The sequence below is a fragment of the Ranitomeya imitator genome, chromosome 3 (genome assembly GCF_032444005.1).
Source record: "Ranitomeya imitator isolate aRanImi1 chromosome 3, aRanImi1.pri, whole genome shotgun sequence".
Classification (NCBI taxonomy): domain Eukaryota; kingdom Metazoa; phylum Chordata; class Amphibia; order Anura; family Dendrobatidae; genus Ranitomeya; species Ranitomeya imitator.
The window spans coordinates 2,670,221-2,742,309 of record NC_091284.1 but is presented as its reverse complement, the minus strand read 5'-3'; the positions used below and the strand labels follow the sequence as shown (position 1 = coordinate 2,742,309).

The 72,089-nt window shown below is 46.3% G+C and overlaps 1 protein-coding gene across 2 annotated transcripts; it reads left to right on the top strand.

Moving 5' to 3' along the window:
• The first annotated feature begins 40,811 nt into the window (after positions 1–40,811).
• AGPAT3 (1-acylglycerol-3-phosphate O-acyltransferase 3) lies at positions 40,812–65,601 on the top strand. Of its 2 annotated transcripts, none has more exons than XM_069760386.1 (9): positions 40,812–40,932; positions 62,008–62,239; positions 62,314–62,483; positions 62,678–62,839; positions 63,110–63,263; positions 63,560–63,662; positions 63,743–63,818; positions 63,934–64,132; positions 64,493–65,601. In XM_069760386.1, the coding sequence occupies exons 2-9, from the start codon at positions 62,062–62,064 to the stop codon at positions 64,579–64,581; spliced, it is 1,131 nt and encodes a 376-aa protein (XP_069616487.1). In that variant the 5' UTR covers positions 40,812–40,932; positions 62,008–62,061; the 3' UTR covers positions 64,582–65,601. The 2 variants fall into 2 exon arrangements, with proteins under 2 accessions (XP_069616487.1, XP_069616486.1); XM_069760385.1 differs by having other exon boundaries at positions 40,818–40,954.
• The last annotated feature ends 6,488 nt before the right edge of the window (positions 65,602–72,089 follow it).

Sequence of the window (72,089 nt, the reverse complement as noted above, 5' to 3'; positions counted from 1 at the left end):
GGATTAATCCTGTACCCAGTCGTATTATTAATTATGTACACCCAAGTGCCATGGAGGACAACGTGTCACCACTACGTGAGGACTGGCCTTGTGCCTCACCCACCCATGTTGCACCACTAGGAGTTTATGGTGTGCGACCCGCAGCTATGACGACTTCTGCTCATCGAGGTAAGCACTTGCAGGAGGTCGTGCTGGATGGACAGAGACTTATTGGATTTTGTGACTCAGGGGCTTTCCTCACACTGGCTGATCCCCGAGTGGTTCGGCCTGAGGCAATCCATCGAGAACCTGGGATTGTCATTGAACTGGCTGGTGGACAATGGAGGACTATTCCCACAGCCACTGTGGATCTGAACTTTGGTTTTGGGGTCAGGCGATGTGTGGTTGGGGTGATGGGTGGTCTGCCTGCAGATGTTCTCCTGGGCAATGATGTGGGAGAGCTATGATGCCAATTCGTGGCTGCATGAAGCCACATGTAAGTTACGCTCTGCCTGTGTGTACTTAACCAGCGACCTGTAGAGGTCCCTGGTACGTACACAAATTGGGAGGGGAAGGGATTGTCATGATATGTACTTTTGCCCTGTCCTTTATTTGAATAATATGCCATTTGATGTATGTAACTGTTCTCTGGTCTATTAGCTGTAATTTATGTATTTTCTTGGCTGGGAGTTCACCTGTAACAATGTCTCCTTCCCCCAATACTTGCAGCCCTAAGCTATAATGTAATTAAGCTTTGTCAACATCACTAGTGGAGGAATAGCCATTCTTCCTCACAGCAGGTGGCTAGTCAAATGTACATATTACATAGACTGCCTGGAGCCCACCAGTCTAGAATCTTCTGGTGGACCGAACCATTGAATAGAAGGTGTGACCCCTACCCCCCTTCATGGGCGGATCCCAGGAGCTCAGACAATCCATTCTTATTTTGAGATCAGATGTGAGTTGATCCTTGAAGGAGAAGGAGTGGGGATTCTTAGCTGAGGCAAGACCCCATGTCCATCTGGGACTGCGGAAGCGAACGGGGCGAGACTTGAGCTGAGGACATATCTCGTCGTTCGTGAGATTGTTTTGGGATCCCTTGGACTAATTGTGGACTATTGCTTTGTTACCTGGCACAAGGATTATCGGGAGGTGCCCCTGAACCTGTTCCACTGGACTAATTGTGGACTCTGTAGATCTACCTGCATGTGTTGTTCCAGCGTTCTTGATAATAAATCTGTGGAATCATCCCTTGGCCTGTTGTCCCTTCTTCCTCTGCCGTACACCCCGTCACAGGTCTTCAGGTTCTTTTTGAAGGTTTCGATGGCAGGTGAGAGTCTGATGTGTTGTGGTAGAGGGTTCCAGAGTAGGGGTGATACGCGAGAGAAATCTTGTATGCGATTGTAGGAAGAGGAGATAAGAGGGGAGTAGAGAAGGAGATCTTGTGAGGATCGGAGGTTGTGTGCAGGAAAGTACCGGGAGACGAGGTCACAGATGTATGGAGGAGACAGGTTGTGGATGGCTTTGTACTGGATAGGTTAGGTACATGGTAGGTACATAGGATAGGTACATGGTTAGGCTTTTGTACTGGAGTCTCTGGGTAATGGGGAGCCAGGGAAGGGACTGACAGATGGGAGAGGCCGGGGAATAGCGGGGGGACAGGTGGATTAGTCGGGCAGCAGAGTTTAGAATAGATTGGAGGGGTGCGAGAGTGTTAGAGGGGAGGCCACAGAGCAGGAGGTTACAGTAGTCAAGGCGGGAGATGATGAGGGCATGGACTAGGGTTTTTGCAGATTCTTGGTTTAGGAATGTACGGATCCGTGAAATATTTTTGAGTTGAAGGCGGCAGGAAGTGGAAAGGGCTTGGATATGCGGTTTGAAGGAGAGATCAGTGTCAAGGATTACCCCGAGGCAGCAAGCTTGTGGGACTGCGGAGAGTGGGCAGCCATTTACTGTAATGGATAGGTTCGTTGGGGAGGTCGCGTGAGATGGGGAAAAGATGATGAATTCTGTTTTGTCCATGTTAAGTTTCAGAAATCTAGCGGAGAAGAAGGTTGAAATAGTGGACAGACATTGAGGGATTCTGGTTAGTAGGGAGGTGATATCTGGTCCAGAGATGTAGATCTGTGTGTCATCAGCATAGAGATGATACTGAAAGCCATGAGATTCTATGAGCTGTCCCAGGCCAAAGGTGTAGATTGAGAAGAGCAGGGGCCCTAGGACTGAACTCTGTGTGACTCCGACAGATAGGGGGCGAGGTGAGGAGGTGGTGTGTGAGTGGGAGACGCTGAATGTCTGGTCAGGTATGACGAGATCCAGGATAGGGCCAAGTCTGTGATGCCAAGGGATGAGAGGGCCTGTAGTAATAGGGAATGGTCCACTGTGTCAAAGGCAGCCGACAGGTCCAGGAGGAGGAGGATAGAGTAATGTAGAAGGCAGAGGACAGGTCCAGGAGGAGGAGGACAGAGTCTTTGATGACTGCTTTGCACACTCTTGGCATTCTCTTGATGAGCTCCAATGGTAGTCACCGGGAATGGTCTTCCAACAATCTTGAAGGAGTTCCCAGAGATGCTTAGCACTTGTTGGGCCTTTTGCCTTCACTCTGCGGTCCAGCTCACCCCAAACCATCTCGATTGGGTTCAGGTCTGGTGACTGTGGAGGCCAGGTCATCTGGTGTAGCCCCCCATCACTCTCCATCTTGGTCAAATAGCCCTTACACAGCCTGGAGGTGTTTGGAGTCATTGTCCTGTTGAAAAATAAATGATGGTCCAACTAATGCAAACCGGATGGAATAGCATGCCGCTGCAAGATGCTGTGGTAGCCATGCTGGTTCAGTGTGCCTTCAATTTTGAATAAATCCCCAACAGTGTCACCAGCAAAGCCCCCCCACACCATCACACCTCCTCCTCCATGCTTCACGGTGGGAACCAGGCATGTAGAGTCCATCCGTTCACCTTTTCTGCGTCGCACAAAGACACAGTGGTTGGAACCAAAGATCTCAAATTTGGACTCATCAGACCAAAGCACAGATTTCCACTGGTCTCATGTCCATTCCTTGTGTTCTTTAGCCCAAACAAGTCTCTTCTGCTTGTTGCCGGTCCTTAGCAGTGGTTTCCTAGCAGCTATTTTACCATGAAGGCCTGCTGCACAAAGTCTCCTCTTAACAGTTGTTGTAGAGATGTGTCTGCTGCTAGAACTCTGTGTGGCATTGACCTGGTCTCTAATCTGAGCTGCTGTTAACCTGCGATTTCTGAGGCCGGTGACTCGGATAAACTTATCCTCAGAAGCAGAGGTGACTCTTGGTCTTCCTTTCCTGGGACAGTCCTCATGTGAGCCAGTTTCTTTGTAGCGCTTGATGGTTTTTGCCACTGCACTTGGGGACACTTTCAAAGTTTTCCCAATTTTTCGGACTGACTGACCTTCATTTCGTAAAGTAATGATGGCCACTCGTTTTTCTTTACTGAGCTGCTTTTTTCTTGCCATAATACAAATTCTAACAGTCTATTCAGTAGGACTATCAGCTGTGTATCCACCACACTTCTGCACAACACAACTGATGGTCCCAACCCCATTTATAAGGCAAGAAATCCCACTTATTAAACCTGACAGGGCACACCTGTGAAGTGAAAACCATTCCCGGTGACTACCTCTTGAAGATCATCAAGAGAATGCCAAGAGTGTGCAAAGCAGTCATCGAAGCAAAAGGTGGCTACTTTGAAGAACCTAGAATAAGACATAATTTCAGTTGTTTCACACTTTTTTGTTAAGCATATAATTCCACATGTGATAATTCATAGTTTTGATGCCTTCAGTGTGAATGTACAATTTTCATAGTCATGAAAATACAGAAAAATCTTTAAATGAGAAGGTGTTTCCAAACTTTTGATCTGTACTGTATATATATATTGTGGTGTGACTGGTGGTCGCGTGGTTAATGGGAGGTATGTGTCACAGGGATGGATGCTCCCGCGATGCGACCCGGAGTATTTTGTCTTTGGTGCACATGAGCACTGAAGATGCCGTTTAGTGCACCTGGGTCCGGGTTGCGGGTGGCTATGAGGGATGGGAGGGTCTGGCCACCCACATATCTCACCTCTCAGTGGGGCGCTCACTGTAACCTTTTCCCTGCAGGAGGTTGAGGACCTGCAGTGATGTCATGATCATGTGACCAGTGCATGTAATGTTACCTCACCAATGGGAGTGGTTACAGGCCACCTAATGAAGGTGTGGTTACAGGCCACCTCATGGAGGTGTGGTTACAGGCCACCTAATGGAGGTGTGGTTACAAGCCACCTAATGGAGGTGTGGTTACAGGCCACCTAATGGAGGTGTGGTTACAGGTCACCTAATGGAGGTGTGGTTACAGGCCACCAAATGGAGGTGTGGTTACAGGCCACCTAATGGAGGTGTGGTTACAGGCCACCTAATGGAGGTGTGGTTACAGGCCACCTAATGGAGGTGTGGTTACAGGCCACCTAATGGAGGTGTGGTTACAAGCCACCAAATGGAGGTGTGGCTACAGGCCACCTAATGGAGGTGTGGTTACAGGCCACCTAATGGAGGTGTGGTTACAGGCCACCTAATGGAGGTGTGGTTACAGGCCACCTCATGGAGGTGTGGTAACAGGCCACCTAATGGAGGTGTGGTTACAGGCCACCTAATGGAGGTGTGGTTACAGGCCACCTAATGGAGGTGTGGTAACAGGCCACCTAATGGAGGTGCGGTTACAGGCCACCTAATGGAGGTGTGGTTACTGGCCACCTAATGGAGGTGTGGTTACAGGCCACTTAATGGAGGTGTGGTTACAGGCCACCTAATGGAGGTGTGGTTACAGGCCACCTAATGGAGGTGTGGTTACAGGCCACCTCATGGAGGTGTGGTAACAGGCCACCTAATGGAGGTGTGGTTACAGGCCACCTAATGGAGGTGTGGTTACAGGCCACCTAATGGAGGTGTGGTAACAGGCCACCTAATGGAGGTGTGGTTACAGGCCACCTAATGGAGGTGTGGTTACTGGCCACCTAATGGAGGTGTGGTTACAGGCCACCTAATGGAGGTGTGGTTACAGGCCACCTAATGGAGGTGTGGTTACAGGCCACCTAATGGAGGTGTGGTAACAGGCCACCTAATGGAGGTGTGGTTACAGGCCACCTAATGGAGGTGTGGTTACTGGCCACCTAATGGAGGTGTGGTTACAGGCCACTTAATGGAGGTGTGGTTACAGGCCACCTCATGGAGGTGTGGTTACAAGCCACCTAATAGAGGTGTGGTTACAGGCCACCTAATGGAGGTGTGGTTACAGGCCACCTAATGGAGGTTTGGTTACAGGCCACCTAATGGAGGTGTGGTTACAGGCCACCTAATGGAGGTGTGGTTACAGGCCACCTCATGGAGGTGTGGTTACAGGCCACCTAATGGAGGTGTGGTTACAGGCCACCTCATGGAGGTGTGGTTACAGGCCACCTAATGGAGGTGTGGTTACAGGCCACCTAATGGAGGTGTGGTTACAGGCCACCTCATGGAGGTGTGGTTACAGGCCACCTAATGGAGGTTTGGTTACAGGCCACCTAATGGAGGTGTGGTTACAGGCCACCTAATGGAGGTGTGGTTACAGGCCACTTAATGGAGGTGTGGTTACAGGCCACCTAATGGAGGTGTGGTTACAGGCCACCTCATGGAGGTGTGGTTACAGGCCACCTAATGGAGGTGTGGTTACAGGCCACCTAATGGAGGTTTGGTTACAGGCCACCTCATGGAGGTGTGGTTACAGGCCACCTAATGGAGGTGTGGTTACAGGCCACCTCATGGAGGTGTGGTTACAGGCCACCTAATGGAGGTGTGGTTACAGGCCACCTAATGGAGGTGTGGTTGGCAGTCTGCCAGTGTGGACAGGCTGGACACTAGAGTACTCTGTGTACCATGAGGGAGAAGCTCTTCTGTGTCCATAGCTCCAGATAGGGCCTGAGTGCTGGACATTGCACTGTGCCCACAGGCCAGAGAGCAGAGCTCTACTATGGACATTAATGCTATGTCGGCCGGATGTACGGACTGTTTATCTTTTTGTTGCTGACTTGGTGGTTTATGGAGCAACGTGGACATTATATAGAATGTGCCTCCTGTTTCCTCCTACACATCTGAGCGGGTACAAACCTTACAATATATATATAATAGAATCAGACTCCCAGAAATGTCCCGGGCGCCATATAACTACATGGATATTTCTATATAGTGAATGTCTCCTCCCAATCTAATGAGACCCTGGAATGATGATGGAGTCCCATACACAGGACTGAAAGGAGAAAGATACTTTATTAAATAGTGATAGAAAAATGTAATGAAGCCCAAACACATAAACCCTAGTGAGAAGCAGCTGGGTCCAGGGCATAAGGGACGGGGTAACATCATGGTGTCAGGCCGTCAGTTACATCAGTGTATGGACATCACACCGTCCGGAGAGACTCGGATGTAATAAAGACCCCATCCATAAAGCTTCCACGGGGGCCGCCATAGTGACGGTGAGGAAAAGAACGTGCACGGAGCGGCTGATACGGCACCGGGCCTGACACCATAGTAACATAGTTAGTAAGGCCGAAAAAAGACATTTGTCCATCCAGTTCAGCCTATATTCCATCATAATAAATCCCCAGATCTACGTCCTTCTACAGAACCTAATAATTGTATGATACAATATTGTTCTGCTCCAGGAAGACATCCAGGCCTCTCTTGAACCCCTCGACTGAGTTCGCCATCACCACCTCCTCAGGCAAGCAATTCCAGATTCTCACTGCCCTAACAGTAAAGAATCCTCTTCTATGTTGGTGGAAAAACCTTCTCTCCTCCAGACGCAAAGAATGCCCCCTTGTGCCCGTCACCTTCCTTGGTATAAACAGATCCTCAGCGAGATATTTGTATTGTCCCCTTATATACTTATACATGGTTATTAGATCGCCCCTCAGTCGTCTTTTTTCTAGACTAAATAATCCTAATTTCGCTAATCTATCTGGGTATTGTAGTTCTCCCATCCCCTTTATTAATTTTGTTGCCCTCCTTTGTACTCTCTCAAGTTCCATTATATCCTTCCTGAGCACCGGTGCCCAAAACTGGACACAGTACTCCATGTGCGGTCTAACTAGGGATTCGTACAGAGGCAGTATAATGCTCTCATCATGTGTATCCAGACCTCTTTTAATGCACCCCATGATCCTGTTTGCCTTGGCAGCTGCTGCCTGGCACTGGCTGCTCCAGGTAAGTTTAACCATGATGAGGTTACCGCCGTCCCTTATGCCTTGGGTGTATGAGACGCTACATGCCGTATATGTGGGTATATCAGACGCTACATACCGTATATATGGGTATATTAGGCACTATATACCGTATATATGGGTATATCAGGCACTATATACCGTATATATGGGTATATCAGGCACTATATACCGTATATGTGGGTATATCAGGCACTATATACCGTATATATGGGTATATGAGACGCTACATACCGTATATGTGGGTATATCAGGTGCTATATACCGTATATATGGGTATATCAGGCACTATATACCGTATATATGGGTATATCAGGCTCTATATACCGTATATATGGTTACATCAGGCTCTATATACCGTATGTCTGTATATCGGGCTCTATATACCGTATATATGGGTATATCAGGCGCTATATACAGTATATATGGGTATATCAGGCTCTATATACCGTATATATGGGTATATCGGGCTCTATATACCGTATATGTGGGTATATTGGGCGCTATATACCGTATATGTGGGTATATCGGGCTCTATATACCGTATATATGGGTATATCGGGCTCTATATACCGTATATGTGGGTATATCGGGCTCTATATACCGTATATATGGGTATATCGGGCGCTATATACCGTATATGTGGGTATATCAGGCTCTATATACCGTATATATGGGTATATCAGGCGCTATATACCGTATATATGGGTATATCAGGCTCTATATACCGAATATATGGGTGTATCAGGCTCTATATACCGTATATATGGTTACATCAGGCTCTATATACCGTATATATGGGTATATCGGGCTCTATATACCGTATATATGGGTATATCAGGCGCTATATACCGAATGTATGGGTATATCAGGCTCTATATACCGAATATATGGGTATATCAGGCTCTATATACCGTATATATGGGTATATCAGGCTCTATATACCGTATATATGGTTACATCAGGCTCTATATACCGTATGTCTGTATATCAGGCTCTATATACCGTATATATGGGTATATCGGGCGCTATATACCGTATATACAGGTACATCGGGCGCTTTATACCGTATATGTGGGTATATCAGGCGCTATATACCGTATATATGGGTATATCAGGCTCTATATACCGTATATATGGGTATATCGGGCGCTATATACCGTATATGTGGGTATATCGGGCTCTATATACCGTATATGTGGGTATATTGGGCGCTATATACCGTATATGTGGGTATATCGGGCTCTATATACCGTATATATGGGTATATCGGGCTCTATATACCGTATATATGGGTATATCGGGCTCTATATACCGTATATGTGGGTATATCAGGCGCTATATACCGAATATATGGGTGTATCAGGCTCTATATACCATATATGTGGGTATATCAGGCTCTATATACCGTATATACGGGTACATCAGGCTCTATATACCGTATGTCTGTATATCAGGCTCTATATACCGTATATATGGGTATATCGGGCGCTATATACCGTATATACAGGTACATCGGGCGCTTTATACCGTATATGTGGGTATATCAGGCGCTATATACCGTATATATATGGGTATATCAGGCTCTATATACCGTATATATGGGTATATCGGGCGCTATATACCGTATATGTGGGTATATCGGGCTCTATATACCGTATATGTGAGGATATTGGGCGCTATATACCGTATATGTGGGTATATCGGGCTCTATATACCGTATATATGGGTATATCGGGCTCTATATACCGTATATATGGGTATATCGGGCTCTATATACCGTATATGTGGGTATATCAGGCGCTATATACCGAATATATGGGTGTATCAGGCTCTATATACCGTATATGTGGGTATATCAGGCTCTATATACCGTATATACGGGTACATCAGGCTCTATATACCGTATGTCTGTATATCAGGCTCTATATACCGTATATATGGGTATATCGGGCGCTATATACCGTATATACGGGTACATCGGGCGCTTTATACCGTATATGTGGGTATATCAGGTGCTATATACCGTATATATGGGTATATCGGGCGCTATATACCGTATATATGGGTATATCGGGCTCTATATACCGTATATATGGGTATATCGGGCGCTATATACCGTATATGTGGGTATATCGGGCGCTATATACCGTATATATGGGTATATCGGGCTCTATATACCGTATATGTGGGTATATCGGGCGCTATATACCGTATATGTGGGTATATCGGGCTCTATATACCGTATATGTGGGTATATCGGGCGCTATATACCGTATATGTGGGTATATCGGGCTCTATATACCGTATATGTGGGTATATCGGGCGCTATATACCGTACATGTGGGTATATCGGGCGCTATATACCATATATACAGTGGGGCAAAAAAGTATTTAGTCAGTCAGCAATAGTGCAAGTTCCACCACTTAAAAAGATGAGAGGCGTCTGTAATTTACATCATAGGTAGACCTCAACTATGGGAGACAAACTGAGAAAAAAAAATCCAGAAAATCACATTGTCTGTTTTTTTAACAATTTATTTGCATATTATGGTGGAAAATAAGTATTTGGTCAGAAACAAAATTTCATCTCAATACTTTGTAAAATATCCTATGTTGGCAATGACAGAGGTCAAACGTTTTCTGTAAGTCTTCACAAGGTTGCCACACACTGTTGTTGGTATGTTGGCCCATTCCTCCATGCAGATCTCCTCTAGAGCAGTGATGTTTTTGGCTTTTCGCTTGGCAACACGGACTTTCAACTCCCTCCAACGGTTTTCTATAGGGTTGAGATCTGGAGACTGGCTAGGCCACTCCAGGACCTTGAAATGCTTCTTACGAAGCCACTCCTTCGTTGCCCTGGCGGTGTGCTTTGGATCATTGTCATGATGAAAGACCCAGCCACGTTTCATCTTCAATGCCCTTGCTGATGGAAGGAGGTTTGCACTCAAAATCTCACGATACATGGCCCCATTCATTCTTTCATGTACCCAGATCAGTCGTCCTGGCCCCTTTGCAGAGAAACAGCCCCAAAGCATGATGTTTCCACCACCATGCTTTACAGTAGGTATGGTGTTTGATGGATGCAACTCAGTATTCTTTTTCCTCCAAACACGACAAGTTGTGTTTCTACCAAACAGTTCCAGTTTGGTTTCATCAGACCATAGGACATTCTCCCAAAACTCCTCTGGATCATCCAAATGCTCTCTAGCAAACTTCAGACGGGCCCGGACATGTACTGGCTTAAGCAGTGGGACACGTCTGGCACTGCAGGATCTGAGTCCATGGTGGCGTAGTGTGTTACTTATGGTAGGCCTTGTTACATTGGTCCCAGCTCTCTGCAGTTCATTCACTAGGTCCCCCCGCGTGGTTCTGGGATTTTTGCTCACCGTTCTTGTGATCATTCTGACCCCACGGGGTGGGATTTTGCGTGGAGCCCCAGATCGAGGGAGATTATCAGTGGTCTTGTATGTCTTCCATTTTCTAATTATTGCTCCCACTGTTGATTTCTTCACTCCAAGCTGGTTGGCTATTGCAGATTCAGTCTTCCCAGCCTGGTGCAGGGCTACAATTTTGTTTCTGGTGTCCTTTGGCAGCTCTTTGGTCTTCACCATAGTGGAGTTTGGAGTCAGACTGTTTGAGGGTGTGCACAGGTGTCTTTTTATACTGATAACAAGTTTAAACAGGTGCCATTACTACAGGTAATGAGTGGAGGTAAGAGGAGACTCTTAAAGAAGAAGTTACAGGTCTGTGAGAGCCAGAAATCTTGATTGTTTGTTTCTGACCAAATACTTATTTTCCACCATAATATGCAAAAAAAATGTTAAAAAAACAGACAATGTGATTTTCTGGATTTTTTTTTCTCAGTTTGTCTCCCATAGTTGAAGTCTACCTATGATGTAAATTACAGACGCCTCTCATCTTTTTAAGTGGTGGAACTTGCACTATTGCTGACTGACTTAATACTTTTTTGCCCCACTGTATGGGTATATTATCGGGCGCTATATACCGTATATATGGGTATATCGGGCGCTATATACCGTATATGTGGGTATATCGGGCGCTATATACCGTATATGTGGGTATATCAGGCGCTATATACCGTATAAGAAGAGGGGACGGGAAGAAAAACATTAGACTCGAACAAAGACGACCCAGGAAAACATACTCAGAAGGGAGGTAAGAACATTTCTAAAACAATCCACAGTGAGGAGATTGGAACAAAACAAAATCCTCTAAACTGCATGCTCGCAAACGCCAGAAGCCTGACAAACAAGATGGAAGAACTAGAAGCAGAAATATCTACAGGTAACTTTGACATAGTGGGAATAACCGAGACATGGTTAGATGAAAGCTATGACTGGGCAGTTAACTTACAGGGTTACAGTCTGTTTAGAAAGGATCGTAAAAATCGGAGAGGAGGAGGGGTTTGTCTCTATGTAAAGTCTTGTCTAAAGTCCACTTTAAGGGAGGATATTAGCGAAGGGAATGAGGATGTCGAGTCCATATGGGTTGAAATTCATGGAGGGAAAAATGGTAACAAAATTCTCATTGGGGTCTGTTACAAACCCCCAAATATAACAGAAAGCATGGAAAGTCTACTTCTAAAGCAGATAGATGAAGCTGCAACCCATAATGAGGTCCTGGTTATGGGGGACTTTAACTACCCGGATATTAACTGGGAAACAGAAACCTGTGAAACCCATAAAGGCAACAGGTTTCTGCTAATAACCAAGAAAAATTATCTTTCACAATTGGTGCAGAATCCAACCAGAGGAGCAGCACTTTTAGACCTAATACTATCTAATAGACCTGACAGAATAACAAATCTGCAGGTGGTCGGGCATTTAGGAAATAGCGACCACAATATTGTGCAGTTTCACCTGTCTTTCACTAGGGGGACTTGTCAGGGAGTCACAAAAACACTGAACTTTAGGAAGGCAAAGTTTGACCAGCTTAGAGATGCCCTTAATCTGGTAGACTGGGACAATATCCTCAGAAATGAGAATACAGATAATAAATGGGAAATGTTTAAGAACATCCTAAATAGGCAGTGTAAGCGGTTTATACCTTGTGGGAATAAAAGGACTAGAAATAGGAAAAACCCAATGTGGCTAAACAAAGAAGTAAGACAGGCAATTAACAGTAAAAAGAAAGCATTTGCACTACTAAAGCAGGATGGCACCATTGAAGCTCTAAAAAACTATAGGGAGAAAAATACTTTATCTAAAAAACTAATTAAAGCTGCCAAAAAGGAAACAGAGAAGCACATTGCTAAGGAGAGTAAAACTAATCCCAAACTGTTCTTCAACTATATCAATAGTAAAAGAATAAAAACTGAAAATGTAGGCCCCTTAAAAAATAGTGAGGAAAGAATGGTTGTAGATGACGAGGAAAAAGCTAACATATTAAACACCTTCTTCTCCACGGTATTCACGGTGGAAAATGAAATGCTAGGTGAAATCCCAAGAAACAATGAAAACCCTATATTAAGGGTCACCAATCTAACCCAAGAAGAGGTGCGAAACCGGCTAAATAAGATTAAAATAGATAAATCTCCGGGTCCGGATGGCATACACCCACGAGTACTAAGAGAACTAAGTAATGTAATAGATAAACCATTATTTCTTATTTTTAGGGACTCTATAGCGACAGGGTCTGTTCCGCAGGACTGGCGCATAGCAAATGTGGTGCCAATATTCAAAAAGGGCTCTAAAAGTGAACCTGGAAATTATAGGCCAGTAAGTCTAACCTCTATTGTTGGTAAAATATTTGAAGGGTTTCTGAGGGATGTTATTCTGGATTATCTCAATGAGAATAACTGTTTAACTCCATATCAGCATGGGTTTATGAGAAATCGCTCCTGTCAAACCAATCTAATCAGTTTTTATGAAGAGGTAAGCTATAGGCTGGACCACGGTGAGTCATTGGACGTGGTATATCTCGATTTTTCCAAAGCGTTTGATACCGTGCCGCACAAGAGGTTGGTACACAAAATGAGAATGCTTGGTCTGGGGGAAAATGTGTGTAAATGGGTTAGTAACTGGCTTAGTGATAGAAAGCAGAGGGTGGTTATAAATGGTATAGTCTCTAACTGGGTCGCTGTGACCAGTGGGGACCGCAGGGGTCAGTATTGGGACCTGTTCTCTTCAACATATTCATTAATGATCTGGTAGAAGGTTTACACAGTAAAATATCGATATTTGCAGATGATACAAAACTATGTAAAGCAGTTAATACAAGAGAAGATAGTATTCTGCTACAGATGGATCTGGATAAGTTGGAAACTTGGGCTGAAAGGTGGCAGATGAGGTTTAACAATGATAAATGTAAGGTTATACACATGGGAAGAGGGAATCAATATCACCATTACACACTGAACGGGAAACCACTGGGTAAATCTGACAGGGAGAAGGACTTGGGGATCCTAGTTAATGATAAACTTACCTGGAGCAGCCAGTGCCAGGCAGCAGCTGCCAAGGCAAACAGGATCATGGGGTGCATTAAAAGAGGTCTGGATACACATGATGAGAGCATTATACTGCCTCTGTACAAATCCCTAGTTAGACCGCACATGGAGTACTGTGTCCAGTTTTGGGCACCGGTGCTCAGGAAGGATATAATGGAACTAGAGAGAGTACAAAGGAGGGCAACAAAATTAATAAAGGGGATGGGAGAACTACAATACCCAGATAGATTAGCGAAATTAGGATTATTTAGTCTAGAAAAAAGACGACTGAGGGGCGATCTAATAACCATGTATAAGTATATAAGGGGACAATACAAATATCTCGCTGAGGATCTGTTTATACCAAGGAAGGTGACGGGCACAAGGGGGCATTCTTTGCGTCTGGAGGAGAGAAGGTTTTTCCACCAACATAGAAGAGGATTCTTTACTGTTAGGGCAGTGAGAATCTGGAATTGCTTGCCTGAGGAGGTGGTGATGGCGAACTCAGTCGAGGGGTTCAAGAGAGGCCTGGATGTCTTCCTGGAGCAGAACAATATTGTATCATACAATTATTAGGTTCTGTAGAAGGACGTAGATCTGGGGATTTATTATGATGGAATATAGGCTGAACTGGATGGACAAATGTCTTTTTTCGGCCTTACTAACTATGTTACTATGTATATATGGGTATATCAGGCTCTATATACCGTATATGTGGGTATATCGGGCGCTATATACCGTATATATGGGTATATTATCGGCGCTATATACCGTATATATGGGTATATCAGGCTCTATATACCGTATATGTGGGTATATCGGGCGCTATATACCATATATATGGGTATATTATCGGCGCTATATACCGTATATATGGGTATATCGGGCGCTATATACCGTATATGTGGGTATATCGGGCGCTATATACCGTATATGTGGGTATATCAGGCTCTATATACCGTATATATGGGTATATCAGGCTCTATATACCGTATATGTGGGTATATCGGGCTCTATATACCATATATATGAGTATATTATCGGGCGCTATATACCGTATATATGGGTATATCGGGCGCTATATACCATATATATGGGTATATCAGGCGCTATATACCATATATATGGGTATATCGGGCGCTATATACCGTATACATGGGTATATCGGGCGCTATATACCGTATATATGGGTATATCGGGCGCTATATACCGTATATGTGGGTATATCAGGCTCTATATATCGTATATGTGGGTATATCGGGCGCTATATACCGTATATATGGGTATATCGGGCGCTATATACCATATATATGGGTATATCGGGCGCTATATACCGTATATATGGGTATATCAGGCGCTATATACCGTATATATGGGTATATCAGGCTCTATATACCGTATATATGGTTACATCAGGCTCTATATACCGTATATATGGGTATATCGGGCTCTATATACCGTATATATGGGTATATCAGGCGCTATATACCGAATATATGGGTATATCAGGCTCTATATACCGAATATATGGTTACATCAGGCTCTATATACCGTATGTCTGTATATCAGGCTCTATATACCGTATATATGGGTATATCGGGCGCTATATACCGTATATACGGGTACATCGGGCGCTTTATACCGTATATGTGGGTATATCAGGCGCTATATACCGTATATATGGGTATATCAGGCTCTATATACCGTATATATGGGTATATCGGGCGCTATATACCGTATATGTGGGTATATCGGGCGCTATATACCATATATATGGGTATATTATCGGGCGCTATATACCGTATATGTGGGTATATCGGGCGCTATATACCGTATATGTGGGTATATCGGGCGCTATATACCGTATATGTGGGTATATCAGGCGCTTTATACCATATATATGGGTATATCAGGCTCTATATACCGTATATGTGGGTATATCGGGCGCTATATACCGTATATGTGGGTATATCGGGCGCAATATACCATATATATGGGTATATTATCGGGCGCTATATACCGTATATATGGATATATCGGGCGCTATATACCGTATACATTGGTATATCGGGCGCTATATACCGTATATATGGGTATATCGGGCGCTGTATACCGTATATGTGGGTTTATCAGGCTCTATATAGAAGATAGTATTCTGCTACAGATGGATCTGGATAAGTTGGAAACTTGGGCTGAAAGGTGGCAGATGAGGTTTAACAATGATAAATGTAAGGTTATACACATGGGAAGAGGGAATCAATATCACCATTACACACTGAACGGGAAACCACTGGGTAAATCTGACAGGGAGAAGGACTTGGGGATCCTAGTTAATGATAAACTTACCTGGAGCAGCCAGTGCCAGGCAGCAGCTGCCAAGGCAAACAGGATCATGGGGTGCATTAAAAGAGGTCTGGATACACATGATGAGAGCATTATACTGCCTCTGTACAAATCCCTAGTTAGACCGCACATGGAGTACTGTGTCCAGTTTTGGGCACCGGTGCTCAGGAAGGATATAATGGAACTAGAGAGAGTACAAAGGAGGGCAACAAAATTAATAAAGGGGATGGGAGAACTACAATACCCAGATAGATTAGCGAAATTAGGATTATTTAGTCTAGAAAAAATACGACTGAGGGGCGATCTAATAACCATGTATAAGTATATAAGGGGACAATACAAATATCTCGCTGAGGATCTGTTTATACCAAGGAAGGTGACGGGCACAAGGGGGCATTCTTTGCGTCTGGAGGAGAGAAGGTTTTTCCACCAACATAGAAGAGGATTCTTTACTGTTAGGGCAGTGAGAATCTGGAATTGCTTGCCTGAGGAGGTGGTGATGGCGAACTCAGTCGAGGGGTTCAAGAGAGGCCTGGATGTCTTCCTGGAGCAGAACAATATTGTATCATACAATTATTAGGTTCTGTAGAAGGACGTAGATCTGGGTATTTATTATGATGGAATATAGGCTGAACTGGATGGACAAATGTCTTTTTTCGGCCTTACTAACTATGTTACTATGTTACTATGTTACTATATATCGTATATGTGGGTATATCGGGCGCTATATACCGTATATATGGGTATATCGGGTGCTATATACCATATATATGGGTATATCGAGCGCTATATACCGTATATATGGGTATATCAGGCGCTATATACCGTATATATGGGTATATCAGGCTCTGTATACCGAATATATGGGTGTATCAGGCTCTATATACCGTATATATGGTTACATCAGGCTCTATATACCGTATATATGGGTATATCGGGCTCTATATACCGTATATATGGGTATATCAGGCGCTATATACCGAATATATGGGTATATCAGGCTCTATATACCGAATATATGGGTGTATCAGGCTCTATATACCGTATATATGGTAACAGGCTCTATATACCGTATGTCTGTATATCAGGCTCTATATACCGTATATATGGGTATATCGGGCGCTATATACCGTATATACGGGTACATCGGGCGCTTTATACCGTATATGTGGTATATCAGGCGCTATATACCGTATATATGGGTATATCAGGCTCTATATACCGTATATGTGGGTATATTGGGCGCTATATACTGTATATGTGGGTATATCGGGCTCTATATACCGTATATATGGGTATATCGGGCTCTATATACCGTATATGTGGGTATATCAGGCTCTATATACCGTATATATGGGTATATCGGGTGCTATATACCGTATATATGGGTATATCGGGCTCTATATACCGTATATGTGGGTATATCGGGCGCTATATACCGTATATGTGGGTATATCGGGCTCTATATACCGTATATACGGCGCAGTGTACCGTATATCCGGGTATATACGTCGCTGTGTACCGTATATACGGGTATATCAGGCTCTATATACCGTATATATGGGTATATCGGGCTCTATATACCGTATATATGGGTATATCAGGCTCTATATACCGTATATATGGGTATATCGGGCTCTATATACCGTATATGTGGGTATATCGGGCGCTATATACCGTATATATGGGTATATCAGGCTCTATATACCGTATATATGGGTATATCAGGCTCTATACACCGTATATATGGGTATATCGGGCTCTCTATACCGTATATATGGGTATATCAGGCTCTATATACCGTATATATGGGTATATCGGGCTCTATATACCGTATTTGTGGGTATATCGGGCGCTATATACCATATATATGGGTATATCGGGCGCTATGTACTGTATATGTGGCTATATCAGGCACTATAAACCGTATATATGGGTATATCAGGCTCTATGTACCGTATATATGGGTATATCAGGCTCTATATACCGTATATATGGGTATATCGGGCTCTATATACCGTATATGTGGGTATATCGGGCGCTATATACCGTATATATGGGTATATCGGGCGCTATGTACCGTATATGTGGGTATATAAGGCTCTATATACCGTATATATGGGTATATCAGGCGCTATATACTGTATATATAGGTGTATCAGGCGCTATATACCGTATATATGGGTATATCGGGCTCTATATACCGTATATATGGGTATATCGGGCTCTATATACCGTATATATGGGTATATCGGGCTCTATATACCGTATATATGGGTATATCAGGCTCTATATACCGTATATATGGGTATATCGGGCTCTATATACCGTATATATGGGTATATCGGGCTCTATATACCGTATATATGGGTATATCGGGCTCTATATACCGTATATATGGGTATATCGGGCTCTATATACCGTATATATGGGTATATCGGGCGCTATATACCGTATATATGGGTATATCAGGCTCTATATACCGTATATGTGGGTATATCGGGCGCTATATACCGTATATGTGGGTATATGAGACGCTATATACTGTATATGTGGGTATATCGGGCGCTATATACCGTACATGTGGGTATATCGGGCTCTATATACCGTATATATGGGTATATCGGGCGCTATATACCGTATATATGGGTATATCAGGCTCTATATACCGTATATGTGGGTATATCGGGCGCTATATACCGTATATATGGGTATATCAGGCGCTATATACCGAATATATGGGTATATCGGGCTCTATATACCGTATATATGGGTATATCGGGCGCTATATACCGTATATATGGGTATATCAGGCTCTATATACCGTATATGTGGGTATATCGGGCGCTATATACCGTATATATGGGTATATCAGGCGCTATATACCGAATATATGGGTGTATCAGGCTCTATATACCGTATATGTGGGTATATCGGGCGCTATATACCGTATATATGGGTATATCGGGCTCTATATACCGTATATATGGGTATATCGGGCTCTATATACCGTATATATGGGTATATCGGGCGCTATATACCGTATATATGGGTATATCAGGCTCTATATACCGTATGTATGGGTATATCGGCCGCTATATACCGTATATATGGGTATATCAGGCGCTATATACCGAATATATGGGTGTATCAGGCTCTATATACCGTATATATGGGTATATCGGGCTCTACATACCGTATATATGGGTATATCGGGCGCTATATACTGTATATATGGGTATATGAGACGCTATATACTGTATATGTGGGTATATCGGGCGCTATATACCGTATATATGGGTATATCAGGCTCTATATACCGTATATATGGGTATATCGGGCTCTATATACCGTATATATGGGTATATCGGGCTCTATATACCGTATATATGGGTATATCGGGCTCTATATACCGTATATATGGGTATATCAGGCTCTATATACCGTATATATGGGTATTTCAGGCTCTATATACCGTATATATGGGTATATCGGGCTCTATATACCGTATATATGGGTATATCAGGCTCTATATACCGTATATATGGGTATATCAGGCTCTATATACCGTATATATGGGTATATCGGGCGCTATATACCGTATATATGGGTATATCGGGCTCTATATACCGTATATATGGGTATATCGGGCTCTATATACCGTATATATGGGTATATCAGGCTCTATATACCGTATATATGGGTATATCGGGCTCTATATACCGTATATATGGGTATATCAGGCTCTATATACCGTATATATGGGTATATCGGGCTCTATATACCGTATATATGGGTATATCGGGCTCTATATACCGTATATATGGGTATATCGGGCGCTATATACCGTATGTGGGTATATCGGGCTCTATATACCGTATATACGGCGCTGTGTACCGTATATCCGGGTATATACGTCGCTGTGTACTGTATATACGGGTATATCGGGCGCTCTGTACTGTATATACGGCGCTGTGTACCGTATATACTGGTATATCAGGCTCTATATACCGTATATATGGGTATATCGGGCTCTATATACCGTATATATGGGTATATCGGGCGCTATATACCGTATATATGGGTATATCAGGCTCTATATACCGTATATGTGGGTATATCGGGCTCTATATACAGTATATATGGGTATATCAGGCTCTATATACCGTATATGTGGGTATATCAGGCTCTATATCCCGTATATATGGGTATATCGGGCTCTATATACCGTATATATCTGTATATCAGGCTCTATATACCGTATATGTGGGTATATCGGGCGCTATATACCGTATATGTGGGTATATCGGGCTCTATATACCGTATATATGGGTATATCGGGCTCTATATACCGTATATATCTGTATATCGGGCTCTATATACCGTATATATGGGTATATCGGGCTCTATATACCGTATATATCTGTATATCGGGCTCTATATACCGTATATATGGGTATATCGGGCTCTATATACTGTATATATGGGTATATCGGGCGCTATATACCGTATATGTGGGTATATCGGGCTCTATATACCGTATATGTGGGTATATCGGGCTCTATATACCGTATATATGGGTATATCGGGCTCTATATACCGTATATATGGGTATATTGGGCGCTATATACCGTATATATGGGTATATCGGGCTCTATATACCGTATATGTGGGTATATCAGGCTCTATATACCGTATATATGGGTATATCGGGCTCTATATACCGTATATATGGGTATATCGGGCTCTATATACCGTATATATGGGTATATCAGGCGCTATATACCGTATATGTGGGTATATCAGGCTCTATATACCGTATATGTGGGTATATCAGGCTCTATATACCGTATATGTGGGTATATCAGGCTCTATATACCGTATATATGGGTATATCGGGCTCTATATACTGTATATATGGGTATATCGGGCGCTATATACCGTATATGTGGGTATATCGGGCTCTATATACCGTATATATGGGTATATCGGGCTCTATATACCGTATATATGGGTATATCGGGCTCTATATACCGTATATATGGGTATATTGGGCGCTATATACCGTATATATGGGTATATCGGGCTCTATATACCGTATATGTGGGTATATCAGGCTCTATATACTGTATATGTGGGTATATCAGGCGCTATATACCGTATATATGGGTATATCAGGCGCTATATACCGTATATATGGGTATATCAGGTGCTATATACCGTATATATGGGTATATCAGGCGCTATATACCGTATATGTGGGTATATCAGGCTCTATATACCGTATATGTGGGTATATCAGGCTCTATATACCGTATATGTGGGTATATTGGGCTCTATATACCGTATATATGGGTATATATGGCTCTATATACCGTATATGTGGGTATATCGGGCTCTATATACCGTATATATGGGTATATCGGGCTCTATATACCGTATATATGGGTATATCGGGCTCTATATACCGTATATATGGGTATATTGGGCGCTATATACCGTATATATGGGTATATCGGGCTCTATATACCGTATATGTGGGTATATCAGGCTCTATATACCGTATATATGGGTATATCGGGCTCTATATACCGTATATATGGGTATATCGGGCTCTATATACCGTATATATGGGTATATCAGGCGCTATATACCGTATATGTGGGTATATCAGGGTCTATATACCGTATATGTGGGTATATCAGGCTCTATATACCGTATATATGGGTATATCAGGCTCTATATACCGTATATATGGGTATATCAGGCTCTATATACCGTATATGTGGGTATATCAGGCTCTATATACCGTATATATGGGTATATCGGGCTCTATGTACTGTATATATGGGTATATCGGGCTCTATATACCGTATATATGGGTATATTGGGCGCTATATACCGTATATATGGGTATATCGGGCTCTATATACCGTATATATGGGTATATCGGGCGCTATATACCGTATATGTGGGTATATCAGGCTCTATATACCGTATATGTGGGTATATTGGGCTCTATATACCATATATATGGGTATATAGCTCTATATACCGTATATGTGGGTATATCGGGCTCTATATACCGTATATATGGGTATATCGGGCGCTATATACCGTATATGTGGGTATATCAGGCTCTATATACCGTATATGTGGGTATATCAGGCGCTATATACCGTATATGTGGGTATATCAGGCTCTATATACCGTATATGTGGGTATATCAGGCTCTATATACCGTATATGTGGGTATATCAGGCTCTATATACCGTATATATGGGTATATCGGGCTCTATATACCGTATATATGGGTATATCAGGCGCTATATACCGTATATGTGGGTATATCAGGCTCTATATACCGTATATGTGGGTATATCGGGCTCTATATACCGTATATATGGGTATATCAGGCGCTATATACCGTATATATGGGTATATCGGGCTCTATATACCGTATATGTGGGTATATCAGGCTCTATATACCGTATATGTGGGTATATGAGGCTCTGTGTACCGTATATATGGTTATATCAGGCGCTATATACCGTATATATGGGTATATCAGGCGCTATATACCGTATATGTGGGTATATACTCCACAGCCATCTCACCTTCTCCTCAGAACTGTTCCTCCACATACAATCCTTTTTATCCAGACACACACGGCCACATCATGTCCTATCCTGCTCCCACCTTCTAATGATCTGTCTGTTACTCCTCATTGCTGGTGACATATCCCCAAATCCCGGCCCTCCCCAATTCATCCCCACACTCGTTTCTAACCCCCTGCCACGATCCTCCGCACGTTTTCCCAACCACGACAACCTCATACCCATTCATCCAGCCCCCACTCCCCCTACTTGGAGCACTATGGAACGCACGCTCCATCTGCAACAAACTGACATTTATCCATGACCTCTTCATCACCAACAAACTCTCCTTCCTCGGCCTCACCGAAACCTGGCTCACCCCCTCTGACTCGGCCTCTCCAGCTGCGCTCTCCTATGGCGGATTCCACCTCTCTCACACCCCTCGCCCCAGCAACAAACGCGGTGGAGGAGTTGGCTTGCTCCTGTCCGACACCTGCTCCTTTACTCCAATCCCGCTACCACCCTCCGCTACTCTTCCCTCGTTTGAGGTGCACTCTGTCCGCATCTATTCCCCCTCCAACCTCCAGCTGGCTGTCATCTACCGCCCCCCAGAACTAGCCATCTCCACCTTTCTCGACCACTTCACCACCTGGCTACTTCATTTCCTCTCTGTTGACATCCCCACTATCATCATGGGTGATTTCAATGTCCCCATTGACACTTTCACCTCAGCTACCTCTAAACTTTTATCACTGACTGCCTCCTTCGGCCTCACTCAATGGTCCTCTGAGGCCACTCACAAAGATGGCCACACGCTGGACCTCATCTTCACCCGCCTCTGCTCCCTTACTAACCTCACTAACACACCCCTCCCCCTGTCTGACCACAACCTACTGACATTCTCGTCCCTCTCCTCTCCTAGTGTGCAACCCCCACTCCACAAACTCACTCACCCTCGCAGAAATCTCAAACATCTGAACTTACAATCACTCTCTGAGTCCCTTTTCCCTCTCACAGACATAGCCTCCCTTCATGACACAGATGCTGCTGCCACTTTTTATAACACCACAACAACAACAACACTCGATTCGGCCGCCCCACTCATGCATAGTAAAACTCGTACAATTAACAGGCAGCCCTGGCTGACCAGCCTGACCAAAGAATTGAGACGGGCTTCCAGGATTGCTGAGCGGAGATGGAAGCGATCCCACTCTGCCGACCACTTCACTGCATACAAGCAGTCCCTCGCCAGCTTCAAGTCTGCGCTCACTGCCGCAAAACAAACTTACTTCTCATCCCTCATATCCTCCCTGTCCCACAACCCTAAACAGCTTTTCAACACTTTCAATTCTCTACTCCGTCCCCCCGCACCTCCTCCCTCCCCCCTCATTTCTGCTGATGACTTCGCCTCTTTCTTTAAACAGAAGATCGATACGATCAGAGAAAGCTTTGGCCCACAGCGCCCACTGCCCCTCTTAGCTGCTCAACGCTGCTCCTCCAAAACCAGCTTCTCCACCATGACAGAAGATCAGCTCTCCACCCTCCTGTCAAGATCACACCTCACCACCTGCACGCTTGACCCGCTCCCATCCCACCTCATCCCTAACCTTTCCACGGTCTTCATCCCAACCCTAACGCACCTCTTCAACCTCTCACTCACAACAGGTGTCTTTCCCTCATCCTTCAAGCATGCCAAGATCACACCCATCCTCAAAAAGCCCTCCCTCGACCCATCCTCTGTGTCTAGCTATCGCCCAATATCTCTTCTCCCTTATGCCTCCAAATTGCTGGAGCAACACGTCCATCTTGAACTGTCCTCCCACTTCTCCTCCTGCTCCCTCTTTGATCGGTTACAATCAGGCTTCCGTTCCCATCACTCAACTGAAACTGCCCTAACTAAAGTCACCAATGACCTACTAACTGCCAGGAGCAAGCGACACTACTCTGTCCTCCTTCTCCTGGACTTGTCTTCTGCCTTTGACACTGTAGACCACTCCCTTTTGCTACAAATCCTCTCATCCCTTGGCATCACAGACTTGGCCCTTTCCTGGATCTCGTCATATCTGACATAGTAACATAGTTAGTAAGGCCGAAAAAAGACATTTGTCCATCCAGTTCAGCCTATATTCCATCATAATAAATCCCCAGATCTACGTCCTTCTACAGAACCTAATAATTGTATGATACAATATTGTTCTGCTCCAGGAAGACATCCAGGCCTCTCTTGAACCCCTCAACTGAGTTCGCCATCACCACCTCCTCAGGCAAGCAATTCCAGATTCTCACTGCCCTAACAGTAAAGAATCCTCTTCTATGTTGGTGGAAAAACCTTCTCTCCTCCAGACGCAAAGAATGCCCCCTTGTGCCCGTCACCTTCCTTGGTATAAACAGATCCTCAGCGAGATATTTGACAGACCGAACATTCAGTGTCTCCCTCCCCCACACCACCTCCTCACTTCGCCCCTTGTCAGTCGGTGTTCCTCAAGGCTCTGTTCTAGGACCCCTACTCTTCTCCATCTACACTTTCGGCCTGGGACAGCTCATAGAATCCCACGGTATGCAGTACCATCTCTACGCCGACGACACGCAGATCTACCTCTCCGGACCTGACCTCTCCTCCTTGCTTACCAAAATCCCGCACTGTCTGTCTGCCATTTCAGCCTTCTTTTCTGCTCGCTTTCTACAACTGAACATGGACAAAACAGAATTCATCATCTTTCCCCCATCTCACTCTACCCCTCCACCACATCTATCCATCAATGTCAATGGCTGCTCACTATCCCCAGTCCCACACGCCCGGTGCCTCGGGGTGATCCTCGACTCTGCCCTCTCTTTCAAGCCACATATCCAAGCCCTTGCCTCCTCCTGTCGTCTCAAACTCAAAAATATTTCCCGGATCCGTGCTTTCCTTGACCGCAACACTGCAAAAACGCTAGTGCATGCCCTCATCATCTCCCGCCTCGACTACTGCAACCTCCTACTCTCTGGACTCCCCTCTAGCACTCTGGCACCACTCCAATCCATCCTACACTCTGCTGCCCGACTAATCCACCTGTCCCCCCGCTATTCCCCAGCGTCTCCCCTGTGTCAAGCCCTTCACTGGCTTCCTATCGCCCAGAGACTCCAGTTCAAAACCCTCACACTGACATACAAAGCCATCCACAACCTGTCTCCTCCATACATCTGTGACATGGTCTCCCGGTACCTACCTACACGCAACCTCCGATCCTCCCAAGACCTCCTTCTCTACTCCCCTCTCATCTCTTCTTCCCATAAACGCATCCAAGACTTCTCCCGTGCTTCCCCCATACTCTGGAACTCTCTACCCCAACACATCAGACTCACGCCTACCATAGAAACCTTCAAAAAGAACCTGAAGACTCATCTCTTCCGACAAGCCTACAGCCTGCAGTGATCCTCAACCTACTGAACAGCCGTACAGCCAGCTCTTCCCTCTCCTAGTGTATCCTCACCCACCCCCTGCAGACTGTGAGCCCTCGCGGGCAGGGTCCTCCCTCCTTATGTACTCGTGTGCCTTGTTATCTGCTCATGTTTAATGTATTTGTCTATATTTGCCCCGTATTCACATGTAAAGCGCCATGGAATAAATGGCGCTATAAAAATGTATAACAATAATAAAGTATATCAGGCTCTATATACCGTATATATGGGTATATCAGGCTCTATGTACCGTATATATGGGTATATCGGGCTCTATATACCGTATATGTGGGTATATCAGGCTCTATGTACCGTATATATGGGTATATCGGGCTCTATATACTGTATATGTGGGTATATCGGGCGCTATATACCGTATATGTGGGTATATCAGGCTCTATATACCGTATATATGGGTATATCGGGCTCTATATACCGTATATATGGGTATATCGGGCTCTATATATACCGTATATATGGGTATATCGGGCTCTATATACCGTATATATGGGTATATCGGGCGCTATATACCGTATATGTGGGTATATTGGGCTCTATATACCGTATATATGGGTATATCGGGCGCTATATACCGTATATGTGGGTATATCGGGCTCTATATACCGTATATGTGGGTATATCAGGCTCTATATACCGTATATATGGGTATATCGGGTGCTATATACCGTATATATGGGTATATCGGGCTCTATATACCGTATATGTGGGTATATCGGGCGCTATATACCGTATATGTGGGTATATCGGGCTCTATATACCGTATATACGGCGCAGTGTACCGTATATCCGGGTATATACGTCGCTGTGTACCGTATATACGGGTATATCAGGCTCTATATACCGTATATATGGGTATATCGGGCTCTATATACCGTATATATGGGTATATCAGGCTCTATATACCGTATATATGGGTATATCGGGCTCTATATACCGTATATGTGGGTATATCGGGCGCTATATACCGTATATATGGGTATATCAGGCTCTATATACCGTATATATGGGTATATCAGGCTCTATACACCGTATATATGGGTATATCGGGCTCTCTATACCGTATATATGGGTATATCAGGCTCTATATACCGTATATATGGGTATATCGGGCTCTATATACCGTATTTGTGGGTATATCGGGCGCTATATACCATATATATGGGTATATCGGGCGCTATGTACTGTATATGTGGCTATATCAGGCACTATATACCGTATATATGGGTATATCAGGCTCTATGTACCGTATATATGGGTATATCAGGCTCTATATACCGTATATATGGGTATATCGGGCTCTATATACCGTATATGTGGGTATATCGGGCGCTATATACCGTATATATGGGTATATCGGGCGCTATGTACCGTATATGTGGGTATATAAGGCTCTATATACCGTATATATGGGTATATCAGGCGCTATATACTGTATATATAGGTGTATCAGGCGCTATATACCGTATATATGGGTATATCGGGCTCTATATACCGTATATATGGGTATATCGGGCTCTATATACCGTATATATGGGTATATCGGGCTCTATATACCGTATATATGGGTATATCAGGCTCTATATACCGTATATATGGGTATATCGGGCTCTATATACCGTATATATGGGTATATCGGGCTCTATATACCGTATATATGGGTATATCGGGCTCTATATACCGTATATATGGGTATATCGGGCTCTATATACCGTATATATGGGTATATCGGGCGCTATATACCGTATATATGGGTATATCAGGCTCTATATACCGTATATGTGGGTATATCGGGAGCTATATACCGTATATGTGGGTATATGAGACGCTATATACTGTATATGTGGGTATATCGGGCGCTATATACCGTACATGTGGGTATATCGGGCTCTATATACCGTATATATGGGTATATCGGGCGCTATATACCGTATATATGGGTATATCAGGCTCTATATACCGTATATGTGGGTATATCGGGCGCTATATACCGTATATATGGGTATATCAGGCGCTATATACCGAATATATGGGTATATCGGGCTCTATATACCGTATATATGGGTATATCGGGCGCTATATACCGTATATATGGGTATATCAGGCTCTATATACCGTATATGTGGGTATATCGGGCGCTATATACCGTATATATGGGTATATCAGGCGCTATATACCGAATATATGGGTGTATCAGGCTCTATATACTGTATATGTGGGTATATCGGGCGCTATATACCGTATATATGGGTATATCGGGCTCTATATACCGTATATATGGGTATATCGGGCTCTATATACCGTATATATGGGTATATCGGGCGCTATATACCGTATATATGGGTATATCAGGCTCTATATACCGTATGTATGGGTATATCGGCCGCTATATACCGTATATATGGGTATATCAGGCGCTATATACCGAATATATGGGTGTATCAGGCTCTATATACCGTATATATGGGTATATCGGGCTCTACATACCGTATATATGGGTATATCGGGCGCTATATACTGTATATATGGGTATATGAGACGCTATATACTGTATATGTGGGTATATCGGGCGCTATATACCGTATATATGGGTATATCAGGCTCTATATACCGTATATATGGGTATATCGGGCTCTATATACCGTATATATGGGTATATCGGGCTCTATATACCGTATATATGGGTATATCGGGCTCTATATACCGTATATATGGGTATATCAGGCTCTATATACCGTATATATGGGTATTTCAGGCTCTATATACCGTATATATGGGTATATCGGGCTCTATATACCGTATATATGGGTATATCAGGCTCTATATACCGTATATATGGGTATATCAGGCTCTATATACCGTATATATGGGTATATCGGGCGCTATATACCGTATATATGGGTATATCGGGCTCTATATACCGTATATATGGGTATATCGGGCTCTATATACCGTATATATGGGTATATCTGGCTCTATATACCGTATATATGGGTATATCGGGCTCTATATACCGTATATATGGGTATATCAGGCTCTATATACCGTATATATGGGTATATCGGGCTCTATATACCGTATATATGGGTATATCGGGCTCTATATACCGTATATATGGGTATATCGGGCGCTATATACCGTATGTGGGTATATCGGGCTCTATATACCGTATATACGGCGCTGTGTACCGTATATCCGGGTATATACGTCGCTGTGTACTGTATATACGGGTATATCGGGCGCTCTGTACTGTATATACGGCGCTGTGTACCGTATATACTGGTATATCAGGCTCTATATACCGTATATATGGGTATATCGGGCTCTATATACCGTATATATGGGTATATCGGGCGCTATATACCGTATATATGGGTATATCAGGCTCTATATACCGTATATGTGGGTATATCGGGCTCTATATACAGTATATATGGGTATATCAGGCTCTATATACCGTATATGTGGGTATATCAGGCTCTATATCCCGTATATATGGGTATATCGGGCTCTATATACCGTATATATCTGTATATCAGGCTCTATATACCGTATATGTGGGTATATCGGGCGCTATATACCGTATATGTGGGTATATCGGGCTCTATATACCGTATATATGGGTATATCGGGCTCTATATACCGTATATATCTGTATATCGGGCTCTATATACCGTATATATGGGTATATCGGGCTCTATATACCGTATATATCTGTATATCGGGCTCTATATACCGTATATATGGGTATATCGGGCTCTATATACTGTATATATGGGTATATCGGGCGCTATATACCGTATATGTGGGTATATCGGGCTCTATATACCGTATATGTGGGTATATCGGGCTCTATATACCGTATATATGGGTATATCGGGCTCTATATACCGTATATATCTGTATATCGGGCTCTATATACCGTATATATGGGTATATCGGGCTCTATATACTGTATATATGGGTATATCGGGCGCTATATACCGTATATGTGGGTATATCGGGCTCTATATACCGTATATGTGGGTATATCGGGCTCTATATACCGTATATATGGGTATATCGGGCTCTATATACCGTATATATGGGTATATCGGGCTCTATATACCGTATATATGGGTATATCGGGCGCTATATACCGTATATGTGGGTATATCGGGCTCTATATACCGTATATATGGGTATATCGGGCTCTATATACCGTATATATGGGTATATCGGGCTCTATATACCGTATATATGGGTATATTGGGCGCTATATACCGTATATATGGGTATATCGGGCTCTATATACCGTATATGTGGGTATATCAGGCTCTATATACTGTATATGTGGGTATATCAGGCGCTATATACCGTATATATGGGTATATCAGGCGCTATATACCGTATATATGGGTATATCAGGTGCTATATACCGTATATATGGGTATATCAGGCGCTATATACCGTATATGTGGGTATATCAGGCTCTATATACCGTATATGTGGGTATATCAGGCTCTATATACCGTATATGTGGGTATATTGGGCTCTATATACCGTATTTATGGGTATATATGGCTCTATATACCGTATATGTGGGTATATCGGGCTCTATATACTGTATATATGGGTATATCGGGCGCTATATACCGTATATGTGGGTATATCAGGCTCTATATACCGTATATGTGGGTATATCAGGCGCTATATACCGTATATGTGGGTATATCAGGCTCTATATACCGTATATGTGGGTATATCAGGCTCTATATACCGTATATATGGGTATATCAGGCTCTATATACCGTATATATGGGTATATCGGGCTCTATATACCGTATATATGGGTATATCAGGCGCTATATACCGTATATGTGGGTATATCAGGCTCTATATACCGTATATGTGGGTATATCAGGCTCTATATACCGTATATGTGGGTATATCAGGCTCTATATACCGTATATATGGGTATATCAGGCGCTATATACCGTATATATGGGTATATCGGGCTCTATATACTGTATATATGGGTATATCGGGCGCTATATACCGTATATGTGGGTATATCGGGCTCTATATACCGTATATATGGGTATATCGGGCTCTATATACCGTATATATGGGTATATCGGGCTCTATATACCGTATATATGGGTATATTGGGCGCTATATACCGTATATATGGGTATATCGGGCTCTATATACCGTATATGTGGGTATATCAGGCTCTATATACCGTATATATGGGTATATCGGGCTCTATATACCGTATATATGGGTATATCGGGCTCTATATACCGTATATATGGGTATATCAGGCGCTATATACCGTATATGTGGGTATATCAGGCTCTATATACCGTATATGTGGGTATATCAGGCTCTATATACCGTATATGTGGGTATATCAGGCTCTATATACCGTATATATGGGTATATCGGGCTCTATATACTGTATATATGGGTATATCGGGCGCTATATACCGTATATGTGGGTATATCGGGCTCTATATACCGTATATATGGGTATATCGGGCTCTATATACCGTATATATGGGTATATCGGGCTCTATATACCGTATATATGGGTATATTGGGCGCTATATACCGTATATATGGGTATATCGGGCTCTATATACCGTATATGTGGGTATATCAGGCTCTATATACTGTATATGTGGGTATATCAGGCGCTATATACCGTATATATGGGTATATCAGGCGCTATATACCGTATATATGGGTATATCAGGTGCTATATACCGTATATATGGGTATATCAGGCGCTATATACCGTATATGTGGGTATATCAGGCTCTATATACCGTATATGTGGGTATATCAGGCTCTATATACCGTATATGTGGGTATATTGGGCTCTATATACCGTATATATGGGTATATATGGCTCTATATACCGTATATGTGGGTATATCGGGCTCTATATACCGTATATATGGGTATATCGGGCTCTATATACCGTATATATGGGTATATCGGGCTCTATATACCGTATATATGGGTATATTGGGCGCTATATACCGTATATATGGGTATATCGGGCTCTATATACCGTATATGTGGGTATATCAGGCTCTATATACCGTATATATGGGTATATCGGGCTCTATATACCGTATATATGGGTATATCGGGCTCTATATACCGTATATATGGGTATATCAGGCGCTATATACCGTATATGTGGGTATATCAGGGTCTATATACCGTATATGTGGGTATATCAGGCTCTATATACCGTATATGTGGGTATATCAGGCTCTATATACCGTATATATGGGTATATCGGGCTCTATGTACTGTATATATGGGTATATTGGGCTCTATATACCGTATATATGGGTATATCGGGCTCTATATACCGTATATATGGGTATATCGGGCTCTATGTACTGTATATATGGGTATATTGGGCTCTATATACCGTATATATGGGTATATCAGGCTCTATATACCGTATATATGGGTATATCGGGCTCTATATACCGTATATGTGGGTATATTGGGCGCTATATACCGTATATATGGGTATATCGGGCTCTATATACCGTATATATGGGTATATCGGGCGCTATATACCGTATATGTGGGTATATCAGGCTCTATATACCGTATATGTGGGTATATTGGGCTCTATATACCATATATATGGGTATATAGCTCTATATACCGTATATGTGGGTATATCGGGCTCTATATACCGTATATATGGGTATATCGGGCGCTATATACCGTATATGTGGGTATATCAGGCTCTATATACCGTATATGTGGGTATATCAGGCGCTATATACCGTATATGTGGGTATATCAGGCTCTATATACCGTATATGTGGGTATATCAGGCTCTATATACCGTATATGTGGGTATATCAGGCTCTATATACCGTATATATGGGTATATCGGGCTCTATATACCGTATATATGGGTATATCAGGCGCTATATACCGTATATGTGGGTATATCAGGCTCTATATACCGTATATGTGGGTATATCGGGCTCTATATACCGTATATATGGGTATATCAGGCGCTATATACCGTATATATGGGTATATCGGGCTCTATATACCGTATATGTGGGTATATCAGGCTCTATATACCGTATATATGGGTATATCGGGCTCTATATACCGTATATGTGGGTATATCAGGCTCTATATACCGTATATGTGGGTATATCGGGCTCTATATACCGTATATATGGGTATATCGGGCTCTATATACCGTATATGTGGGTATATCAGGCTCTATATACCGTATATGTGGGTATATCAGGCTCTATATACCGTATATGTGGGTATATCAGGCTCTATATACCGTATATATGGGTATATCGGGCTCTATATACCGTATATGTGGGTATATCAGGCTCTATATACCGTATATATGGGTATATCGGGCTCTATATACCGTATATATGGGTATATCGGGCTCTATATACCGTATATGTGGGTATATCAGGCTCTATATACCGTATATGTGGGTATATGAGGCTCTGTGTACCGTATATATGGTTATATCAGGCGCTATATACCGTATATATGGGTATATCAGGCGCTATATACCGTATATGTGGGTATATACTCCCCAGCCATCTCACCTTCCCCTCAGAACTGTTCCTCCACATACAATCCTTTTTATCCAGACACACACGGCCACATCATGTCCTATCCTGCTCCCACCTTCTAATGATCTGTCTGTTACTCCTCATTGCTGGTGACATATCCCCAAATCCCGGCCCTCCCCAATTCATCCCCACACTCGTTTCTAACCCCCTGCCACGATCCTCCGCACGTTTTCCCAACCACGACAACCTCATACCCATTCATCCAGCCCCCACTCCCCCGCTCCCCCTACTTGGAGCACTATGGAACGCACGCTCCATCTGCAACAAACTGACATTTATCCATGACCTCTTCATCACCAACAAACTCTCCTTCCTCGGCCTCACTGAAACCTGGCTCACCCCCTCTGACTCGGCCTCTCCAGCTGCGCTCTCCTATGGCGGATTCCACCTCTCTCACACCCCTCGCCCCAGCAACAAACGCGGTGGAGGAGTTGGCTTGCTCCTGTCCGACACCTGCTCCTTTACTCCAATCCCGCTACCACCCTCCGCTACTCTTCCCTCGTTTGAGGTACACTCTGTCCGCATCTATTCCCCCTCCAACCTCCAGCTGGCTGTCATCTACCGCCCCCCAGAACTAGCCATCTCCACCTTTCTCGACCACTTCACCACCTGGCTACTTCATTTCCTCTCTGTTGACATCCCCACTATCATCATGGGTGATTTCAATGTCCCCATTGACACTTTCACCTCAGCTACCTCTAAACTTTTATCACTGACTGCCTCCTTCGGCCTCACTCAATGGTCCTCTGAGGCCACTCACAAAGATGGCCACACGCTGGACCTCATCTTCACCCGCCTCTGCTCCCTTACTAACCTCACTAACACACCCCTCCCCCTGTCTGACCACAACCTACTGACATTCTCGTCCCTCTCCTCTCCTAGTGTGCAACCCCCACTCCACAAACTCACTCACCCTCGCAGAAATCTCAAACATCTGAACTTACAATCACTCTCTGAGTCCCTTCTCCCTCTCACAGACATAGCCTCCCTTCATGACACAGATGCTGCTGCCACTTTTTATAACACCACAACAACAACAACACTCGATTCGGCCATCCCACTCATGCATAGTAAAACTCGTACAATTAACAGGCAGCCCTGGCTGACCAGCCTGACCAAAGAATTGAGACGGGCTTCCAGGATTGCTGAGCGGAGATGGAAGCGATCCCACTCTGCCGACCACTTCACTGCATACAAGCAGTCCCTCGCCAGCTTCAAGTCTGCGCTCACTGCCGCAAAACAAACTTACTTCTCATCCCTCATATCCTCCCTGTCCCACAACCCTAAACAGCTTTTCAACACTTTCAATTCTCTACTCCGTCCCCCCGCACCTCCTCCCTCCCCCCTCATTTCTGCTGATGACTTCGCCTCTTTCTTTAAACAGAAGATCGATACGATCAGAGAAAGCTTTGGCCCACAGCGCCCACTGCCCCTCTTAGCTGCTCAACCCTGCTCCTCCAAAACCAGCTTCTCCACCATGACAGAAGATCAGCTCTCCACCCTCCTGTCAAGATCACACCTCACCACCTGCACGCTTGACCCGCTCCCATCCCACCTCATCCCTAACCTTTCCACGGTCTTCATCCCAACCCTAACGCACCTCTTCAACCTCTCACTCACAACAGGTGTCTTTCCCTCATCCTTCAAGCATGCCAAGATCACACCCATCCTCAAAAAGCCCTCCCTCGACCCATCCTCTGTGTCTAGCTATCGCCCAATATCTCTTCTCCCTTATGCCTCCAAATTGCTGGAGCAACACGTCCATCTTGAACTGTCCTCCCACTTCTCCTCCTGCTCCCTCTTTGATCGGTTACAATCAGGCTTCCGTTCCCATCACTCAACTGAAACTGCCCTAACTAAAGTCACCAATGACCTACTAACTGCCAGGAGCAAGCGACACTACTCTGTCCTCCTTCTCCTGGACTTGTCTTCTGCCTTTGACACTGTAGACCACTCCCTTTTGCTACAAATCCTCTCATCCCTTGGCATCACAGACTTGGCCCTTTCCTGGATCTCGTCATATCTGACATAGTAACATAGTTAGTAAGGCCGAAAAAAGACATTTGTCCATCCAGTTCAGCCTATATTCCATCATAATAAATCCCCAGATCTACGTCCTTCTACAGAACCTAATAATTGTATGATACAATATTGTTCTGCTCCAGGAAGACATCCAGGCCTCTCTTGAACCCCTCAACTGAGTTCGCCATCACCACCTCCTCAGGCAAGCAATTCCAGATTCTCACTGCCCTAACAGTAAAGAATCCTCTTCTATGTTGGTGGAAAAACCTTCTCTCCTCCAGACGCAAAGAATGCCCCCTTGTGCCCGTCACCTTCCTTGGTATAAACAGATCCTCAGCGAGATATTTGACAGACCGAACATTCAGTGTCTCCCTCCCCCACACCACCTCCTCACTTCGCCCCTTGTCAGTCGGTGTTCCTCAAGGCTCTGTTCTAGGACCCCTACTCTTCTCCATCTACACTTTCGGCCTGGGACAGCTCATAGAATCCCACGGTATGCAGTACCATCTCTACGCCGACGACACGCAGATCTACCTCTCCGGACCTGACCTCTCCTCCTTGCTTACCAAAATCCCGCACTGTCTGTCTGCCATTTCAGCCTTCTTTTCTGCTCGCTTTCTACAACTGAACATGGACAAAACAGAATTCATCATCTTTCCCCCATCTCACTCTACCCCTCCACCACATCTATCCATCAATGTCAATGGCTGCTCACTATCCCCAGTCCCACACGCCCGGTGCCTCGGGGTGATCCTCGACTCTGCCCTCTCTTTCAAGCCACATATCCAAGCCCTTGCCTCCTCCTGTCGTCTCAAACTCAAAAATATTTCCCGGATCCGTGCTTTCCTTGACCGCAACACTGCAAAAACGCTAGTGCATGCCCTCATCATCTCCCGCCTCGACTACTGCAACCTCCTACTCTCTGGACTCCCCTCTAGCACTCTGGCACCACTCCAATCCATCCTACACTCTGCTGCCCGACTAATCCACCTGTCCCCCCGCTATTCCCCAGCCTCTCCCCTGTGTCAAGCCCTTCACTGGCTTCCTATCGCCCAGAGACTCCAGTTCAAAACCCTCACACTGACATACAAAGCCATCCACAACCTGTCTCCTCCATACATCTGTGACATGGTCTCCCGGTACCTACCTACACGCGACCTCCGATCCTCCCAAGACCTCCTTCTCTACTCCCCTCTCATCTCTTCTTCCCATAAACGCATCCAAGACTTCTCCCGTGCTTCCCCCATACTCTGGAACTCTCTACCCCAACACATCAGACTCACGCCTACCATAGAAACCTTCAAAAAGAACCTGAAGACTCATCTCTTCCGACAAGCCTACAGCCTGCAGTGATCCTCAACCTACTGAACAGCCGCACAGCCAGCTCTTCCCTCTCCTAGTGTATCCTCACCCACCCCCTGCAGACTGTGAGCCCTCGCGGGCAGGGTCCTCCCTCCTTATGTACTCGTGTGCCTTGTTATCTGCTCATGTTTAATGTATTTGTCTATATTTGCCCCGTATTCACATGTAAAGCGCCATGGAATAAATGGCGCTATAAAAATGTATAACAATAATAAAGTATATCAGGCTCTATATACCGTATATATGGGTATATCAGGCTCTATGTACCGTATATATGGGTATATCGGGCTCTATATACCGTATATGTGGGTATATCAGGCTCTATATACCGTATATATGGGTATATCAGGCTCTATGTACCGTATATATGGGTATATCGGGCTCTATATACTGTATATGTGGGTATATCGGGCGCTATATACCGTATATGTGGGTATATCAGGCTCTATATACCGTATATATGGGTATATCGGGCTCTATATACCGTATATATGGGTATATCGGGCTCTATATATACCGTATATATGGGTATATCGGGCTCTATATACCGTATATATGGGTATTTCAGGCTCTATATACCGTATATATGGGTATATCAGGCTCTATATACCGTATATATGGGTATATCAGGCTCTATATACCGTATATGTGGGTATATCGGGCTCTATATACCGTATATATGGGTATATCGGGCTCTATATATACCGTATATATGGTATATCGGGCTCTATATACCGTATATATGGGTATTTCAGGCTCTATATACCGTATATATGGGTATATCAGGCTCTATATACCGTATATATGGGTATATCGGGCTCTATATACCGTATATATGGGTATATCAGGCTCTATATACCGTATATATGGGTATATCAGGCTCTATATATACCGTATATATGGGTATATCGGGCTCTATATACCGTATATATGGGTATATCAGGCTCTATATACCGTATATATGGGTATATCGGGCGCTATATACCATATATATGGGTATATCGGGCGCTATATACCGTATATATGGGTATATCAGGCTCTATATACCGTATATATGGGTATATCAGGCGCTATATACCGTATATATGGGTATATCGGGCGCTATATACCATATATATGGGTATATCGGGCGCTATATACCGTATATATGGGTATATCAGGCTCTATATACCGTATATATGGGTATATCAGGCGCTATATACCGTATATATGGGTATATCGGGCTCTATATACCGTATATATGGGTATATCAGGCTCTATATACCGTATATATATGGGTATATCAGGCGCTATATACCGTATATATGGGTATATCGGGCTCTATATACCGTATATATGGGTATATCAGGCTCTATATACCGTATATATGGGTATTTCAGGCTCTATATACCGTATATATGGGTATTTCAGGCTCTATATATACCGTATATATGGGTATATCGGGCTCTATATACCGTATATATGGGTATATCAGGCTCTATATACCGTATATATGGGTATATCGGGCTCTATATACCGTATATATGGGTATATCGGGCGCTATATACCGTATATATGGGTATATCAGGCTCTATATACCGTATATATGGGTATATCGGGCTCTATATACCGTATATATGGGTATATCAGGCTCTATATACCGTATATATGGGTATATCGGGCGCTATATACCGTATATGTGGGTATATCGGGCTCTATATACCGTATATGTGGGTATATCAGGCTCTATATACCGTATATATGGGTATATCGGGCGCTGTGTACCGTATATATGGGTATATCGGGCTCTATATACCGTATATATGGGTATATCGGGCTCTATATACCGTATATATGGGTATATCAGGCTCTATATACCGTATATATGGGTATATCGGGCGCTATATACCGTATATGAGGGTATATCGGGCGCTATATACCGTATATATGGGTATATCAGGCTCTATATACCGTATATATGGGTATATCGGGCGCTATATACCATATATATGGGTATATCGGGCGCTATATACCATATATATGGGTATATCGGGCGCTATATACCGTATATGAGGGTATATCGGGCGCTATATACCGTATATATGGGTATATCAGGCTCTATATACCGTATATATGGGTATATCGGGCTCTATATACCGTATATGTGGGTATATCGGGCGCTATATACCGTATATGTGGGTATATCGGGCGCTATATACCGTATATATGGGTATATCAGGCTCTATATACCGTATATGTGGGTATATTGGGCGCTATATACCATATATATGGGTATATCAGGCTCTATATACCGTATATATGGGTATATCAGGCTCTATATACCGTATATATGGGTATATCGGGCGCTATATACCGTATATATGGGTATATCAGGCTCTATATACCGTATATATGGGTATATCAGGCTCTATATACCGTATATATGGGTATATCAGGCTCTATATACCGTATATATGGGTATATCGGGCGCTATATACCGTATATATGGGTATATCGGGCGCTATATACCGTATATATGGGTATATCGGGCGCTATATACCATATATATGGGTATATCGGGCTCTATATACCGTATATATGGGTATATCGGGCTCTATATACCGTATATATGGGTATATCGGGCGCTATATACCGTATATATGGGTATATCAGGCTCTATATACCGTATATATGGGTATATCAGGCTCTATATACCGTATATATGGGTATATCGGGCGCTATATACCGTATATATGGGTATATCGGGCGCTATATACCGTATATATGGGTATATCGGGCGCTATATACCATATATATGGGTATATCGGGCGCTATATACCATATATATGGGTATATCGGGCGCTATATACCGTATATATGGGTATTTCAGGCTCTATATACCGTATATATGGTTACATCAGGCTCTATATACCGTATATATGGGTATTTCAGGCTCTATATACCGTATATACGGGTATATCAGGCGCTATGTACCGTATATATGGGTATATCAGGCTCTATATACCGTATATATGGGTATATCAGGCTCTATATACCGTATATGTGGGTATATCAGGCTCTATATACCGTATATACTGGTATATCGGGCGCTATATACCGTATATATGGGTATATCGTGCGCTATATACCGTATATATGGGTATATCGGGCGCTATATACCGTATATATGGGTATATCGGGCGCTATATACCGTATATATGGGTATATCGGGCGCTATATACCGTATATATGGGTATATCAGGCGCTATATACCGTATATATGGGTATATCGGGCGCTATATACCATATATATGGGTATATCGGGCTCTATATACCGTATATATGGGTATTTCAGGCTCTATATACCGTATATACGGGTATATCAGGCGCTATGTACCGTATATACGGGTATATCAGGCGCTGTATACCGTATATGTCCGTATAGCAGCTGTGTACACGGCGCACGCCGCTCTGGCTGCTCACAGTCCCGGTCACTCTGACCTCTATGTGTTTCTGCCTCTAGAGCTCCCGGCAGGCATTGCGTCCTGCAGCCAACCAGCGCCGAGGAGCGATAGCTGAAGTTCCCTTATGTGACTAATGGGCGTGGTCACTATAGACGCGCCGCCAGGTGACTGGGCGTGTTCTACAGTGCACAGCTGGGGGCGTGGTTGCGGAGAGGCGGAGCTCACTGCTGACTGCTGATTGGACTGTTTTCCACGTGCTCGGTCGCTTCCGGTTCAGGCCGGCATCTGTGGGCGGGGTTCCGGTGTTACATGTAACATTTGGATCCGGGACGGGGAGGTGAAAGACGGGAGAACCGGCGAGGAGGCAGAGGAGAGCCGGTACACGCCTGGGGGCGGCTGTGTGAGTGACCGGGGAGAAACCGGAGGGAGGAGACACCGGGGAGAGAGGAGAGGAGACACCGGGGAGAGAGGAGACACCGGGGAGAGAGGAGAGGAGACACCGGGGAGAGGAGAGGAGACACTGGGGAGAGGGGAGAGGAGAGGAGACACCGGGGAGGAGAGGAGACGAGGAGACACCGGGGAGAGAGGAGAGGAGACACCGGGGAGAGAGGAGAGGAGACGCCGGGGAGAGAGGAGAGGAGACGCCGGGGAGAGAGGAGAGGAGACGCCGGGGAGGAGGAGAGGAGACACCGGGGAGGAGAGGAGACGAGGAGACACCGGAGAGGAGACACCGGGGAGAGAGGAGAGGAGACACCGGGGAGAGGAGAGGAGACACCGGGGAGAGAGGAGAGGAGACGCCGGGGAGAGGAGGAGAGGAGACACCGGGGAGGAGGAGAGGAGACATCGGGGAGAGAGGAGACACCGGGGAGAGAGGAGAGGAGACACCGGGGAGAGAGGAGAGGAGACACCGGGGAGAGGAGTAGAGGAGACACCGGGGAGAGGAGTAGAGGAGACACCGGGGAGAGGAGTAGAGGAGACACCGGGGAGAGGAGTAGAGGAGACACCGGGGAGAGGAGTAGAGGAGACACCGGGGAGAGGAGTAGAGGAGACACCGGGGAGAGGAGTAGAGGAGACACCGGGGAGAGGAGTAGAGGAGACACCGGGGAGAGGAGTAGAGGAGACACCGGGGAGAGGAGTAGAGGAGACACCGGGGAGAGGAGTAGAGGAGACACCGGGGAGAGGAGTAGAGGAGACACCGGGGAGAGGAGTAGAGGAGACACCGGGGAGAGGAGTAGAGGAGACACCGGGGAGAGGAGTAGAGGAGACACCGGGGAGAGGAGTAGAGGAGACACCGGGGAGAGGAGTAGAGGAGACACCGGGGAGAGGAGTAGAGGAGACACCGGGGAGAGGAGTAGAGGAGACACCGGGGAGAGGAGTAGAGGAGACACCGGGGAGAGGAGTAGAGGAGACACCGGGGAGAGGAGTAGAGGAGACACCGGGGAGAGGAGTAGAGGAGACACCGGGGAGAGGAGTAGAGGAGACACCGGGGAGAGGAGTAGAGGAGACACCGGGGAGAGGAGTAGAGGAGACACCGGGGAGAGGAGTAGAGGAGACACCGGGGAGAGGAGACATCTAGGAGAGGAGACACTGGGGAGGGAAGAGACCGGAGATGACAAGAGACACCTGAGGAGGGGAGACACCTGAGAAGAGACCGGGGAGGAGACACCTGAGGAGAGATGGGGAGGAGACAACAGAGGAGAGACCGGGGAGGAGACACCGGAGGAGAGGATAGACGGGGAGGAGACAACTGAGGAGAGACCAGAGGAGAGGAGAGACACCTGAGGAGAGACCGGGGAGGAGAGGAGAGACCAGAGAGGAGAGATCGTGGAGGAGAGGAGAGACCTGAGAAGGGGAGAGACCGGAGATGACGAGACACCTGAGGAGAAGAAAAACCTGAGGAGAGGAGACACCTGAGGGGAGGGAGGAGAGACCAGAGAGGAGAGACTCCAGAGGAGGAGAGGAGAGACCGGGGAGGAGACACCTGAGGAGAGGATAGACGGGGAGGAGACACCAGAGGAGAGGATAGACTGGGGAGGAGACATCGGAGGAGAGGATAGACTGGGGAGGAGAGACCGGGGAGGAGACACCAGAGGAGAGGATAGACTGGGGAGGAGAGACCGGGGAGGAGACATCGGAGGAGAGGATAGACCGGGGAAGAGATACCTGAGGAGAGACCGGGGAAGAGACACCGGAGGAGAGGATAGACCGGGGAGGAGAGACACTTGAGGAGAGACCGGGGAGGAGACACCGGAGGAGAGGATAGACCGGGGAGGAGATACCTGAGGAGAGACAGCGGAGGAGAGACCGGGGAGGAGAGGAGACAGCGGAGGAGAGACCGGGGAGGAGAGGAGACAGCTGAGGAGAGACCGGGGAGGAGAGGAGACACCTGAGGAGACGATAGACCGGGGAGGAGACATCGAAGGAGAGGAGAGACCGGGGAATAGACAGCGGAGGAGAGGATAGACGGGGAGGAGACAACTGAGGATAGACCGGGGAGGAGACATCGGAGGAGAGTATAGACCGGGGAGTAGATACCTGAGGAGAGACCGGGAAGAGACAGCGGAGGAGAGGATAGACGGGGAGGAGACAACTGAGGAGAGACCGGGGAGGAGAGACACCTGAGGAGAGACCGGGGAGGAGAGGAGACACCTGAGGAGAGACTCCAGAGGAGGAGAGGAGAGACCGGGGAGGAGACACCTGAGGAGAGGATAGACCGGGGAGGAGAGACTGGGGAGGAGACACCAGAGGAGAGGATAGACAGGGGAGGAGAGACCGGGGAGGAGACATCGGAGGAGAGGATAGACCGGGGAAGAGATACCTGAGGAGAGACCGGGGAAGAGACACCGGAGGAGAGGATAGACCGGGGAGGAGAGACACCTGAGGAGAGACCGGGGAGGAGACACCAGAGGAGAGGATAGACTGGGGAGGAGAGACCGGGGAGGAGACATCGGAGGAGAAACCGGGGAAGAGACAGCGGAGGAGAGGATAGACCGGGTAGGAGACACCTGAGGAGGGGGGGGAAGGGGAGACCGGAGAGGAGGCAGGGGAGACCGGAGAGGAGGCAGAGGAGACCCGATACACGTCTGGGGGCCGGCTGTGTGAGTGATCAGGGGGGTGAAACCAGAGGGAGGGGAGAGAATCGAGAGGAGACCCCTGAGTGGAGGGGAGAGACTGGAGAGGAGAGACATTGGAGGAGACATCTGAGAAGGCTGGGGCGAGACACTTCAGAAGGGGGAGGGTAAGGAGAGATACCTTTTATAAAAGGAGAGAGGAGAGAGACTGGAGGAAGGAGAGGGACACCTGAAGGAAAATAATAGGGGGAGGCTCTGAAGGAGGAGGGTGCACACTTGAGGAGGAGACACATGGGGAAGAAAAGGAGATGGAGAAACACCTGACAGAGGAGGGCGACAAGTGAGAGACACACCTGTGGTGGGGCATGTACCTTATGTAATACACCTGATGAGGCCGACTGGGTGAGGAGGGGGAGGGTTTGGCTGTGGAGGCTGGCTGTAACATGATGTGTGATGTAACATGCTTGGTTTCTTCCCATTGGCCTTTCCGTGAGTGATGTGTAGAATGGTGCCCCCCGTGTGGGAGGGGGGATGGTTCCCCCCGTGTGGGAGGGGGGATGGTTCCCCCCGTGTGGGAGGGGGGATGGTTCCCCCCGTGTGGGAGGGGGGATGGTTCCCCCCGTGTGGGAGGGGGGATGGTGCCCCCCGTGTGGGAGGGGGGATGGTGCCCCCCGTGTGGGAGGGGGGATGGTGCCCCCCGTGTGGGAGGGGGGAGGGTGCCCCCGTGTGGGAGGGGGGAAGGTGCCCCCCGTGTGGGAGGGGGGATGGTGCCCCCCGTGTGGAAGGGGGGAGGGTGCCCCCCGTGTGGGAGGGGGGAGGGTGCCCCCGTGTGGGAGGGGGGATGGTGCCCCCGTGTGGGGTCTCGACTTCTGAGCTCCACCCGCTAGAATTGGCCAATGCTTGAGTGGTATCAGGAGGTGGTGACTGCTCAGATTAATAATCCTCTGATTGTTATGTATTTATCCTTTGATCCAAATATAGTAGAAATCTTCCAGCTGTTGATGATCCAGAAATCTGTGTAGGAAAAGCTTTACTGCCTGCGGTGTGTTCCCTTCTGTGGTTCCTGCCTCTCCAGGCTCATTTCATTTAGTAATGCTTGTGGTCCCTGCTGATGACGCCATGCCCTCACCAGGGGGACAGTGCAGGTGAGAAGTATAATGAGACGTGCAGTGGAGGATCTAGGGAGTGTTATGTTGGAGAAGCTGCTCTGTACCGGATGCTGAAACCACCGCAGCAGAAGAAGTGCAGGTGCAGAGCCAGCGACCTGGAGCATAATGAAGCAGGTGTGTCAGCAGAAGTGCAGGTGTGGAGTCGGCACTATGGATCATGTCTGAGCAGGTGTGGAGCCAATGTCATGGAGCATAATGAAGCAGGTGCGGAATCGGCACCAGGGATCATGTCTGAGAAGGTTTGGAGCCAGCGTCATGGAGCATAATGAAGCAGATGTGTCAGCAGAAGTGCAGGTGTGGAGTCAGCACCATGGATCATGTCTGAGAAGGTTTGGAGCCAGCGTCATGGAGCATAATGAAGCAGGTGTGTCAGCAGAAGTGCAGGTGTGGAGTCAGCACCATGGATCATGTCTGAGAAGGTTTGGAGCCAGCGTCATGGAGCATAATGAAGCAGATGTGTCAGCAGAAGTGCAGGTGTGGAATCGGCACCAGGGATCATGTCTGAGAAGGTTTGGAGCCAGCGTCATGGAGTGTAATGAAGCAGATGTGTCAGCAGAAGTGCAGGTGTGGAGTCAGCACCATGGATCATGTCTGAGCAGGTGTGGAGCCAGCGTCATGGAGCATAATGAAGCAGGTGTGGAATCGGCACCAGGGATCATGTCTGAGAAGGTTCGGAGCCAGCGTCATGGAGCATAATGAAGCAGATGTGTCAGCAGAAGTGCAGGTGTGGAGTCAGCACCAGGGATCATGTCTGAGAAGGTTTGGAGCCAGCGTCATGGAGCATAATGAAGCAGGTGTGTCAGCAGAAGTGCAGGTGTGGAGTCGGCACCAGGGATCATGTCTGAGAAGGTTTGGAGCCAGCGTCATGGAGCATAATGAAGCAGATGTGTCAGCAGAAGTGCAGGTGTGGAGTCAGCACCAGGGATCATGTCTGAGAAGGTTTGGAGCCAGCGTCATGGAGCATAATGAAGCAGGTGTGTCAGCAGAAGTGCAGGTGTGGAGTCGGCACCAGGGATCATGTCTGAGAAGGTTTGGAGCCAGCGTCATGGAGCATAATGAAGCAGATGTGTCAGCAGAAGTGCAGGTGTGGAGTCGGCACCAGGGATCATGTCTGAGAAGGTTTGGAGCCAGCGTCATGGAGCATAATGAAGCAGATGTGTCAGCAGAAGTGCAGGTGTGGAGTCAGCACCATGTATCATGTGTGAGCAGGTGCGGAGCCAGCGTCATGGAGCATAATGAAGCAGATGTGTCAGCAGAAGTGCAGGTGTGGAGTCGGCACCAAGGATCATGTCTGAGAAGGTTCGGAGCCAGCGTCATGGAGCATAATGAAGCAGATGTGTCAGCAGAAGTGCAGGTGTGGAGTCGGCACCAGGGATCATGTCTGAGAAGGTTTGGAGCCAGCGTCATGGAGCATAATGAAGCAGATGTGTCAGCAGAAGTGCAGGTGTGGAGTCGGCACCAGGGATCATGTCTGAGAAGGTTTGGAGCCAGCGTCATGGAGCATATTGAAGCAGGCGCGTCAGTAGTAGGGCTGTAAAGTCGGAGTTGTGGAGTTGGTGTCCATTTTGGTGGAGTCGGTATAAAATGGACTGACTCTGAGTCCTATCATATATAACACGTTGGGTGCAGTACTACAATGCAGGATGTGCTGTAAATGTTTTCATAATTTGGGAATGTTGTGAAATGTCCTATAAAGGTCTGTTCTGTTCCTGATCTGAGGATCTCGGCTTTTAGTCGAGATGAATCTGTGCTGCACTTTATGTACATGCTCGGTAGTGAGGCAGTGCTGTGGAGTTGGAAGTCAGGGAAATTGAGGAGTCAGTCGGTGGTTTGGCTTACTGGCTCCACAGACGTGGTCAGAAGATCTGACGTGGAGGTGGCACAATAGAACTTGTTGAAATGGACTTTGAGGTGGCAGAACCATGGAGCAGGTGCGATACTGGTGGCATCGTGAAGCATTGGTGGATAATGGAGGATCCAGATATCCTTTGTCACTTGTGACATCCCCATTTTCATCAGGGGCAGGTACTTATCTTTCCCAGTGTGGAGACATTTGGGATGAAGTTATGACTGGAAGGTTTTCAGTATTTCCCCTTTAAACGATCCTATTTGGTCAATAATCGAAAAACCATATTCATCTGACAATAAACCGAAATGAGATGGGACAACTGTGGAAATACAGGAGTTACAAGTGGTTTTGCCAATTGGAGTTAAATGTTATAAAGATGTAATGTTTTTTTTTCCATAACCTCATGGACTGTTTGTCTCTCGGGGTCTTTGGATCACTGACATCAATCTCAGACCCGTGTGATAATTAGTTGCCAGGTGAGGCCTAATTAAAGAAAAACTGCTTAATACAGATTAGTGAATTAAGCAGCTGCAGGTTTCAGTAATATGGGAAAGAAAATGATCTGTCTGTTGCTGAAAAGCCTCACATAGTGCAATATCTCAGACGTGTGAAAACATTAGATATTTCAGGGAAACTGAAGTGTGATCATCATATTGTAATGAGATTTGTGGCTCATACAGAGTACAGACGGGTTTCTGCAGTTAAAGGCAGAATGAGGAAGGTTCCTGCAGGTAAAGGCATAATGTGTGTGTATGGGTCTAGACTTTCCCAATGTTATACCCTTTTTTTCTTTTTTTTAGCTTAGACACTTATAGACACCAACTGGATATTGGTGACATTATATGTTGTTTATAATGTCATATGGCCTTTTACCAGGTTTAATAATTTTATAAACCTATATAATTGACACATTTGAGATCTGAGATGGGCAGTGACAAACTGGAAATTGTAAAGGACTTCAATCTACTCTGATTAATTATCACTCAAGATGTAACGACAACATCGGAAGTCAATAGAATATCTACGAGCAAATCAACAATGAAGTCACTGGACGAGGTCTTCAGATCGAGGAATTTTTCACTGGCGACAAAAAAGCGGATCGCATATAGTCTGGTGGTTTGTTTGTTTTTTGTGGTAACATATGAATTGAAAACCTGGATGATAATGAAACGAGACACATCTGCAGGTTTTTGTCCATATCTGACATGGAATCAGAATAAGCCTTTCCCATTTTAGGACAATTAGAATTACCATAATTATTAATATTTGCCAAATGTCAGAATGAGAGAGAGAATGTTTAAAGGCATTTTTTATTATACTGCAAAGTCAGAAGTTTCCATACACTAAGATTACTCTGCCTTTAAACAATTCTGCACTGCCCATATGATGATGTCAGGTGTTTGGAAGCTTCTGATTGATGTTTTGTGGCAACATCTGAGTTAATTAGAGACACACCTGTGGATGTATTTTAATGCACACCTGAAACACACTGCTTCTTTCTATAGCATCATGGGGAAAGTCTAAAGAAATCCACCAAGACATCAGGAAGAGAATTGTGGACTTGCACAAGCCTGGCTCACCTCATCCTTGGGTAAGAGGGGGAAAGGAGCAAAGGGTAAGAGCACAGACATGCAGAGTAACGCCAGGGAAACCTGGCACAAACACACTGGCGTTACAATAAGAAAGTCAATGTTTTGGAGCGGCCATCACAAAGCACTGATCTCAATCCTATTGAAAATGTATGGGCAAAGCTGAAAAGGCCGGTGCGAGCAAGGCGACCTACAAACCTGGATCAGTTACACCAGCGTTGTCAGGAGGAATGGGCTCAAATTCCGACCAACTACTCCATTTCAACCAGTCATTCAGTGTAAGGGCAATGTGTTATGAAAGGTAATTCAGTACCACAATGGACATAGAGGTCAGCGCACATACGGTGACCTGGCAATAACCCAAAAAACAAGAACGAGCTCTGAGACGTGGGAACTTTGACCGCAATCCCTAATCCTCTCCACACTAAAGGCAGCCGTGGATTGCGCCTAACGCTGCCTATGCAACTCGGCACGGCCTGAGAAACTAGCTAGCCTGAAGATAGAAAATAAGCCTACCTTGCCTCAGAGAAATACCCCAAAGGAAAAAGGCAGCCCCCACATATAATGACTGTGAGTAAAGATGAAAAGACAAACGTAGAGATGAAATAGATTTAGCAAAGTGAGGCCCAACTTTCTGAACAGAGCGAGGATAGGAAAGGTAACTTTGCGGTCAACACAAAACCATACAAAAACCATGCAAAGGGGGCAAAAAGACCCTCCGTACCGAACTAACGGCATGTAGGTACACCCTCTGCGTCCCAGAGCTTCCAGCAAGCAGTAAAAAACAAATTGACAAGCTGGACAGAAAAAAAACAGCAAACAAATAGCAAAGAGGAACTTAGCAATGCAGAGCAGCAGGCCACAGGAACGATCCAGGAGGAAACGGGTCCAATACTAGAACATTGACTGGAAGCCAGGATCAAAGCACTAGGTGGAGTTAAATAGAGAAGCACCTAACGACTTCACCACATCACCTGAGGAAGGAAACTCAGAAGCCACAGTACCACTTTCCTCCACCAACGGAAGCTCACAGAGAGAACCAGCCGAAGTACCACTTGTGACCACAAGAGGGAGCTCTGCCACAGAATTCACAACAGTACCCCCCCCCTTGAGGAGGGGTCACCGAACCCTCACCAGAGCTCCCAGGACGACCAGGATGAGCCATATGAAAGGCACGAACAAGATCGGGAGCATGGACATCAGAGGCAAAGACCCAGGAATTATCTTCCTGAGCATAACCCTTCCACTTAACCAGATACTGGAGTTTCCGTCTTGAAACACGAGAATCCAAAACCTTCTCCACAATATACTCCAACTCCCCCTCCACCAAAACCGGGGCAGGAGGATCAACAGATGGAACCATAGGTGCCACGTATCTCCGCAACAATGACCTATGGAATACGTTATGTATGGAAAATGAATCTGGAAGGGTCAGACGAAAAGACACAGGATTAAGAACCTCAGAAAACCTATACGGACCAATAAAACGAGGTTTAAACTTAGGAGAGGAAACCTTCATAGGAATATGACGAGAAGATGACCAAACCAAGTCCCCAACCCGAAGTCGGGGACCCACACAGCGTCTGCGATTAGCGAAACGTTGAGCCTTCTCCTGGGACAAAGTCAAATTGTCCACTACATGAGTCCAAATCTGCTGCAACCTGTCCACCACAGTATCTACACCAGGACAGTCCGAAGACTCAACCTGCCCTGAAGAGAAACGAGGATGGAACCCAGAGTTGCAGAAAAACGGCGAAACCAAGGTAGCCGAGCTGGCCCGATTATTAAGGGCGAACTCAGCCAAAGGCAAAAAGGACACCCAGTCATCCTGATCAGCAGAAACAAAGCATCTCAGATATGTTTCCAAGGTCTGATTGGTTCGTTCGGTCTGGCCATTAGTCTGAGGATGGAAAGCCGAGGAAAAAGACAAGTCAATGCCCATCCTACCACAAAAGACTCGCCAAAACCTCGAAACAAACTGGGAACCTCTGTCAGAAACGATATTCTCTGGAATGCCATGTAAACGAACCACATGCTGGAAAAACAATGGCACCAAATCAGAGGAGGAAGGCAATTTAGACAAGGGTACCAAATGGACCATCTTAGAGAAGCGATCACAGACCACCCAAATGACTGACATCTTTTGAGAGACGGGAAGATCTGAAATAAAATCCATAGAGATATGTGTCCAAGGCCTCTTCGGGACCGGCAAGGGCAAAAGCAACCCACTGGCACGAGAACAGCAGGGCTTAGCCCGAGCATAAATCCCACAGGACTGCACAAAAGTACGCACATCCCGCGACAGAGATGGCCACCAAAAGGATCTAGCCACTAACTCTCTGGTACCAAAGATTCCAGGATGACCAGCCAACACCGAACAATGAACCTCAGAGACAACTTTATTCGTCCACCTATCAGGGACAAACAGTTTCTCCGCTGGGCAACGATCAGGTTTATTAGCCTGAAATTTTTGCAGCACCCGCCGCAAATCAGGGGAGATGGCAGACACAATTACTCCCTCTTTGAGGATACCCGCCGGCTCAGATACACCCGGAGAGTCGGGCACAAAACTCCTAGACAGAGCATCCGCCTTCACATTTTTAGAGCCCGGAAGGTATGAAATCACAAAGTCAAAACGGGCAAAAAACAACGACCAACGAGCTTGTCTAGGATTCAACCGCTTGGCGGACTCGAGATAAGTCAAGTTCTTATGATCAGTCAAGACCACCATGCGATGCTTAGCTCCTTCAAGCCAATGACGCCACTCCTCGAATGCCCACTTCATGGCCAGCAACTCTCGATTGCCCACATCATAATTACGCTCAGCAGGCGAAAACTTCCTGGAAAAGAAGGCGCATGGTTTCATCACCGAGCAATCAGAACTTCTCTGCGACAAAACAGCCCCTGCTCCAATCTCAGAAGCATCAACCTCGACCTGGAACGGAAGCGAAACATCTGGTTGACACAACACAGGGGCAGAAGAAAAACGACGCTTCAACTCTTGAAAAGCTTCCACAGCAGCAGAAGACCAATTGACCAAATCAGCACCTTTCTTGGTCAAATCGGTCAATGGTTTAGCAATACTAGAAAAATTGCAGATGAAGCGACGATAAAAATTAGCAAAGCCCAGGAACTTTTGCAGACTTTTCAGAGATGTCGGCTGAGTCCAATTATGGATGGCTTGGACCTTAACAGGGTCCATCTCGATAGTAGAAGGGGAAAAGATGAACCCCAAAAATGAAACCTTCTGAACACCAAAGAGACACTTTGATCCCTTCACAAACAAAGAATTAGCACGCAGGACCTGAAAAACCGTTCTGACCTGCTACACATGAGACTCCCAATCATCCGAGAAGATCAAAATGTCATCCAAGTACACAATCAGGAATTTATCCAGGTACTCTTGGAAGATGTCATGCATAAAGGACTGAAACACTGATGGAGCATTGGCAAGTCCGAATGGCATTACTAGATACTCAAAATGGCCCTCGGGCGTATTAAATGCAGTTTTCCAATCATCGCCTCGCTTAATACGCACAAGATTATACGCACCACGAAGATCTATCTTGGTGAACCAACTAGCCCCCTTAATCCGAGCAAACAAATCAGATAACAATGGCAAGGGGTACTGAAATTTAACCGTGATCTTATTTAGAAGGCGGTAATCTATACAAGGTCTCAGCGAACCATCCTTCTTGGCTACAAAAAAGAACCCTGCTCCCAATGGCGACGATGACGGGCGAATATGCCCCTTCTCCGAAGACTCCTTCACATAACTCCGCATAGCGGCGTGCTCAGGCACAGATAAATTAAACAGTCGACCTTTTGGGAATTTACTACCAGGAATCAAATTGATAGCACAATCACAATCCCTATGCGGAGGTAGGGTATCGGACTTGGGCTCATCAAATAAATCCCGGTAATCAGACAAGAACTCAGGAACCTCAGAAGGGGTGGATGACGAAATAGTCAGAAATGGGACATTACCATGTACCCCCTGACAACCCCAGCTGGACACAGACATGGATTTCCAATCTAATACTGGATTATGGACTTGTAGCCATGGCAACCCCAACACGACCACATCATGCAGATTATGCAACACCAGAAAGCGAATAACCTCCTGATGTGCAGGAGCCATGCACATGGTCAGCTGGGTCCAGTACTGAGGCTTATTCTTGGCCAAAGGCGTAGCATCAATTCCTCTCAATGGAATAGGACACTGCAAGGGCTCCAAGAAAAACCCACAACGCCTAGCATACTCGAAGTCCATCAAATTCAGAGCAGCGCCTGAGTCCACAAATGCCATGACAGAATACGATGACAAAGAGCAGATCAAGGTAACAGACAGAAGAAATTGTGACTGTACCGTACCAATGGTGGCAGACCTAGCGAACCGCTTAGTGCGCTTAGGACAGAGATAGCATGAGTGGAATCACCACAATAGAAACACAGCCCATTCAGACGTCTGTGTTCTTGCCGTTCAACTCTGGTCAAAGTCCTATCGCACTGCATAGGCTCAGGTTTAAGCTCAGGTAATACCGCCAAATGGTGCACAGATTTACGCTCGCGCAAGCGTCGACCGATCTGAATGGCCAAAGACATAGACTCATTCAGACCAGCAGGCATAGGAAATCCCACCATGACATCCTTAAGGGCTTCAGAGAGACCTTTTCTGAAAATAGCTGCGAGCGCACCTTCATTCCACTGAGTGAGTACGGACCACTTTCTAAATTTCTGGCAATATACCTCTATTTCATCCTGACCCTGACACAGAGCCAGCAAATTCTTATCTGCCTGATCCACAGAATTAGGCTCATCGTACAGCAATCCGAGCGCCAGAAAAAATGCATCGATATTACTTAATGCAGGATCCTCTGGCGCAAGGGAAAATGCCCAGTCCTGAGGATCGCCACGCAAAAAAGAAATAACGATCCTAACTTGTTGAACTGGGTCACCAGAGGAGCGAGGTTTCAAAGCCAGAAATAGTTTACAATTATTTTTGGAAACTCAGAAATTTAGTTCTATCTCCAAAAAACAAATCAGGAATAGGGATTCTCGGTTCTAACATAGAATTCTGAACCACAAAGTCTTGAATACTTTGTACTCTTGCCGAGAGCTGATCCACACATGAAGACAGAGCTTTAATGTCCATCGCTACACCTGTGTCCTGAACCACCCAAATGTCTAGGGGAAAAAAAAGGCAAAACACAGTGCAAAGAAAAAAAAATGGTCTCAGAACTTTTTTTCCCTCTATTGAGAATCATTAGTACTTTGGGCTTCCAGTACTGTTATGAAAGGTAATTCAGTACCACAATGGACATAGAGGTCAGCGCACATACAGTGACCTGGCAATAACCCAAAAAACAAGAACGAGCTCTGAGACGTGGGAACTCTGCAGACCGCAATCCCTAATCCTCTCCAACACACTAAAGGCAGCCGTGGATTGCGCCTAACGCTCCCTATGCAACTCGGCACGGCCTGAGAAACTAGCTAGCCTGAAGATAGAAAATAAGCCTACCTTGCCTCAGAGAAATACCCCAAAGGAAAAGGCAACCCCCACATATAATGACTGTGAGTAAAGATGAAAAGACAAACGTAGAGATGAAATAGATTTAGCAAAGTGAGGCCCAACTTTCTGAACAGAGCGAGGATAGGAAAGGTAACTTTGCGGTCAACACAAAACCCTACAAAAACCACGCAAAGGGGGCAAAAAGACCCTCCGTACCGAACTAACGGCACGGAGGTACACCCTCTGCATCCCAGAGCTTCCAGCAAGCAGTAAAAAACAAATTGACAAGCTGGACAGAAAATAACAGCAAACAAATAGCAAAGAGGAACTTAGCTATGCAGAGCAGCAGGCCACAGGAACAATCCAGGAGGAAACGGGTCCAATACTAGAACATTGACTGGAAGCCAGGATCAAAGCACTAGGTGGAGTTAAATAGAGAAGCACCTAACGACTTCACCACATCACCTGAGGAAGGAAACTCAGAAGCCACAGTACCACTTTCCTCCACCAACGGAAGCTCACAGAGAGAACCAGCCGAAGTACCACTTGTGACCACAGGAGGGAGCTCTGCCACACAATTCGCAACAGCAATGGTACCAAATCTAATGAAATGGATGGAACCTTCTGACTTTACAGTTAGTAATAAAATGCCTTAAACCATTCTCTCTCTCTCTTCCCCCTATTATTCTGGCATTTGGCAAATATCTATATATATATATATATATATATATATATATATATATATATATATATATATATATATATATATATATATATATAGCATCGTGATTACTCGCTAATCCCGCCCCCTGCACAGTAGCTCCGCCTCCCACCACATCACCACACACAATCCCACCCCCACCCCATTACCACACACAATCTGCACCACATCACCAAACACAATGCCACCCCCCCACCACATCACCACACACAATTCCGCCCCCCACCACATCACCACACATAATCCCACCCCCCACCACATCACCACACACAATCCCGCCCCCCACCACATCACACATAATCCCACCCCCCCACCACATCACCACCCACAATCCCGCCCCCACCACATCACCACATATAATCCCGCCCCCACCACATCACCACATATAATCCCACCCCCCACCACATCACCACACACAATCCCGCCCCCCACCACATCACCACACATAATCCCACCACATCACCACACAGTCCCGCCCCCCACCACATCACCACACATAATCCCGCCCCCCACCACATCACCACACATAATCCCACCCCCCCACCACATCACCACACACAATCCCGCCCCCCACCACATCACCACACATAATCCCACCCCCCCACCACATCACCACACACAATCCTGCCCCCACCACATCACCACACACAATCCCGCCCCCCACCACATCACCACACATAATCCCGCCCCCCACCACATCACCACACATAATCCCGCCCCCCCACCACATCACCACACATAATCCCGCCCCCCCACCACATCACCACACACAATCCCGCCCCCCCACCACATCACCACATATAATCCCACCCCCCCACCACATCACCACACACAATCCCGCCCCCCCACCACATCACCACATATAATCCCACCCCCCCACCACATCACCACACAATCCCGCCCCCCACCACATCACCACACATAATCCCGCCCCCACCACATCACCACACATAATCCCACCCCCCCACCACATCACACATAATCCCACCACATCACCACACAATCCCGCCCCCCCACCACATCACCACACATAATCCCGCCCCCCACCACATCACCACACATAATCCCACCCCCCTACCACATCACCACACACAATCCCGCCCCCCACCACATCACCACACATAATCCCACCCCCCTACCACATCACCACACACAATCCCACCCCCCCACCACATCACCACACACAATCCCGCCCCCCACCACATCACCACACACAATCCCGCCCCCCACCACATCACCACACACAATCCCACCCCCCCACCACATCACCACACACAATCCCACCCCCCCACCACATCACCACACACAATCCCACCCCCCCACCACATCACCACACACAATCCCGCCCCCCACCACATCACCACACATAATCCCACCCCCCACCACATCACCACACACAATCCCGCCCCCCACCACATCACCACACACAATCCCGCCCCCCACCACATCACCACACATAATCCCACCCCCCCCACCACATCACCACACATAATCCCGCCACATCACCACACAATCCCGCCCCCCACCACATCACCACACATAATCCCGCCCCCCACCACATCACCACACATAATCCCGCCCCCCTACCACATCACCACACACAATCCCGCCCCCCACCACATCACCACACATAATCCCGCCCCCCACCACATCACCACACACAATCCCGCCCCCCACCACATCACACATAATCCCGCCCCCACCACATCACCACACATAATCCTGCCCCCCCACCACATCACCACACATAATCCCACCACATCACACATAATCCCACATCACCACCCCCACACATTACCACACGAGGCTCCGTCCCCACACATTACCACAAGAGGCTCCGTCCCCACACTACCACACGAGGCTCCGCCCCCCACATTACCACACGAGGCTCCGCCCCCACATTACCACACGAGGCTCCGCCCCCCACATTACCACACGAGACTTCGGCCCCCCACATTACCACACGAGGCTCTGTCCTCACACATTACCACACGAGGCTCCGTCCCCACACATTACCACACGAGGCTCCGTCCCCGCACATTACCACACGAGGCTCCGTCCCCGCACATTACCACACGAGGCTCCGTCCCCGCACATTACCACACGAGGCTCCGTCCCCGCACATTACCACACGAGGCTCCGTCCCCGCACATTACCACACGAGGCTCCGTCCCCGCACATTACCACACGAGGCTCAGCCCCCACACATTACCACACGAGGCTCCGTCCCCGCACATTACCACACGAAGCTCCGTCCCCGCACATTACCACACGAGGCTCCGTCCCCGCACATTACCACACGAGGCTCTGTCCCCGCACATTACCACACGAAGCTCCGTCCCCGCACATTACCACACGAGGCTCTGTCCCCGCACATTACCAAATGAGGCCCCCCCCACATTACCACAAGCAGCACTTCCTTTCTATGTAATTCAACCACTTCAGCCAAGGTAAACTTACATTTAATTGCATACGCATTCTCCCAAACAAAATGAGCCAAGAAAAGTCGCCAGGTCCATCTCACAGGCCGCAGGAAAATCCGGACAATGATGCAGTAGCTGATCGATAACAACAATATTAGTATTTTTCAGATTTTTAATGATTATTTTTATTAACTTCATTTTAAGTTAATTTACCACCTGCGTAAGCGCTATTGAATGTTGTCATTATTTACTTTAGTTTAATCACCAGCAGCGTTAATTAGATAGCAATGAGCGTGCCGAGCGTTAGCTGGCTGGAAACATCTGGTTAATAATTATGGTTAATCTAATTGACCCAAAACGGGGAAGGTTTATTCTCATTCCATGTCAGATATTGAGAAAAACCTTCAGATGTGTCTTTATATATTGGATGGAAACTTCTGGTTTCAGCTGTACATGAAGACTCATTGTAAACCAGTATTGTGTACTGATGATGCCATTCAACCCTGAATGGGCCTTATGGATGGAGTAGTGGATGGTTGGTGGACGGCCCCCACGTCCTATCAAGGCATTGACGTCGAAGGAGGTGGCGGAGTCATGTTTTGGGCCAGAATCATGGGGCGAGGGCTGGTAGGCCCCTTTAGTGTCCCTGAAGGTGTGAAAATGACCCCGGCTAAGTATATAGAGTTTGACTGTCCACTTTCTTCCATAGTACAAAAAGCAAAATCCGCTTCAAAATTGTCTTCATACTGACAATGTCCTATTGTTGAGGGAGGATCTAAAGTGATCCTTCACGGTTAACTCAGTAATTTCCAAATTAATCTACAGGGCGTTGCCGGCAACTGAAAATGACCAGACGGAGACGAATGTCTCTGTTTGGGGGGGATCAAGCAGATCTCTGGGCCCCGTTTATTGTGTATGACTTTTCTTAGTCATAGGAATTATACTTCAACCAATCAGCATAAGAACACGTTCACAGTTCTTAACCTATAAGAATGCAGGAACAGTCTGTACGTCAAGGTCTCGTAGAACAATACACCCTCAGTCTCATGTCCTGGCAGATTGCAACAATCAAGGTCTCATAACAGCTGTAAACTTTAGCCTGCTAACAAAATTTATATCAAAACAACAAAATGGAGTCGAAAAGCACAAAATGGAGAATCCTTCTTAAAGAGAACCTGTCACCCCGTTTTTTGAGATTGAGCTATAAATACTGTTAAATAGGGCCTGCGCTGTGCGTTACTATAGTGTATGTAGTGTACCCTGATTCCCCATGTATGCTGAGAAATACATTACCAAAGTCGCCGTTTTCGCCTGTCAATCAGGCTGGTCTGGTCAGGTGGGCGTGTTCACAGCGCTCTTTTCTTCCCCAGCTTTCCGTTGGTGGCGTAGTGGTGTGCGCATGTCCAGAGTTCCGACTTCCCTGCGCCCACGTGAAGACACAGCGCGCGATCTGCGCTGTAATCCCTTGCATCGGTGGGGGCGGCCATCTTCCTGGGGCCGCGCGTGCGCAGATGGAGTGCTCTGCTGCACGGGGCTTCAGGAAAATGGCCGCGGGATGCCGCGCGTGCGCATTAGAGATCGCGGCGGCCATTTTCCCAAAGCCGAGATGCAAACTCAGGGTACACTACATACACTATAGTAACGCACAGCGCAGGCCCTATTTAACAGTATTTATAGCTCAATCTCAAAAAACGGGGTGACAGGTTCCCTTTAATATGTTCCTTCACACTATCTCTTGCTGCAAAGAAAAGTCATTGGCTGCTATGGGCATAAAAGGAGAGAACCTCATAGTGCAGCCATCATCCTCCTTTGACCTCAGCCCTTTGAGAACCTTTGGAGTCTCCTCAAGCAAAAGATCAATGACGGTTGGGGGCGATCACATCAAAACATCAGACCTTGGTGCGATCCCGACATCATGCAAAGAAATTCAAGCAGAAATTAACCAAAAACTCGCAAATTAACGAGCCAGAACTGTGAAGGTGATGTCACAGAAGGTCCGAAGATACATGGAACTTGGCCTGTTGGGAGGTTTCTGACCTCAGTAACTGTGACGTCTTAATGATGCAAATCCCATATGTAACCATCCTCCATTCTCTACCTATAAAGTGTTTAGAAACTGTCGTGCAGAAGAACTTGCTGCATTTTGAGGTTGTTTTTTTTTTTTTACTTTTGAAAAAAAAATCCTGATCTTATTGGGAGGTTTGTCCAATAAAAAATGATTTATCCTCTTGACTGTCGATGATTTGTACATTTAGGGTATGTGCACACGTTGCGGATTCTCTGTGGATCCGCAGTGTTTTTTGAGGTGCAGAAATGCTGCAGATCCGCAATTGATTTACAGTACAATGTAAATCAATGAGAAAAAAAAACGCTGTGCACACTTTGTGGATAATCCGCTGCGGAAACGCTGTGGTTTAAAAGAAGTAGCATGTCACTTATTTTTTGTGAATCTGCAGCGTTTTTGTACCCATTCCATTATAGAAAACCGCATAGGTAAAAACCGCAGCAAATCCGCTAGAAAACCGCAGCAAAAACGCACAAAAAACGCTGCGGAACCGCACAAAAAACGCGACAAATCCGCAGGTGTGTTTTCTGCCAGGAGAGGCAGAATCCGCACCAGAAATTCCAAAGCCTAATCCGCGACGTGTGCACACAGCCTTATACTGACTCATTTGTAACCATTTAGGAATATCAGAGAAAAATAGCATTTGCGTAATAATTTGGAAGAGTTTATTGTGGTGATGTGCTCGGCCTCTCGTGTTTATATGGTGTGCTAATGTGAACTTGAGCGTTCCTCTCGCTTGTCTCTGTTGGTTGTCTATCATGTGTGCTTTGTCTTCTCGCTGGTTAATCGTTTGTGTTCAGTATTATGTTGTATTGACGTGTGCTTGGTCTCTTCTCGCTGGCCTGTCCTCATGGTATGTGTTGTATTATTTTGTGGTGATTTGTGCTCAATCACTTCTCCTTGGTCTGTTTCATTTGTGTTGTGTACTACGTTTTGGTATGTGTGTCAGTCTCTTCTCACTGGCCTGTCACATGGTATATGTTTTGCATTATGTTGTGACGTGTGCTCGGTCTTTTCTCACTAGTCTCTCGTGTTGTGGTGACGTGTGCTCAATCTCTCCTCACTAGTCTCTCGTGTTGTGGTGACGTGTGCTCAATCTCTCCTCACTAGTCTCTCGTGTTGTGGTGACGTGTGCTCAATCTCTCCTCACTAGTCTCTCGTGTTGTGGTGACGTGTGCTCAATCTCTCCTCACTAGTCTCTCGTGTTGTGGTGACGTGTGCTCAATCTCTCCTCACTAGTCTCTCGTGTTGTGGTGACGTGTGCTCAATCTCTCCTCACTAGTCTCTCGTGTTGTGGTGACGTGTGCTCAATCTCTCCTCACTAGTCTCTCGTGTTGTGGTGACGTGTGCTCAATCTCTCCTCACTAGTCTCTCGTGTTGTGGTGACGTGTGCTCAATCTCTCCTCACTAGTCTCTCGTGTTGTGGTGACGTGTGCTCAATCTCTCCTCACTAGTCTCTCGTGTTGTGGTGACGTGTGCTCAATCTCTCCTCACTAGTCTCTCGTGTTGTTGTGACGTGTGCTCAGTCTCTTCTCACTAGTCTCTCGTGTTGTGGTGACCTGTGCTCAATCTCTCCTCACTAGTCTCTCATGTTGTGGTGACGTGTGCTCAATCTCTCCTCACTAGTCTCTCGTGTTGTGGTGACCTGTGCTCAATCTCTCCTCACTAGTCTCTCGTGTTGTGGTGACGTGTGCTCAATCTCTCCTCACTAGTCTCTCGTGTTGTGGTGACGTGTGCTCAATCTCTCCTCACTAGTCTCTCGTGGTGACGTGTGCTCAATCTCTCCTCACTAGTCTCTCATGTTGTGGTGACGTGTGCTCAATCTCTCCTCACTAGTCTCTCGTGTCGTGCCTGGTCTGTTCACTGTGGTCTGTCTCTTCTGCTGTCTATTTGTACATTAATCAGATTATCAGCTTTACTCTGCTCAATCTATAAGTGCTTTGTTTTCGATTCTCTTTCGGCTCTGGAGTGGATTGTAAGGGTTTTTGGATTTCACATCTTTCTTTCAGTCCCGCTGTTTGCTGGGAGTTGGGGTCCAGTGAATGAGGGGGCACCCGGCCCCGGTCAGGCTTCTGCTGACCCTGCAGATCTGTCCCTGACAGGCTTAATCCTTGGGGATTGTCTGGCTTTAGTTAGACTCTCACCTGTCACGTCTGTGCTGGAGAAGAATCGACAGGACACTTTTTCCACAAAAGGCTCCCCTGAAATAGTTCCCCCTTTTATAAGTGATGTGAGGTAGACTCCTGGGGTTCATGGGGCCGTGAATTGCAGTGAATCGGTGGCTCCAGAGACCTTGAATGATCCCTGTGAAGATTATGGACGTCCTGTGAATTGTCGCAGTTGCCTTCTCCGGGTTACAGTGAGCAGGCTACCTGATATCCGACTATTTCATTACCGTTCTGCTGTATTTCTTCATTGGGTCGGCAGCAGACTTTCTCTGAAGAACATATTGATCTTTGGCCACAATGTTGGCTAATCAGTCTGCCGTCTGCCTGTTCTCCGGAGTGTGTGCCACCTTGTTTGCTCTGGCCATGGTGTACTATCTTTACTGGTGAGTAGTAATCATGTGTTGCCTCCACAATGGGGTACTAGTCCTCTATTGTCACGCTTGTATGCTACCCCAGTGTCATCTCTCAACAGTGGGGTCGTCCTGGGGTTTTGATTCCTGCTGGGTTTGTGTGAGAAATGTTTTGTCTACAGTTGTGGGTCAATTGTTATTCAGGGTTCTGGTCTACTGGATCCGGATGGACACGATACTGAGCAGTCTATGAAGGATAAAGTATTGCCTGTATCTGATATGTAATGGCAGGCACGTTAAGACTGATGTGTTTTTTGCTTTGTTGGTGCCCCCAGATAATGAGACCCTCTGGCAAGCCCCCAGAGAGCTGAATGCTCGCAGACACTGACGTGGCTGTATGTATGCTGGCTGTGTAGACGGAGAGGTTGAGGGCAACTCTCACATCCTCTACCTCATGTTGGGTCCTGTTAGGTACATTCCATCCTCGCCCCCAGCTTTAGTCCTCAGCTCATTCTCATTCTTCTGTTTCTTCCCAGGACGGTGGCTTTGAGTGAGGGTCCGTGTAAGCGGCACTGAATGCTGGCTCCAGAATGGGGGCTTGGGGGTTCCTGAAGACTCAGTTTGTGGTCCACCTGCTAATTGGCTTTGTGTTTGTCGTAAGCGGCCTGATCATCAATTTCCTGCAGCTGTGTACCCTCCCGCTATGGAGCTACAACAAGCAGCTGTACCGCCGGGTGAACTGTCGTCTGTCCTACTCGCTGTGGAGCCGTAAGTGGCGTTCAGCGGTGGGCTGGGGGACGGTAAGGTTGTCCTGTGTGCTCACTATGTCCCGTCTCTCACAGAGCTGGTGATGCTCCTGGAGTGGTGGTCCGGCACACAGTGCACCCTTTTCACTGACCAAGAGACGGTGTCGCACTTTGGGAAGGAGCACGTCATAATCATCCTCAATCACAACTTTGAGATCGACTTCCTGTGTGGTTGGACCATGTGTGAACGTTTTGGAGTCTTAGGGGTGAGTAGTGTGGTGGTTGTGATGTCCTGCTGGAACTGTCCTCTTCATGTTCACTGCGTGTGACGGAGGTGAGGCTGCGAATGTCTTACACCCAGCAGGGCCGTGACTGCAGCGTCTCCTCCGCTCACAGAGTGCAAGGTCTCCGTCTGCTCTAATCCAAGCCATTTTGCTTTGTCCTCTGTTCTTGTCACAAGAGTTCGAAGGTTCTGGCCAAGAAAGAGCTGCTGATGGTGCCGCTGATTGGCTGGACGTGGTATTTCCTGGAAATTGTCTTCTGTAAGCGCAAATGGGAAGAAGATCGTGACATGGTCATCAATGGTCTGCACAGCCTCCGTGACTACCCGGAGTACATGTGGGTGAGTGCGCTCTTCTGTGGCTCTTCTGTGGCTCGTGTCACGGAGGCTTTTTTCAGCATGAAGGTAATGGCCTCGACTTCTCGGCATGGTGCATCTTTCTCCTGAGAGCTCAGGTTGTAGAAAAAATGTTTTTCTGATGATTTGCTGGTGGCCATGGTTGAAGGACGACGCAGTTATCTAAAGCCAAGCCTGATTACATCAGATCATTTTCCCCGAACTTTGCCTCTTCTTTCCTCGGTGACCATCTTATTTATCTATTCTCTCTCCTAGTTCTTGCTGTATTGTGAAGGGACAAGATTCACTGAGACGAAGCATAAGATCAGCATGGAAGTGGCAGATAAAAAGGGACTGGCTCGGCTGAAACATCACCTCCTGCCCCGAACGAAAGGCTTTACTACTGCAGTCCAGTGTCTCCGTGGAACAGGTAATGCAAACCTCTGCTCCACAAATGCCATGCTTTAATTTTCAGTATGTTTATAGCTGGGGCCATCTCCGCTACCTTACCAGATAAATGCTGTGTACAGGACAACCCAAGGAGCCCTGGTCAGGCATAAATGGCTAATGCAGTTGTAGGCCATAAGGAACCTGCGTCCGTCTCCTGTGCATGGTTTATGGTCGGTGGGAACGCATGCCTCAAGCCGTGCTGGGCTCACTCACATCACCATGGTCATCGTGAGCCTCCACACTTACAGCTGTGTCATCTTCCATGTCTTTTCACAGTCTCTGCTGTGTATGACGTCACCCTGAATTTCCGTGAGAACAAGAATCCATCTTTACTGGGGATTTTGTATGGGAAGAAGTATGAAGCGGACATGTGTGTGAGGTGAGCTGCACATCAGCAGGGCCCAATAACCTTCTATCCTCTGACTATTGAGGACCCCTCTCATTTCATTGTCGTCTCAGGCGTTTCCCCCTTGAAGAGATCCCAGAGGATGAGCTGGAGGCGGCAGCTTGGCTCCACAGGCTCTATCAGGAGAAGGTAACCAGCGGCAGAAGAGATGGTCGGGGTGGTGGGGCTGCTGCTACATGATCTGTCCGGGCAGAATTGCAATGCCTGTTGTCATGAGTTTCCGATGTTTCGGCTTCTTTTTCAGGATGCACTACAGGAGCAGTACATCCAGGAGGGCACCTTTCCTGGTCCCCAGATTGTGCCCTCTCGACGACCATGGACCTTGCTGAACTTTCTGTTTTGGGCCACGCTTCTCCTCTCGCCACTCATCTCATTTGCGATCGGCATCTTTGCCAGTGGTTCCCCCCTGCTCATCTTGGCATTTATGGGCTTCATGTGGACAGGTAGGAGCTGTTCTTCCTTCTCCAGGGTGGGCTTTCTTCTGGTGACTAGTGATGAGCGAGCACGCTCGGGTGGTCTCCCGAGTAATTGGATGTGCTCAGATTTAGTTTTTGTCTTCGCAGCTTCATGATTTGCGACTGCTAGCCAGCCTGAGTACATGTGGGAATTCCCTAACAAACAGGCAACCCCCACATGTACTCAGGCTGGCTAGCAGTCGCAAATCCTGCAGCTACGGCGATGAAAACTAAATCTCCGAGCACATCCAAATACTCGGAGATCACCCGAGCGTGCTGGGAGAAACCCGAGTAACAAGTACACTCGCTCATCACTACTGGTGACCTTATATGATCTTCTCTCTTCAGCCTCGTTTGCTGTACGGCGTCTGATCGGTGTGACGGAGATTGAGCGAGGCTCCAGTTATGGTAACAGTGCCGTGAAGAAGACCAATTAGCTGCAGGCGGCATGATTCGGAGGCAGTCTGGACTGTATCTTGCTTTCTATTTCGTACTAACATGACCGGAGGGGGAGGTTTCGACTCTTGGGACTGGTGCCGAGAGCCAGTAGGAATCTGCCTTCTCTTAGGTGCAAGAACTAGCTGTGCACGACTTGCCCTATGACAGCAGAGGCTCTGACCTCCGCTCCCCTCCTCTGAACACTGGGGTCCGCTTTATACCAGCCCAACCCCGTGCTTCTCCCTTCTCTCCACCAACTTTTATTTTGGCTCCTCTCTGCCCGTATTCTCATGCTGCCACTAGCATTTTGTGCGTTTTCACAGTTCGATTTCTGGTGTCACAGTATAAAGAGGCCTCGTCACTGGGATGCAAATAAACTGAGCCGGTCCCACTGCGAGGCGTTCTCGGTGACTTCTCTTCAGTCGTCTTCTCAGCAGCTGCGGGGGAGCGCAGCTCTGCAGCACATCCACTACGCGCCACATGTTCTGCAGCAGGAACGGCTCTGCACACAGCAGCTACTGTGAATGTACGTTCTTTACCTGCACAAATCACTCCGGTATTTTGGACTAACCATTGGACTTTGGTCACGCTCCTGAAGACATGGATCCTGCACAACCTGGTCTCCTGAGCGCTCTGCTCTTCCTTCACTCCCGGGCTCCAGATCCCTGGAGGGGCCCGTGTCATATCACATGACTGCCTCCGGCCGGGGATAGAGGCTTAGAACTTAACAAGTCAGTAGCATGTAACGGGGCGGACAGAGGCAGCGTCATATCATGTCAGACATCTCATCCCGTAGGGAGCAGGTTAGGAACGTAGGGCTAACCCTGTGTGCGCAGGCGTCCGACCATGGAGACTGCCGCGGTGATCACGTCTGCCTGGTCTCCAGTGTCCTCACACCGATCACTGACGTGTGTCCTACATGTGACCGCTGTGGTGATGCTTCCATGTCGCTGCCTGTCTGATCACCTCCACCCTCCCTGTAAAGAAAATCTAGGAGTAAAATAAAGAGATGAAACCTGTGCAAATCGTCTTATTCTGGATGTGGGGTGATTGTGGCGATTGTGTGCAGTGAAATGACGTGATCCTGGACTGTTATGGAGTGATCTGAGAGGGATGTGACTGTGAGGGATGTGATGGAGTCCGTGTAGACGCAGTGTGACCCTCCGCTGTAGGGTGAGATGATAAGGTCTCGAGAAGTGATCCACCAGAGATCCGGCTGCTCCGATTACCGATAACTATTACTAATATCACTGATTCCGGCAGGTCGGGCAAAACAAACCTCCCATTGTAGAGCACTGGGGCCAGATCTCCCATCTGCATCCACCCCATGAAATAAACAAGCAGTATGATGGCGGTCTGCTGCTGATCCCACGTGGATGGACCCCACCGGTCTCGCCTCCAGCCAATCTCTGACCATGCCGCCGCCATCACTCGTGCCCGGGGACTGAGCAGCTGCAGGTCAGGAAAGGACAATATTACCACTTTTGTTATTTTAAGCATTTGTAAGGCAGATTTCATGGGGTTGGAAAAACCAATAAATGAGATTAGAGGGAACATGAGAAACGTACAGACATTATAAAGAGGGTGAAGGGAACCTCAGTAGAGTAAGACAAGAAATACCATAAATGTGAGAAGGAAAACCAACAAATCGGGAATAAAAGCTGCAAGGAAATGAGACCAAGCGACAAAGGAGAGGTCAGGAACCGACTTTGGCCGCATGGTTGAAGGCATCTCATGGGGCTGAGGTTCGGGCTCATCGGCGTCAGACTCGTCATCGCCCCATGCCTTTATGGAGCTTGCGGTACACGTGGGCAATAATGCCCCAAGCGGAAGGGGCCCCAACCAAACTGTGACCACGTAGATGGAGGTGACATTAGTGTGCTATAATATTAACCTCTCGCTGGAAACCACTGCTTCACCTCATCACCTATGGTGGCAGCTACATGGAAATAAGCCTCCACTCTAGAGTAATCCCCATCACTATCACCTGCCGATCATCATTGATCAAACAGTTATAGATCCCACTGCTATCACCTGGCGATCATCATTGATCACCCAATTATCATAGATCCCGCCACTATCACCTGGCGATCATCATTGATCACCCAATTATCATAAATCCCACCACTATCACCTGGTGATCATCATTGATCAAACAGTTATAGATCCCACTGCTATCACCTGGCGATCATCATTGTTCACCCAATTATCATAGATCCCATCACTATCACCTGGCGATCATTATTGATCACCCAATTATCATAGATCCCACTGCTATCAACTAGGGATCATCATTGATCAACCAATTATCATAGATCCCGCCACTATCACCTGGCGATCATCATTGATCACCCAATTATCATAGATCCCGCCACTATCACCTGGCGATCATCATTGATCAAAGTTATAGATCCCACTGCTATCACCTGGCGATCATCATTGATCACCCAATTATCATAGGGTCCCGCCACTATCACCTGGTGTGAGGAAAATGTATATCATAAGTTAGTTTTCTTGCTAGCCTGCGTGGGCTAAGCCCCCCTTCTTGGAGTGATGCTGCAACAGTTTGTAGCTTCAAATTCCTTCCCTTTCACTCAGCCAAGAGCTGCTTTGCCAATGTATGGGGGAAGAGAGGTTTTATTGCCGAAAGGAATTTACGACTAGGCTCAAATCTCTAGCAGAGAACTGTTTAAAATTTTCCAGAAATCCATGAGAGTCTTTGTTCTGTTATTGTAAGATATTAGGCAAACGATTTCAGCTAGAAATAGGAAAAATATATATTCTTTACACCCCTCGGTGGATCTATTCACCACGTAAAACCTGAGCTTCTAGCTCCATCTAGTAAAGAAGTAGGGTTTTCTCTGTAAATATGTATCCCAGATAGGACATATTTGATCTCATTAAAATGCTCACGTTAATCCGAGATCAATGATGAGTTTGTTAGGACTATAACATGTTTTGTAGCGGAGTTATCGAAATTAGATATAGATTAGAAAAAATGAGTTAACTGAAGAGGTAGGAGGGACGAGGTGATCCAACCCCTTTCTGGGATGTTACAGGCTTAAGCTATAACTGTCTGCCCACATCCCCAGCTTCCTTCTTGTCCTTTTTTCCTGGAAGAGCTGAGCACATCCCATGAGCTGGGACGTATGGAAAACTGCCCTAGCCTGTGTGCCTGCCATGCTTTGAACATGTGAGTGTTATCTTTTCTCCTTTATTCCCTTTATGTTATAATTACCCGTGTACATATTTGCAATTGTCTCATTTGTAATATCTTTATAAAATATTTTTGATAAAGCACTGCCTAATTTTTTATGGGATATAATATTTAATATTAGTTCGTTCTCCTGTTCTAAACCGTACCCTAAGTCTTCTGAAGGGAAATACGCTACTGTTACTGTTGTGTTGGGTTAGCTTCGGACCCGTTTAATCGAAGCTGGTGGCGGCGATACCGTGTGCAGACTGTTGAGTGATGCTGTAGCGACTGCGGCGTTGATAATTATTGTTCCTGCCTGAGTGGGAGTAGTTATCGCGTCGCTGCAGCGTGCCCAATAGCCAGTACATATCAGGCAGCCTGCCTGGCGACTAATTACCCTAGGTGCAGTACCTAATCTGACCTGAGAGTAAGGGGGGCGCCAGAGAGCTGCAAGTGTTAAGTGGAACTGTAAGCGGGATATACATAAATCCCTGCAGTTCGTGGTATATAGAAAAGCAGTGGGATACCTAAAATAAGCCCCTGCTGTAAACTAAGAGGTCAATAGCCTTGTGTGTGGTTTTTCCTCACATCGTGGAGTGGAGGGATAACCAAGATAAGCCCCACTGCACATGTGATAGCCGTCTGTTGGCCTAAAGTCACCTCAACCCGTGATGTAGGGGTGACGGTCACGGTGTGATTCCTGACCAATTGGTGACAGCGGTCAGGGGATTCGTGACACCTGGCGATCATCATTGATCACCCAATTATGATAAATCCCACCACTATCACCTGGCGATCATCATTGATCACCCAATTATCATAGATCCCACCACTATCACCTGGCGATCATCATTGATCACCCAATTATCATAGATCCCACCACTATCACCTGGCGATCATCATTGATCACCCAATTATCATAGATCCCGACACTATCACCTAGCGATCATCATTGATCACCCAATTATCATAGATCCTACCACTATCACCTGGTGATCATCATTGATCAAAGAGTTATAGATCCCACTGCTATCACCTGGCGATCATCATTGATCACTCAATTATCATAGATCCCATCACTATCACCTGGCGATCATTGATCACCCAATTATCATAGATCCCACCACTATCACCTGGCGATCATCATTGATCACCCAATTATCATAGATCCCATCACTATCACCTGGCGATCATTGATCACCCAATTATCATAGATCCCGCCACTATCACCTGGCGATCATCATTGATCACCCAATTATCATAGATCCCGCCACTATCACCTGGCGATCATCATTGATCACCCAATTATCATAGATCCCATCACTATCACCTGGCGATCATCTTTGATCACCCAATTATCATAGATCCCACCACTATCACCTGGCAATCATCATTGATCACCCAATTATCATAGATCCCACCACTATCACCTGGCGATCATCATTGATCACCCAATTATTATAAATCCTACCACTATCACCTGGCGATTATCATTGATCACTCAATTATCATAGATCCCGCCACTATCACCTGGCGATCATCATTGATCACCCAATTATAGATCCCACCACTATCACCTGGCGATCATCATTGATCACCCAATTATCATAGATCCCACCACTATCACCTGGCGATCATCATTGATCACCCAATTATCATAGATCCCATCACTATCACCTGGCGATCATTGATCACCCAATTATCATAGATCCCGCCACTATCACCTGGCGATCATCATTGATCACCCAATTATCATAGATCCCGCCACTATCACCTGGCGATCATCATTGATCACCCAATTATCATAGATCCCATCACTATCACCTGGCGATCATCATTGATCACCCAATTATCATAGATCCCACCACTATCACCTGGCAATCATCATTGATCACCCAATTATCATAGATCCCACCACTATCACCTGGCGATCATCATTGATCACCCAATTATTATAAATCCTACCACTATCACCTGGCGATTATCATTGATCACTCAATTATCATAGATCCCGCCACTATCACCTGGCGATCATCATTGATCACCCAATTATAGATCCCACCAAAATCACCTGGCGATCATCATTGATCACCCAATTATCATAGATCCCACCACTATCACCTGGCGATCATCATTGATCACCCAATTATCATAGATCCCATCACTATCACCTGGCGATCATCATTGATCACTCAATTATCATAGATCCCGCCACTATCACCTGGCGATCATCATTGATCACCCAATTATCATAGATCCCGCCACTATAACCTGGCGATCATCATTGATCAAACAGTTATAGATCCCACTGCTATCACCTGGCGATCATCATTGATCACCCAATTATCATAGATCCTACCACTATCACCTGGCGATCATCATTGATCACCCAATTATCATAGATCCCGCCACTATAACCTGGCGATCATCATTGATCAAACCGTTATAGATCCCTCCATTATCACCTGGTGATCGTCATTGTGACACCCAGCATTGTATCCTAATTAACGAGACAACTGTTTAGAAAGCCACGAAGAACAGACTTATCTCGATGTTGACTTTTTAATTTAAATATTGATTTCTGGTTCATCAAGAAACCAGACTTTTGCTTGTTTCAGCCTGTAATAATGACTGGTAAGTTGACATTTCACATAAAATATTGTGCTCTTATCCTTGACGACTAGTGTTGTTTATGGATATGCTAATTATGGATCTCATCTCTAGTCTTACCCTTTATGCAAATACTGAACGAAGGACACTTGTTATTTATAAAAATAGGTTATATGTCTCTGTTTAGAAAGACAGTGTACAGGACTGCAGCCTAAATACATCATGGCTCCATCACGAGAGACACAGATTTATCGTTCTACAGGATGCCAGCTTAGGGGACTTTGGCCGCAGCTGGAAGAATACGGATCTGTTCCACTGACCATCGCTGAACCATGGATTCGTTTGTGAAACCCATCCAGTCACCTGGCACCTATATGTTCGGAGAATCCATGTTGGGATCATCCGATCACTTGGCACCTATGGATTCATTTAGAGAGAGCCAAGATTGGGATCCGCCCGTCGCCTGGCTCCATGGAGATGTTCAGAGAAGTCAGGTTGTGACCATCTGGTCAACTGAATGGTGTAGTCACCTCCTCTGCGTGCGTGCCACAGGTGGAGTAGTCAAACAGCTGCTTTTATCCTGGTGTGTTGGCGAAAAGATGAGACTCTGTAATGTGCACAAACCTGGAGTATTTTGCTGGGACTGTTCTATTTGTTATCTGCCTGTTTTGTGGTTCAGTAAAGCATCGATACACTGTTTTATCCTCACCCTGTATTGTCTAAGTAATGTTATGCCCACATTAAAGGGAGAGCAGGCGTTCGGTGAGACGATCCCTAGTCCGTGCGGTTTTGGCTAGCGAACCTTGGTGCTCGCCGACCCCCCCATGTATCCAGAGCAAGCTTAGGAAGCTGACCGTCCATTGATGTACGAGGCCAGGTGACCTGATTGTCCCAACCTGGATTCTGTAAACATCTTTGACGGTTCAGTGATGGTCAATGAGGCAGCTCTGTATTTGTTCAGTCGGAGCCATGATGCCATGACTTCCATAATATAGACTCTCTCTGAACACAGCTAGATCCTCCTTTTTTATAGGTCACAACTAGTGATGAGTGAGTATACTCGTTGCTCGGGTTTTCCTGAGCACGCTCGGGTGATCTCTGAGTATTTGTAAGTGGTCGGAGATTTAGTTTTCATCGCCTCAGCTGCATAATTTATGGCTGCTAGCCAGCCTGAGTACATGTGGGGGTTGCCTGGTTGCTAGGGAATCCTCACATGTATTCAAGCTGTCTATCAGCCATAAATCATGCAGCTGAGGCAACAAAAACTAAATCTCCGAGCAGTTACAAATACTCGGAGATCACCCGAGCGTGCTCAGAAAAACCCGAGCACCGAGTACAGTCGCTCATCACCAGTCACAGCTTCTCATTCAGTCATTCCACCACAGGCTTGGTGGTAGGAGGCCATCCCTCTCTGTCGGAGTGTGCAGACAACATGCATAGATTGTCCTTCATATTGCAGAGCACCAAGGGGTCATCAACATATTAACATTGTGCCTTTGTTTCCCATAGACAGTAGAACAATACTAGGACAGATACAATAGCCGATCAGCAGCCAGTGAATCATTACAATAAAGGTACCGTCACACTAGACGATATCGCTAGCGATCCGTGACGTTGCAGCGTCCTCGCTAGCGATATCGTCCAGTGTGATAGGCAGCAGCGATCAGGCCCCTGCTGTGCTGTCGCTGGTCGGGGAAGAAA

Excerpts from the sequence above, each read along its gene's own strand:
- AGPAT3 (XM_069760386.1), top strand. The coding sequence starts at position 62,062 with ATGGGGGCTTGGGGGTTCCTGAAGACTCAGTTTGTGGTCCACCTGCTA. Across the intron at positions 62,240-62,313 it reads GTCCTACTCGCTGTGGAGCC|AGCTGGTGATGCTCCTGGAG; the intron begins GTAAGTGGCGTT and ends CGTCTCTCACAG. Across the intron at positions 63,264-63,559 it reads CCAGTGTCTCCGTGGAACAG|TCTCTGCTGTGTATGACGTC; the intron begins GTAATGCAAACC and ends GTCTTTTCACAG.